Here is a 71,929-nt window from a genome sequence, read left to right on the forward strand (position 1 = left end):
ACACCTTCGTCATCGTACCCAAGATGCTGGTTGACCTCCTGGCCCAGAAGAAGACTATCTCCTTCCTGGGCTGTGCCATCCAGATGTTCACCTTCCTCTTCCTCGGCTGCTCTCACTCCTTCCTGCTGGCGGCCATGGGGTATGACCGCTACGTGGCCATCTGTAACCCTCTGCGCTACACGGAGCTCATGGGACGCGGGGTGTGTGTGGGACTCGTGGCTGCTGCCTGTGCCTGTGGCTTTACTATTGCACAGATTATCACGTCCATGGTATTCCATCTGCCCTTCCGCGCCTCCAACCAGCTCCATCACTACTTTTGTGACATCGCCCCTGTCCTCGCGGTGGCATCGCACCACTCACGCCTCAGCCAGTTGGTCATATTCATGATTGGTGTGTTTGTCTTGGTCGTTCCCCTGCTACTTATCCTGATCTCCTACATTCGTATCATTTCCGCCATTCTGAAGATCCCATCCTCCACCGGCAGGTACAAGGCTTTCTCCACCTGTGCCTCTCATCTCATCGTGGTAACTGTTCATTATGGTTGTGCCTCTTTCATCTACTTAAGGCCCAAGTCCAGCTACTCCTCAAGTCAAGACACCCTCATATCTGTGTCCTACACCATCCTGACTCCACTGTTCAATCCAATGATTTACAGTCTGAGAAATCAGGAGTTCAAGTTAGCCCTTCGAAGGGTAATGGGCCATACTTCATATCCTATTAACTAAACGATTTCATTAAAATTAAATTTTAACTGTTCAGTGAATTGTATGCCTTTTGTGCAACTTTTATTTTATAAATGGGATGCCTAGAATCATTTCATACTTTACAGTTCTAGTCATTTTATCCATCAGCTTGTAATAAGTTTGTATTCACATTTTAATTATTTTTGAGGAATTTTTCATTTGTTGGTTCTCTAATATTTTCCATCGTGCTTTTGTTTCAAGGAAATTTTTCAATTTACAGTCAAAGTTTTGGTTACTTGTTACTCTGAGAATCTTTCATTATCTCTAAGCTTAGTTTCCAGTTTTTTCATTCAGTGATATATATTGTTTCTAAGCACTTAGTTTTTTGCATTTTACTGACATATCCACAAGATTTTTTTAGCATTACGTAAGTTGAAGGTTAAAACGGGATTTTCCCTGTTTCTTAAAGAAGTATTTATTGAATTGCTATTGTATGTTAGGTGAGATCACCTCATGTTTGAAAGTTTGTTGAAATTCTGTGAAAGATACAGGTAGAGTGTCTTTTCTGAGGGAAAGTGCCATAGTAATATTCCTTGTAAGAAAATTGACCTCTAAGACCATTTTTATTTTGAGCGGATCACATCCGGAATTCAGTTTTTTACAAAATTATTCATCTCAGCTAGGATTTGAAAATTATAAAGTTTGTGCACAAATGTTCTGACTTTTGAAAATATCTTAGAAATGGTTATTTTCTGTGTCATTTTATACTATGTATATTTGGGTTAATTTTTTTTTTCCTGGTTCATATAGTAGTTTGTAAGTTTTGTCTATTGTAAATAAATGGATGAATTCTAGGGTTGTTTCTCTCCCCCCCCCATATCGTTATTTGAAATTTTATTTGTATTATTATTCCTTTGAATTTTCCTGTAAATTGTTGTTTTATTTCTAACTTTCTGATCCTTTCTATGCACTTTTATTTTTTGATTTATTTTTTATATATAATTAGGCTGTGAAATTTCCTCTTATCACTGCTTTAAACTTAACCCATGTAGGGACGCCTGGGTGGCTTAGTCGGTTAAATATCTGACTTCAGCTCAGGTCATGATCTTGTGGTCTGTGAGTTCAAGTCCCACATTGGGCTCTGTGCTGACAGCTCAGAGCCCGAAGTCTGCTTTGGATTCTGTGTCCCCTGACCCCCACCCCCGCCCCTCCCTTGCTTGTGCTCTGTCTCTCTCACTCTCTCTCAAAAATAAGTAAGTAAAATGTTAAAAAAACATTTAAAGTTAACCCATGTATTCTAGTAAACAGTATGTAGTTGGTATTATTTATGGGACCTTATTTCCTTTTGCTTTGTATTTCCCTTTTGACCAATAATTATTTAATAGATTTTTAAATTCTCAGATGGAAGAGTCTTTTAACTTTGTTTTTCATTAACAGTGTATTATGCTGGGATTAAGGAATATTGTTTGTATTCTTACCACTTTATGACCTTCGTTCAAGGTGTTTTTTTTTTTTTTCGTTCAAGGTTTTATTGTGGCTTAATACACAGCCAATATACCTACTCACTTCATGTGCCTTGAAATGAACATGTGTACTTTTTCATTAGAACATAAAGTACAATAAATGCTCTTCAGATGTACTTCACTAATTTGCTGGTTAGGCCTTCTAAATTCTTAGCTATATTTTTCTTCCTGACCTGTTTGAATAGAGTGGTATATGAAAGTTACCCATTATTAGTGTGTGTCCTTGTAAATATTGTATAGTTTCTTATGAAGTTTGCATCAGTGTTTTTTGGAGAGGACATAAATTCACATGTATTACAATTTCACTGTGAATTGTACTTGCTGGCATTAAAAGTATTTTTGTTTTGTTTTATTACTCTCTTTCGTTGTTAATTTAATACTCCCAGCCTGAATCTTAAATTGTCAAACGTGGAGATACCTCTCTTGCTTGTTTGGTTTGTGAGTGCTGTACATAATTTCCCAACTCTGTATTTTTAGTCTTTCTGAATCACTTTCATCAGTCTCTAGCATGGGCCCTATTTCCAGCCCAAGTGTTTGGACTCACTGGCAGAGGGAATAAATATGCAATCTGAAATTAGGAGGAAGTTCTACCAAAGGAGATGTCTTAACAAAAACCTACCTACACCAGGGCCCTACCACATTCTTCTCCGTAATCCAAATTTTATTTATTTATTTATTGAACAAATACTGATCATGTTCACATTGTATTCTAGGAACACGTATGTTTAACAGGTGTCTGAAACACTTATGTTACCTCTTCCATTCCAATATTGTCCTTAATTTGTATCTCTCTTCAACTCTTACAGATGTCAGAAATGAAAATGTAAAATTTACATTTTTATTCCACCTAAGAATGAAAATTTAGAGTCATTATAGAAGGAACCTCCATGGAGGCCATTCCATTGATGTTTGTTTTAACAAATGGATCCCGGAAAACTTCCAGCTTTCAATAAGTCCCCCGAGAATTTCTAAGAGGAAACTGACTAATCCCTATGGGGTATTAGAAAAGACCTTCTCTTTGGCCAACAAACTCTCATAGTGTATTACTATAGTTGCTAATGGGGGAAATTATGGACAAGCATCGGGCACAACGTGGTAATTAGCTCCCCGTGGAGGAGAGGATCTTAATTACCACCAAGGCACTGAGGCCAATGTAGAAAGAAAAGACCATCGGTGATACTCATTGAGGCATTAGCTAAACTACCCACAGAGAAGAGGTAAAGGTTATATTTTTCTGTGGAGTCAGGTAGAGAGTCTTCTCATGTTGGTCCAGAGAGTTTATGGAAAATGGAAGAAGACCTCTGGCACACTATGACAGAGAAGATAGTTTTGGCAAATTTCACCTAGAAACCTTTATAGACATTTCAAGAAGTGTCTGAGAATGAAGACACCAGGATGTCACTGGGAAAGAGCCCTCTGACTTGAGGGATTGTAAAATTTTTATCTTTATTTAGAGACCTTGACTTCCTTATTGAAAAGAGCAGTGACACGCCAGTCATTTCTTGTATGTAAATATTTAAATCGTGGCATTGTCCCATGAATCTTTGACCGAGTTTCCCCCATCATCAGTAGTAGGAAATGTGATCAAATGACAGAAAGGATAAGTGGATAGTGGAAACTGGGGATAAAGGTGGAGGTCAACAGGGAAACAATTCATTAATGGACTATTCAATTTATTTATTCATCAGGCACTTATGTCTCATTTAAATATTGGGTTAAGTTTCAAGGATACAGAAGGAATAAGGCATGGTCCTTATCCCTGAGGGTTTCAAATCTACTGGAGACAAAATCAAGATGAAATAGTTTGGATATAACAGGCTGAGTATTTTGATAAAGACACAGGAAACAAGCTTGAAATATACTAAATGTTAAATATAGTAGAAACAGCAAACTCTCCCTATACATATTAGAGGAAGTTCAGTGACTTTAAAAAATACGAATGATGGGAGGGCCACAGATGAAAGTGAGAGAATATTAGAGGCTGAGATTTCCTTCTCTCTCTCTCTCTTTCTCTCTCTCTCTCTCTCTCTCTCTCTCCTTCCCTCCCTCTTTGTTTCTATGTCTTGCACACCCACTTTCTCAGCATAAAGTCTTGAAATGCCAAAGTGTATATAGAAAACTGTAAGCATGTCAGTTAATTCCTGTGTGATGGAGATTTAGAAAAGGAGGCTGTAAATGGAATTAAGAGTGGAGAATTAGCTGTTTTTTTAACCCGTTCAAGGAACTGGCTTCACCCACACTGATGAAGTCCTTGAACAAAGTAATGAAAAATCAATTCACCTTTTCCACTTGTTAAGAATACAATTGAATTACCCACTTTTTCCTTGTATTTATTCCCACCCCCCACACTCCTTATCTTCCCAATGCTCTTCTCTGAATTCATAGCATCCTTCTTTCCAAGCTCAGGGCTCTGTCTTTTATTTATCAAATATTGTATGCTGCAGCATCAACCAGGATAAAGAGAAATCAAGTTTTTTATAGTGAATTTATTTTCAAATTTCAGTTCAGGCATAGGTTCCAAGGATGACTCTGAAAAAGCAGATGATGTCTTGTGAGTGCTACGGGGGAGGGTCTTGGCATGGTCACCCAGTAATGTGGCCTTTCGTTCCTTTCAGAACCCCAACCGTCTTCGGCTAACTAGTCACTGATCTTCCTGGGGATGGTCCCATAAAAGAGAAAGCACTAAAGAATGGAGCCAGGACATTGGAAAAGTGGAGATGACATTTCACTTTTGACTGGACTTTGTTCCAGTGAAAGCTCCTGATTTTAGTCCCGTTTGAAATTTTTGCTACTGTGTCTAAGCAAAAGAGCAAACCATGATAGAAATTTTAGTATTTGAAAAGATCTTCAAGACTAAGTGTTATTTAAATGAAAATCAAAACGTTTAGCTAATTGAGATAATGGGAAAAATCACTTGATAAACCAAAAAGCAACAATTTTTAATGGCTTTTTTGTCTCTGCATTTAGAGAATGGCTTCAGAGACATTTTTCATCCCAAAATGTTGAAACCGGAGGTTAATAATATATGTTAAATTAATATTAAGGGAACAAGTTTGGAAGACGCCTGAAATCAAACCTCCTGGGCATTCTGAAATAATTCAGAAGAAAACCTGGGATCACGACTATTTATTTTTTCAGTAAGCTCTCAAGCCCCTGCTGTAAACTAAACATTGCTGTATGCATAGAGAGGCAAGTTCTGGTCTCTGGTAAGTTGCAGTTTGTGAAATCAAAGATGACCTCATAACGGTGGTGACAATCAGGTTCTAGGGATAGCTGAAGAGACAAAGACAAAGTGATAATAAAGCATGACTAGGAAGTTGTAGGGAGAAGTCAATGTGTGCATGTTACTTTAACTGAGAATTTCATACAATTAAAAGAAGAAGAAAACAATCCCCACAAACAGAAAGCATGGACGATTTCCAGATTTAGAAGGTAGATTGAAAAATGATCTGATTGTTCAAAGTTCCTCAATGTTGAAGTGCATGTGGGGGAATACGGTGGCAGTTACGAGTGGAAAGTTACATTTGGGAAAAGTATGAGAGACAGAACATGATTGTCTTAACTTCATAGATAATTGGGGGTCATCTAATTTTGGTAAGAGGTTAGGATTTGTCCTGTATGAAGACAACTCTGGGGCCATAGTGGAGGATGGCTTAGAGCGGAACAAGATAAAATCCAGAGGGTCGGTTTATCATGTTCTTGGAGCAGTCCAGACAGGTGGTAAGTTCCTAAAGAAAGGAAGAAATGGATCCTAGAAGTATTGCAGAACAAAAATAGATTGGATGTGGCCGAGGAGAAAAGTTACGTGTTTCAACATGTCTCACAAATCCACAGCGGATGTGATTAGCAGGATTTTGAAACTCATTATTGAGATACAGGATCCAGGTGAAGGACCAGATCTGGGAGAGAGAGGGGAAAGGGCAAGAATATTTTAATGAAAATGTATGTAATCTAGCATCAGTGACAATAAGTTATCAGAAGCATCAGGGGAAGTATCTAAGCCTCCCTACTAGGAATTCAGGGACATCCGGGGAACGTTGGTCTGTTGAGTCTCCAAGTTAGGTGTAGCAGGGTAAGATGTGCAACCAAATGTGCCGCCAGTGAATGTTGAAGCAAAACTAAATTCTTCCAGCTGCATATTTTCTGCTAGGGAAATCAGCCCCTGCTGTCCTACAAGAGTGTGTGGAAGAATCATAAAGCTATTTCTGAGACGGCAACAGTGGTTCTACACCAAATTAACAATTTTTTTTAATGTTTATTTTTGAAGGAGAGAGAGACAGAGTCACAGAATCAGAATCAGGCTCCAGACTCCAAGCCGTCCGCATAGAGCCTGACGCGGGGCTCGAACCCGCGAACTGTGAGACCACGACCTGAGACAAAGTAGGCTGCTTAACCAACTGAGCCACCTAGGTGTCCCCCAATCAAATTAACTTTTAATGAATAACTGCATGGAAAGGGAGTAAGAGGCTACTCATGAAAAGGAACTGTATTCTTCAGAGGCCAACCACACAAAGACAGGCAAGAGTGCTTCCTCAGCTGAGGAATGTGTTAGAGGCAGGTGAGAGGTGGACCCTCAGACATTGGTACCACTGCTGGTGGAATCCATGGATTAGTAATATGGATGAAATGACGACCACTTGAAATCATAACTAGCAGAAAGTTTCTTTGGAATATTAGATTACCAAAAAATCAAGTGGAAACTACATAAGTCTGCAAGAGCAGAGTCGGGGGGCGGGGGGCTGTAGGATAGGCTTTATTGGAGCAAATATCTGTGTCTTCATGTGGACACTTGTCCCCAGATTCACTGCCAAAATCACTGGCAGAAAAACAGCACTGTGGGTGCAAATCTATTTAGGACAACTTTTGGTTGACTTATAATCCTTTTTTGCTCTTTCTTGCCAGTTGTTTCCCATTCGCCCCAGACTGGTGCTGGCTACAGTATGAAGGGTAAGTCTCCCTGGTTCCTCCGTCCCAAGGGTCTCTGGACCTGATTACACTGGCTGTGGCGTCTGCTCTCCATGGCCAATTCCTCCCGGGTCACTGAATTCCTGCTGCTGGGTTTCTCCAGCCTCGGCGAATTTCAGCCTGTCCTGTTTGTCCTCTTTCTCGGCCTCTAATTTGATCATCCCGAGTGGGAACCGCACCCTCTTGTCCGTCATCCGGCTGGACCGCAGCCTCCACACCCCCATGTCCTTTTTTCCTCTGTGTCCTTTCAACCTCGGAGGTCTTCTACACCATTGTTACCCTGCCCAGGATGCTTATCAACCTGGTCTCTGTCCTCAGGACACTCTCCTTCGTGGGCTGTGCCACCCAGATGTTCTTCTTCCTTGGCTTTGCCGTCACCAACTGCCTGCTTCTGGGAGTTACGGGTTATGACCGCTATGCCGCCATCTGCCAGCCTTTGCGCTACCTGGTTCTCGTGAACTGGAGGGTATGTGCCCAGCGGGCAGGAATCTGTATTGTTAGTGGCTTCCTAGTATCTCTGGTGGGAACAACTTTGGTCTTCAGCCTCCCTCTCTGTGGCTCCAACAAGGTCAACTACTACTTTTGCGACATCTCACCAGTCATCCGACTTGCCTGTGCTGAAACGTACATCAATGAGCTGGTCTTCTTCATCTGTGGTGCCTTGGTGCTAGTTGTACCCTTGCTCTTCTTCCGCACCTCTTATGGCTTCGTTGTCCACACAATCCTGAAGATCCCGTCGGCTGACGGCAAGGGGAAAGCCCTCCCCACCTGTGCCTCCCACCTCACTGTGGTCATCGTCCACCATGGCTGTGCCTCCTCTGTCTACCTGCGGCCCTCAGCCAAATACTCATCAGGCAAAGACAGACTAGTGACAGCGACCTACACCATCGTCACCCCACTGTTGAACCCTACGGTGTACAGCCTTAGGAACAGAGGTGTGCAGCTGGCCATTCGGGAAATGATCGCAAAGACGGGGTTTTCTCTTAAGAATTTATAATTGGAATGTTTTATACGGTATGCCCACATTTGGGCCAAATGTGCCACTGAGTCATAAAGTTTCTAGTAATATTCGCCTATATAAGTGTGTGGTTTTGGTCGAGTTGTTTGACATTGCAGGGCCTATCTGTTCTCTTATGTAAAGCAGGCATGGTAATCTATGCCTCTCAAGGTGGTTGGAAAGATTACTGGAGACAGCACAGTGTGTGTCGCTAGAGGTTAAGTCTCCTCCTCCTGTTCTTTCTTCCAATTTACAGTTCTCAAAGACTCCTGGAAACTTTTACTTCTTCTCTCTTTGGCTTGTTTGCCCCAAAGCTCTGATTATACTCCTTGTTTAAGGTTATGTCTAGCTTAAAACAAGGTGCTTGGGTTTGAAGGTGGCTTAGATGTGGGGGTGTGACATGATGGGGAAATCATTTACTGTACTAGGAATTATAAGGTTTCAGCCTGACACTGGTTAAGTCGCGACTCTAAGAAGGTTGTGATTATTGGGGCACCCGGGCGGCTCAGTCGGTTGAGCTTCCAACTCTGGCTCAGGTCATGATCTCACACTCTGTGAGTTCGAGCCCCATGTCGGGCTCTGTGCTGACAGCTCAGAGCCTGGAGCCCACTTCCAATTCTGTGTCTCCCCCTCTCTCTGCCCCTCCCCTGCTCATGCTCTCTGTCTCAAAAATAAATAAAAACATTTTAAAAAACTTTAAAAAAAGAAAGTTATGATTGTTTTCTGAATCTAAATTTTAAAATATGGAAAATAAAGATAATTTTCCTCTTCTACTTCACAGGTTTTTTGACCACCCCTTTGAACCATTTCGTATTTAGCATAGAAGTGCTATGTAAATGCGTGGAAAAAACATTCAACCATCCAGTTCCATGAAGAAGTTGGAGGAGAGGGGTCTACGTGGCCTTGCACGCTGAATCCATTAAGGAGAGGAAGCTACCCAGTGTCAAAGTTGTCATCAGACTATGTACTTCAAGAGAATGACTTGGGTAGCCATCGTGTCCTACGTCTCACCTGTTCAGAGGTCCTTCCTCAGTACCTCCTGGAGAACCAAGCCTGCACTGACTGGGTACCTGTTGTTTCCCCATCGTTGTAGTGGATACTCACCTTTCTATGATTTTCACGTTCTCTGTCTCGTGTCATACCCTGAGTCCAATCTTGGCTCCCAGATGTTGGAGATAGTTACAATCGGGACATTTCCCACTGCCCACCTGAATTTCAGACACCGTGCCTCCTTGGGTGCAGGTTTCTGGACACACAGCAGCTTATCAGTATTCTCTTTAAAGCATACCGAATGAAAGTGACGTTCATAGTTCACGTGTGACTGCATTTTCAGGTGGAACGTAACTGTGTTCTCTCTTGTTAAGTTTACTTAGACTTTCGAATTAGAGTGTATAATCAATAATTCTATTTCAAAATTACTCTCTCTCTCCCTGGTTTTGTTTCCCATTTTTCAGGTTTGGATTAAGTCTTGTATTATTTTCTTTCTTACTAGTTAAATAACCAAGGCCTTTAAAGCACAACATATCCCTAAGTATGGGATGGTCCATCTCTGTTATTTCATTCCATTCTTTTTTCTTTTCTTCCTAACACATTTGCAACTGTCATTGATTGACCAAATATTATTTACAAGTGGAATATTTGCTAATTTATTATAGATATGTCCTGGCTAATATTCAAATAACTTCTGTTATTTATTTTTAGCTTTTGTGTGTGTTATGTGAGACCATGTGACTGGTGTTAAGTTCTATGTTTACAATTCATTGTGTTTTATTATTATTTTTTTCTGAATTATTCCCTATGAAGTATTTTTATTTAGGTTGAAATAAGACGCATAGTATGGGTGTTATCTTAATTTTGTAATTAAACCCTTTTAGTATGCAAAATCATTATTTGCTGTGTGTGTATATGATTTGTCATGGTTTCATTGGGCTGATTTCAAATACTTCCCTATTCTATTTCTAGCGATACTGACTTGGGGATTTTGTTACAGAATCTGTTTTTTATTTTCATTTTAAATTCACAAAACTTTTGTGAGAGACAGAGTACAAGCAGGGGACAGGGAGGGAGAATCTTAAGTGGGCTTCACACCCAACACAGAGCCTGACATGGGGCTTGATCTCACGACCCTGGGATCACGACCTCAACTGAAATCAAGAGTCAGATGCTCCACCTACCGAGCCACCCAGACACCCCTGGAATCTGTGTGTTTCGAATGCTAAGTAAACCTTTTGGAATCCAACGTATATATTCTATTCCAGAACCCACTAAAATGGTAAACACGAAAGCACTCGTCAAGAAGCAAACAGGAGAGAATAATATACACGAGGGGTAAAAAAGTGATAGAGGCCAAAGAAAAAGCGGTTCTAAGCAGAAAGGTGGTGGGAAACCTGCAGAAGGTGGGAAACCGTCGGAGAGCAACCAGTGACAGCACAGACCTGTGTGCAGACTCTCTCCTCGCAATCAGGCCTCCCTGCTGCTGCGGGAAAGAGCAAGATTGGCTCATGTCCCAGGAAGGAGAGCGGCTTCTCAGCCGATGCGGCTCAGAGGATCTGCAGGAAGGACCAGTTTCTTTCCTTGGTCCATATCATTACCAGCTGATACTTCAGTGAACACAATGAAAACAAAGTACTTGAAAAATGAAAGGGAAAACATCTGAGTGTCCCGTTCTGTCTCCCAAAAGGTGTGTCCACTGATGGGATGTCTCAGTGATATCACACTCTGGAACGGTTGCCCAACCTGTCGCATTTCATACCAGTCTCACCACGAGTTGGTAACAAAGAGCTCAGGGACTAGACTGCAGACGCTTCACCTGAGAGTGTTGGCCTCTAGTCCTTTCTGTTCCCTGCCAGGGTCAGACGGGAAGGTTTCCCTTCCGGAGCAGAGACACCAGGCTTCACTCGAGGAGCTCCACTTGAAGCCGCGGTGAGCATGAGCCTGAGTGTGATCACAGCACAGGGTGTCGCCGGCCTCTCCCCCCTCAACTCCCAGAAGGTGACAGCTATCCTAAACAAGTCCTTTAAGAAATGGGACGATTTCTTTCCGCCCAAGGTGACTGGATGTTATCACTTAGCTCAAAATAAATGAGTGACTCTGCTTTGCCTGGCTCTCCTGCTGGGCACCCCCCCAGTCTTAGTTTCGCCCACGCACGGAGAGCTTCTAGAAGCTTTTTGGTGCCACAGCCCAGAGTAGATTTCAACATCCAAGGCTTGCCAGACATTTGAAGAAGGCTTGAACGTGAAACACAGAGGTCAAAACAGAAGAGCAAAACATTTTCAGAGGAAATCTAAAAGTGCACAGGACCAAAAAATATTAACACTGACACCTCTATATAAAACATATTGCATTCATGAAAGGACGGTGTATCATGTTCACTTTTTACAGAAACAAAACTCACAGAAAAAAACGTACAAATCGCGATTGGCATATCAACGCATTTTCAGAGTGAACCTACACAGGTCAAAAATAGACCATCGCAAACATCTGGTTGCTCTGCCTTCTCCGTGAGAAACACCTCCTGTGGCTTCTCCTCCCAGCCTCAGGGTTTGCCTGGCTTCACACTTTATAAGGATAGAATTTAGAGGATGCGGTCTCTACACTTCTTTTCATCCTTTCTCTAGTTTTCCCTCTTTCACATCTGCTTTTCCGGTTATGGCCCCATCCGTCACGTTCGTTCACGCGTATGCCCTTTCAAGGTTAGACCTCATTTATGAAGTGGTTTTTCATTCATTTCTAGCTGCTTCTTAATCTGTCCTTTCGCTTTCCGAGACTTCTCTTCCTCCAGTCACCCGTAATAGAATTCTTTTAAATGCCGATCTTGACTATTATTTTGCACATTCTATTACTTCTTTAATTCTTTCCAGCGTATTCTGAAATATTGGGTGTAAGTCTCCATCTGTTCTGTGGACGTCCAGGCTCTTGCAAGGCGAGTTCCCCAGGAAGCACGCTGGGAAAGGGTGCGGCCATGTACGATGCTTATTAGTAAACGCATGGAATTAACACCTGTGGGATGGGACTCTTGGGCTGAGGAAGAGGTCAGGCTGGAGGGACTCCCAGTGACAGCGTCAGCCATCCCTGGGAGTGTGTGTGTGTGTGTGTGTGTGTGAACTCTGTGGTACAATGGCCATGCAAGGGGTGGGGGGCCCTGCGTTGGGCCAAGATGGCCAGGACTTTATGAACCCACATCAGTCAGGGTTTGGCTGTGCGTTGCTGCAGGAGACGTTGTTACTTAGGGTGAGGTGTCTAAGCTGCTGATGAAATGCCCGGAGAGGCACACAGCTGAAGTTCGCCCACCCACAGCACGGCCCTCACCCGGAGTACAAAGCCTTTGTGGAGGAGAATCTGCATCCGGGTCATCCCTACAAGCCTTTCTGTGGAGGAGAATCTGCATCCGGGTTGTCACTACACAGGCACTCCGCTAATTCCTCCAGGGATGTTGTTCTGCTGGGTTTTTCCGTGTGATCTTTGTCTGAGTTCATTGGTGTGAGACTGGTTTACCTGCCCTCCCAAAGGGGAGACTGGGCCGCCATTATCCTCCTAGTTTTGTAACAAGAGCTCCTTCTGTGCTGCCATCGCAAAGGATCCAACTGTTAACACAGCAATAAGCTTTCCTTGTTTGGTATCATGTTTTCACGTTGGCCAGTTGGTTTTTAGGTTCTTACCATTGGTGGCTGTTTTTTGTTCTTGTTCTCACGATACTAGGACTACCAGAAACAAACAAAAAACAACAACAAAAAAACCCCACAATCATTCTTTTCCTCTGCTGTTTCAAAAATTTTGATGCTGTATTTTGAGTTTCTTGAGTATATTTTGTGGGTTGAGTTTTTTAAAATGCGGTCATGGGAGTTTTAACGTCCTTTTGCATTCACTTTTCCCTTAACTTACTTTTAAATTGAGGAATAATTTACATAAATAAAATGCAAATATTTTAAGTGTAAGTTATTTATGAATTTTTGCAAATACATCCACCCACTTAACCACCAGAGCAACCAAGAAATAGGACAGATCTGTCACCCTCAACGTTATTCCATACCATTTTCCAGCTTGCTTCCTGCCCTGAGACCGCAGAGTAGTGATTTTGTTTTTTCCAGCTTTACTGAGCTGTGTTGACATGCAGCATTGTGTAAGGTAAAGGTATATAATGCAACGATATATACGTGTATATTGAGAAATGCTTACCACCGTCAGATTAGCTAACACCTCCATCACCTCACAAATTACTTTTATTTTTGTGGTGAAAACATTTAAGATCAACTCTCTCAGTGACTTTCAAGTATATAATACAGCGGTGTTAATTAAGGTCATCAAGCTGTACCTTGGACCCTGGAACTTACCCATAACTGCAGGGGTGCGTCCTTTGACCAACAACTCCCTCCTCCCCACCCTCCTGCCCCTGGCTCCCACCCTCCTACTCTCTGACTCTGTTACCTCAGCTTTTTGGGATTCCACATACAAGTGAGGCCATATGGTACTTATCTTTGTCTGACTTTATTTAGTGTAATGTCCTCAAGGTCCATCCACATTGTTGTAAATGGCAGGATCTCCTTTTTCATTGCTGAAAAAAAATCTCATGGCATTCATTGCTGTTTAGAATTCTCTGGTAAGAATATGCCAAAATAGGCTTATCCATTTATCTGTTGGTAGACATTTAGGTTGTTGCCTCTTCTTGCTATTATGAATAAACCTGCCATGAACATATTTTGTAAAAGTCTTTGGTGGATATTTGCTTTTGTTCCTCTCTCTTATGTCTGGGTAGATACATATTTAATTTTATAAGATGTTGCCCAGTGTTTTTCAAAGTGGGTGTGGCACGTGATACTCCTACCAGTTGCTTCACATTCTTTCCAGCTTTTGGTATTGACAGGGGTTTTGTTTTGCTCTTGTTTTGTTTTTTTAAACATAGGTAGTTTTAGTGGGGCAAGTACCATCTCATTTAGTTTTATTTTGTATCACCTTGATATCTAATTATGCTGAATGCTTTTTTTTTTTCATTTCCTGATTGGCTATTTATATATCTTTTTAGTACATTTTTCTAGTCTTCTATGTTGATAAGACTGGCTTTTTAATTATTGAGTTCCAGGAGTTATTGACAGACACTGGGTTAAAGTTTTTTTTTTTGTAAGATACGTGTATTGTGAATATTCTAAACAAGTCTGTAGCCAGCATTTCTATTTTCTCAGTAATGTTTTGAATGCAAGTGAGCTTTTTCATTTTGCTTAAATTTACTCATAAACTTATTCTTTCATTTTTAGTGCTTCTTGGGTCTTGTCTAAAAAACATTTTCCTAAACCAAGGTTGGGGAAAACTCCTCTTGCATTTGCTGGTAGCAAGTTTCTACCATGAGCTTTTATACATGGTGTTGGGTTCATTTATGTTCCATCTCTTAACCAAAGATATTGAGACATAATTTATGTATAATAAAAGACACCCACTTTAAGTGTATGGTTTTAGGTGTTTTGACAAATATATATACCGTGTAACCACCGCCATGATCCGTAGGAAGCATTCCGTCACCCCAACATTGTCCCTCGTGCCCCCTCCTGATCAGTCTCCTAGACACCACCGCATTCGCTGATACTAGAATTTCATATGAATGGAATCACATAGTGCGTACTTTTTTGCTTTTTTGGTCTCTTCCATGAAGCACATTTTTTGAAATGTAGCCACACTGTGTGTGACCTAGGAGTTCATTGTTTCTGTTCCTTTGTGTAAATACACTGCAGAGTGTCTGTGCAGGCACCCGATCATGGTGCCCTTCTCAATTTTCACACATTTCCGTAACATATGGGACGTTTTTATTCTGTGGAACAAATATCTAGGCGTGGAATTGCCGAGTCATGTAGCACATATAAGTTAGCTTTCTAAAAGATTGCCCAACAAGTAGGCAAAGAAGTTTGCCGTCCGACTTTCTCCACAGCAATGGGTGAGAGGTACCAGCTGCCTGTCCCACTCAACACAATGGATCGGTCTTAATTTCATCCATCGGGTAGATCCGTAATGGAACTGGCTGTGGCTGAATTTGAATTTCCTTCACGACTAAAGATGCCGAATATCTTTTTGTGTGTCCATCGGCTATTTCTGTGTTTTCTTTAGTTGAGCCTTTTTCTAACATCTTGTACTCATTTCCGAACTGGAATGCGTCTGCCTTTCCAATTTTTGGATTGGATTCCTTGTCTCCTAATTGAATTGTGTGAGTTCTTTCTATTTTCCACGTTTTTTGTTTGGTCACATATGTATTGTCAAAATATTTCAGTCATGTTGTGGTTTACTTTTCATTTTTTCTAATTAAAAAATTTTTTTAGTGTTTATTTATTTCTGAGACAGAGAGAGACAGAGCATGAGTGGGGGAGGGGCAGAGAGAGAGGGAGACACAGAATCTGAAACGGGCTCCAGGCTCCGAGCTGTCGGCACAGAGCCCGACGTGGGGCTTGAACTCACCAACCCTGAGATCATGACCTGAGCTGAAGTCGGTCACTCAACCTACTGAGCCACCCAGGCACCCCTACTTTTCATTTTTTTTTACCAGGGTCTTTTGAAGAACAGAGTTTTGTTTTGGTAAAGTCTAATTTATTGATTTTGAATTTTATAGCTCATATGTTTTGAGTCTTATTTAAGAAATGTTTGCAAAACCCAATTTCACTAAGATTTTTTCCCATGCGATTTTTTGGTAAGTTTTATAAGATCAGCTCTTCCAGGCAGGGTATGATTCATTTCCAGCTAAATGTTTATATGGTAAGAGAAGACGGCAAGATTCTTTCTCTACCCAAATGCATCATTTGGAAAGATTATTGAACTGAATTCCTGGCAGTCTTGCAGAATATTAATTGCCTACACAAATGTGGATCCATTTCTGGACACTCTGTTTGGATCTGTTGGCCTAGATTTGTTAATACCAAACTGTCTTTTTAGAGGTAGCTTTGGAATCATTGCAATTCCCTCTGGATCCTGCCCACCAGGTTTCTCAGGGAAGCCATCCATGGGAAGGGCTACACCTCTGAACCTGCTGGGGAGCCACTGTTGGCGGCACTGCAGAAGCCACTCATGTGAAGTGCCTCGCTATGGAAATTTCTCAGAGAATTGCCAGTGGGGACAGTGCAGCTGAAATGGTGGGAGGGAATACCACTGGGTGTCCCTTGCACTGTAGGCCTCCAAGCTAAAGAGAGCACAGCAGAACCAGGGACAGGGTCCCCATCTAGTGCTGCTGTCCCCTCAGCGTCTTCTACTGACAAAACTTAGTGTCATGTTGGCTGACAAGGGAGAAGTGTTCCAGTATCACAATGAGAGCAATTAGAGGAAGTTTTAGAGCTGAAACACAATTCCATGTGTAATTTTCACAGCCCACTGGAGTTAGTGGTGTGGCTACATTTGAAATGGAGAAGCTTTGGAATTACTTGGATCCATTTATCCCCATCCCATCCCTTATGCTAGTCTATTACTTCTGTGTGCATTAAAAACTCATAGGAAAATGTGGTAATTTTTGCTTTATTCATAAGTATTCTAAAGACATTAAGAAGAAAAAAATCATCTTTTGTGTTTACTCAAATATTTATAATTGTAATATTGATTTCTTTTTGATGATAGATCTTTAATATCTATATTTGTTCATATTATCCTTTAGGAAGTTTTGGAGGATGAATAGATGATTACTTACAGCGCTAACTGGCGAGTTTCCTATTGACCTAATCCTTCTGGGTTGTGTGATGAGAGCCAGATGTTGATGAACACACATTAAGGTCTGTACTGCATAGGAATAACCCTGAAGTTAGGAATCTGGGAGCTTTTTTGGAGTGGAACAGTTCTTACCCTCCCAACCTAACAGAGGGAGAAGAACATTTGTTCCCTTGTTATTTGCAGTCCTTTGGAAGATGAACACCCAGTTCCAAGGTCGGGAAACACATACTTCCAAGAAGGCCAATCTGTCACTAATTATTTAGCATATTCTAGATTTCAAGCCTTGTCCCTCAAGCTAGGTGCCAGGTTTATTTACTGAGGGAAAATTCACATATGTACTTTCTAACACCCCGCTACTCGAGTTTCTGTCTTGTACAATTTCCCTTTAGCTTGAAAACCTTCCTTCTGTATTTAAGCTAGCCCAATCCAAGCTTATTGGGACAAATTCTCTTAGTTTCCCATTATGTAAACATGTCTTTATTTTACCTTCAGTCCTAAAGAGTATTTTCAATGGAAATGTAATTCCAAACTAGTAGTTTTATTAATTTTTTTTCTCTTACCATTTTTACATTTCTGTTCCACTGTTTTCTGGCCCTAATTTTTTTTGGGTGGGAGGAAGGATCGACTTTCAAGATATGCTTCCCCCTCTCTGCTGCCACAGTTTGGCTCTGATGCACGAAGGTATGGATTTCTTCATATTTATCCTGCTTGAGATTTGTTGGGATTCTTGAATCTGTAAATTCGTGTCTTGAAAAATATTTGTGGAATTTCTGGCCTTTATTTTTTTCAAATAGTTTTTCTGCCTTATTCTCTAGCTCATTCTTTTCTAGAGTGCCAATTACACATGAGTCAGAGTGATCTGTGTGGTTCCCCATATGCTTGGGGTTCTGTGTGGCTGTTTTCATTGTTTTCTTGTCTTGTTCACACTGAGTCATTTTTTTTTTTCATTTATTTTGAGAGAGAGTATGAGCAGAGGAGCAGAGAGAGAGAAGGAGACAGAGAATGCCAAGCAGGTTCTGTGATGTCAGTGAGGAGCCTAACCTGGGGCTTGAACTTAAGAACTGTGAGATCATGACCTGAGCCAAAGTTGGACGCTTAACCAACTGAGCCACCCAGGCGCCCCCATCAAGTCACACTTTAAATCCAAAATTACTTTCCATATAGAAGACCAGAAAAATATGGCCATTCTTGAGAAAGAAGACAATCAGTATAGACCTACTGAGATGTAACTCAATGTTGAAATTAGTAGGCCAGGATTTTAAATCAGCTATGATAACTATGTCCAGTAACGTACATAAAATGTTCTTGTGATGTTGAGCATCCAACGAGTCTCAGAGGAGAAACAGAAACTACAAAAAAAAGACCCCCCCCCCAAAAAAAAGGTAGAACTGAAAATACATTATCTGAAAAAAAGAAAAAAAAAACTTCAAAGGATGAAATTAACATCAGAATGGAGGTAACAGAGGAAGGAAGCAGTGAACATTACTACTGAGTGATAGAAATAACTCTGTGATTGGATGCTTGCATGGTTCAGTCGGTTAAGTGTCTGACTCTTGATTTCAGCTCAGGTCATGATCTCACCGTTCTTGCGTTCAAGCCCCGCATCAGGTTCTGTGCTGACAGCTCAGAGCCTGGAGCCTGCTTCAGTTTCTGTGTCTCTCTTTCTGCCTCTTCCCCACTCATGCTCTGTCTCTCTCCCTTTCAAAAACAAATAAATATTAAATTTTTTATGAAGTGTGACCTGATGAATATTATGTTGTAGAGACTCGGCTAAAATAGCTTGACAATTGCTGATGTTTTTAGTTTTAGGAGGCAAGTAACTTGGTTGGACTAAAACTCAACACTTGTTCTCTGGGGTGGTGGTTCAAATCTCTGTTCAAATCTTTCAGACTCTGGGCTGCTTTGAGTCTTTCCCACACATTTGGACTTCAGGGATCAGCTAGACATTTGGGCAGAACATATATGTGGAAGGAAGCTCTCTCTCTGGTTCTCCCATTTCCAGGATTTTATCTTCACCTCCCAGCATTCTGGTTACCCCAAATGCTATCCCCTGGTTCTTTATGCTGGGAAACCTGTTGGTTTCTTTTTTGAATCTTAATCTTTTCACAAACAGTGCTGACTGTGGCCTTCATTAAAACTGAAAACTTACGCTGTGTACTTACCTACTTCCAAGTGTTGACTACACTCTGGATCTGCCTGCTGTTATCATATATTTAGTGCCTTCAGCTAGTTGCCCTTTGTGTTTTTTCCCAATTTTGTAGTAATTGTCTTCAGGAGGGTTGGTCTTGTAGGGACTTAGTGAGACCAGAAGCAGAATTGCTGCTTGCCTTTACTTTTAAGAAAGTTTTAACCTCATAATAGAAATGAAATGTTTTTATGTAATAAACTTATTCCCTAATTACTACTTAATCAGTGATTCAGTTGGAAAGTAACGCAGGAAATAGGAAATTATGTGAGTATTGTTAGAAGAAAATTTAATTAAAAAACTATAAATGATCGGAATGTTTGAAAAGGTCAGGAGTCTGTCACTGGCATCATTGATTCAAGGACACAGGACAATAGCTGAAATCTGTAGCCAAGGAAATGTTGCTGCTGTCACTATTTAACTGCTTTCTCTGAGTACAACACTTGGGAGCAGAAACTGAATCTAATTCCTACAATATACTCAGATTCTTACTATTTTGCTTCTCTGTACAAGCAATATAAAAGAAAGATGGCCTCAGTTTTGCCTCCCGTTTTCAGTATAATGAGGAAAACCCCAGGGAGGGTGAAGTTGAAATAGAGAAAAAAGGAGAGCTGGGAAAACAGACTGAGTTCTGATGACTTCACGGTCTGATGACATCATGGTCTGTGACTCACAGTTTGCTTGAGCTAATCTCCTGATGTGCTGATGTATGTTCAGATATGGGTCTGATGGATGGTTCTTCGTTTTTATGTAGTGAATCCAATTTAAATTGGATTTTATTTTTCACTTTTTTCAGTACAACAAAACAATTTATCTAGGAACCATTTCAAGAGTTCCTGTTGAGACAAACCCTACCCCCTCCATTCCTCAGCATAGGGCTGGTTAAAAAGGTCCATGAAATCTATCACACAGTGTCCCACCTTCTCTTCTATAGAGGAAGAACATTGATTAAATTCCATATATAGCTGTGTAGACTGAATTTCTCAGTCTTTTGAATTACATCACTAAAAATGGAGGTTCAAGACTTTTATCTCCATTTTTATCCTGTTATTTGGATAAAGCCAGCTCATGGAGTAAGAAATCTAGCACAAAGGGGCACCTGTGTGGCTCAGTCAGTTAAGCATCTGACTCTTGATTTGACTTGGGTCAAGATCTCACGGTTCGTGAGTTTGAGCCCAATATCAGGCTCTGTGGTGCTTGGGATTCTTTATCTCCCTCTCTCTATGCCCTTCCCCAGCTCTCTCTGCCCCTCCCTAGCTCTCTCTCTCTCTCTCTCAAAATAAGTAAACATTAAATTTTTTTAAAGAAATCTAGCACAAGGAGTAAAGCTAGGTCAAGTGAAAGAGAATGGGAAAAAGATTTTTTCAATCAAAATGCATTCACTCAACAAATATTTATTGAATGTCTATTGTGTATCAGGCAATATCTTAGATATGGAGTCTAAACATTTAGTAGAACAGAGGGAAAGATCCCCACAGGGTTGGAAAAGAGAGATATAATCACAGACATTATATTGTCTATTTAATAGACAATAATCATAAATTGTGGGATGCGCTAAAGAGAAGTAAATTATGTATAAAGATATTTCTCTGAGGTTGGCCTCTGAGTCAAGACTCAGAATAACCCATAATGCAAGTTCCCGAATTGAGCCATATCTGATCAGGTTTGTCATGAACTTCCCCATTGTTTAAGCTAACAGATTCCCTTTCCTTATGCTAAATCATGTTCTACTTCTTTCTCTTGAAAGCCAAAGGTACTAACATAACACAGTCTTCTTTTTATAGTGTAATTTGAAAGATTTTTTTTCTTTTTTCTTTCTATTTTTATTTCTATGATTTATGTGCATAGCCTGTTTTGTGTATTGGTCTGGATTCTCCAGAGGAACAGAATCAGTAGAATATCCATATATCTTATATAGATGGATCATCTAGATGCATCAAATAGATGAATACGTAGGTATTTATTATAAGGATTTGGCTGAAGCAATTATGGAGGCTGAGAATTCCCAAGATCTTCAGTCAGCAGATTGGAAAACCAAGAGAACCAATGGTATCATTCCAGTACAAGTCTGAACATCTGAGAACCAGGAAAGCCAGTGGTGTAAATTCCAGTCCATGTGCAGATGCTAAGGCTGGAGACTAACGTCCTAGCTCTATGGTAGCCAGGCTCAGAGAAAGAAACCTCTTCTACTCAGCCTTTTTGTTCAATTCAGACGTTCACCTGACTAGACGAGGCCCACCCACGTAGGGGAGTGCAATCTGTTTTTCTCAGTCTACTGATTCAAATGTTATTCTCATCCAGAAAAAACTCACAGACCCACCCAGAATAATATACAACTAAATATCTGGGTACCACGTGGCCCAGTCAAATTTACGTAGAAAAAAGTAACCATCATATCTTGTTAGTTTTTATATTACATAGTAATTTTAAAGTTTAACAGCTTTGGGGAACCTGAATGGCTCAGCCAGTTAGGCGTCCCACTTCAGCTCAGGTCATGCTCTCATTATTCATGAGTTCAAGCCCTGCATCAACATCAGGCTCTGTGCTAATGGCTCAGAGCCTGGAGCCTGCTTTGTATTCTGTGTCTCTTCTCTCTCTGCCCTTCCCCCGCTCATGCGTGTTCACGTGCTCTCTCTCTCTCTCAAATAAATAAACATTAAAAAAGTAAAAATTAAAAAAAAGTTTAACAGCTTCTTCTAACAGCTGCTTTTATTATATAAAACACAGATGTCTTTCTTAGTTCAAAACTGTTTACAAATTTATGTATTAGAAATTCTCATTTTACTTTTTCTTCTTTGAGATCCCATATTTTGAAAAGATTTTAAATTGTACCTTTGTTATATACTATCCTCTTTTTCTTCACTTAGTATCTTTTCCCTTTACTTTAATACAAGGCAAGGTGCAGAGAGAGAAGCAACAGAAATGCAGATTCTTGAGAGCTTTCGTCTCACTGAATCCTAAAGAATGTAAATATAAAAATTAGAAGTAATTTCCTACAGCAGTTGCTGGAAAATATAACTGAAACCTATGCTTCCTATGTTCACATTGTTCAAACTTGGGATTGGTGCCTGATAACAGTGTCTCCATGGCCACAAAAGCCACCATTGTAGTCGCGAGGATCTAGAGCCTTGGGGATGAAGTCAGTGGGGGTGATACACAGCATTTGTCAACAAAACTTTCCTCAAGACGAAGTGTCTCCATTTGAATTTAGTTTATAATCTTTTCTGTGAATGTGCGATTAGCCTGTCCAGGGCTATTGCTTTGATTGCATGCATGGACCACACTGAAATATTTGAGATGGAGTATGTTTTCTCTACGTTTGCTGGAAACCTGAGTTTAAGCTCTAATAAAAAATAACGGCTAATTTTAACTTCCTGAAAAAGTATCTTCCAGTGCCTGAGGGAGGGACTAAATCCATAACTGTGTCCAAAACTGACCCCAGAAATGTGACTAACTGCGGTGTTTTTCAGATTTCTTCCTGCTTGGAAACCTTGGAGGTCTTTGAACAGGTGTTGTGCCGCAGCGAGGCCCGCGTCCCTGTGCAGAAACGTTTATTCAGGAAGATGCACTGAGCGGACCAGATGTCCCAGGAACCCCGGGGTTCAGCAGCTCTTGCCAGGGGCTCATGTGCACATTTGACAACTACCGGAAGCAGCAGTAGCTGTTGTCAGATCTCAGCTGGTGGCCTCTGAAAATGATCTAACTGGAAAGACGAGGAGTCTGAGTCAGGAATGAGCTCACTTAGGAATTTCTGCTGCTCTGCAGGCTGGGACCTGCCAATAGGAACATCTCTGCCCAGGGCCACTCCCGAACCTGCAGCAACACTCCCTGTCAAGTGCACTCAGTGCTCTCACACATCCCTGTGTGACTCAGTCATGATTCATGAGGGAAGGTACAGACGGTGGAATTCTTATATTATGTCACTGAAGAGGAAGAATAATGATTCCCAAGGAACTTGTCTGTCTTGGGTCAGGCTATCAGAGAATCGCAGGGAAGATGGGGTGCCTGGGTGGGCTTAGTCCGTTAAGCGTTGACTCTTGATTTCTGGTCATTCGGCTCAGGTCGCGATCTCACCGTTGGTGAGTTCAAGCCCCACGTTGGGCTCTGTGCTGACGGTGTGGACCCTGCTTGGATTCTCTGTCTCCCTTTCTCTCTGCCTCTCTCTCTCTCTCTCTCTCAAAATAAATAAATACATGTTTTTAAAAAGAGAGAATTACAGGGAAGAATGAAGACCATTGGGCTCACCAAGCCCTGGAAGGTATTACCCACAGGTTTTGGTCCTATTCCCTACCCTTGAGGCTGACATTGATTGGAGACCTTGTCATCTCCAGGAAGCTAGGAAAAGTGTTGTGTCACATATGTGACCTGCGTGTAAACACCCCACCCCTTCCCTCGGTCCTCAAATCTACTCCTCACTGCTGCTCGTGGAGGTCTCAATTCTGCCAGCTAAGACACCACGCCGTGCTCCCACACCCTCTCCTTGGTGCAGAAACGTAATTTGAGAGGTTCAGAGGAACCTTGACTGACAGAGGGAGCTTTGTTTCTTCTTTTGCAATGCCAGAACAAGACTTGATTTGTCCTGGGGATGTCCAAGGAAGGGGCTTCTCCCTCACGTGAAAGACCCCGGAAGAGACAGCCCTGCGTCGCCTCCTACCATATGGGTTTTCACATGCACGTCTCTGTCCTTCACCTGCCACGGTTTTCAGCTCCTAATGAGCTACGAGGCAACCTGGGACTGATTGCCAACTAATTGCCAACGTCAGGGTTTGTTTCATGTTCTCTTTTTATCCAACTGGCCCTGTGAGATTTGAGTCCACGGGGTTGCCTGCATCCTCTTTCCTCATTATAAGGATTGGGACCGTGCCAAAAATAAAATTGTAATAATGGCTCCCAGGAGCTTGGGAAAGTATAAATATAAACCAGCATGTCGGAACCACAGCTAATGAGAGACAAAAGAAAAGTTCTTCTATGATGCTTCAGGGGATACTTCCCAGAATTCTCAGCAGAGGAAGTAGGAGTACACAGTTTGGCTCATGGAGATGTCTGTAGTAGAAAGGAAGAGAATAAAGCCATTTCGGGATAGAAACGATTATAGCAACATTAATTTTTTTAGTCTCCTTTGATGAGATTTCTGGGTGTCACTGGATTCTACTTGCTGTGTGCTAAGGGAGCAAAGGGAAATAACCCCCGTTGGGTTACTTTACGTGGGGAATCAAGTGAAGATAGTGTTTGGGTCCAGTAATAGACAAGTGCCAGGCACCAGCGATAATTTTAGAAAAGTCCTAATGATCCCATGAGCTTCAGTCTGTCTGTCTCGTTAGTGAGGGTTACAAAGAGCATGTGAGGAGAGTAAGGGATGCACATGTGTGGTAGCTTGGAAAAATGGAGGACAGTATAGGGCTTTGGGGAGAGAAAATAAAATAGGGCATCACTCAACATTTAGTTCATTCAGCTTCCATTCTCAAATGTCTCATGAAACTATTCTCTAGCGACAGTGGTATACCAGAAAAGTCTAATGGGTGACCAAAGAGTGAAAGAAGCAAGTGTCTGAGATGTCTTTCCTTACAGACCTTCTGCTGTCTTTAGACCTCACCACCCAAACGTTGTGTGGACAAAGCATCTAAGCCTCAGAGATGGGAACTGAGGAGGTAAATGAGTTACGTTCCTCAGGGAAGACCCTGGTGGTGATCTTTTGTTAGCCATCAAGTGATGCATAAAGGGTTTTGAGGATCCAGAATCATAGATGGAAAAATAAAGCAGACACTCGCACTTCCAGTGCTCTCGTGAAAGCAAGGGAACCCAACACGAATGCACTCAGAGCTGACGTGGGTGAAGGCACGATCCCCCAGAGGTGTGGGATCAGCAGTCAGCCGGGCTCTGGAATTGAGCTACATTAGCTAAAGAATGTCGTTTTGCAATCTATTCTGTGCTTTTATTGTTTTCAATTATTTGGTTGGTCTGGATGTTTCTTTATTACTTTATTAAATTCATACTTGCTTTCAGTTGAATGGAGGGGAAAGGATCTGTCCATCCTTTAGCAAGGAGAAATTACAGGGAGCTGAACCCCTCGAGGACAGGTGTGCCCAACGCAGAGGTGAGCTCTGTTGGAAATCCAAGGAAAACGTGCAGAAATATAATGGTTCAGATCGAGGAGAGGTCTGATGGGTTGGATGGATTTCTGTTTGAAGCTTAAAATTGCTTATAGGAGAACTCTAAATCAGTTTGCTCTTCCTGGCAAAGTGGTAAGCAGGGGGTAAGACCAATGCCCTGCGTGACCGTAAGAACCTGAAATGGTCTTAGAGCTATTTCGGTGCACGAAGCCTCCTTCCGACACCCCTCTCTCCAGTGGGTCGAACAGGTTGCGGGATTCGGTCCAAAGATAAACTAATGTCCACGCATTATTATCATCACTAAAAATATGCACAAAAAGGAGTTGGGTTTGAATGTTGGCTCAATAGTTTTTTTAAAAATAAAACAGGGTAAAAAAACACACAAAACAGGTGGAGATACACTGAAAGCACATCCCAAAGGGAACTTAAGAAGAACTAGCAACCATTTCCTGAAGATTAAACAACATATGTAGCAGAGGCTGACATTTACTAACAGTTTACAATGTGCGTGTGCTGCGCAAAGTGCTTTCACTTCCATAAGAGCCCTGGGAGATCCCATTAACATCTTTACGTTACAGATGGGAAGACAGGCACAGACGAAAAATGACAGAGTTGGGATTGTCACACAGGAACTCTTCAGACGCCTCCGTTTGAACTAGGCAGTGTGAAAACATTACCTAGACTTAAGCACTGTAAGAGATGCCAAAATGTCCCTGGAAACAGGTGTAATTCTACATTTTTTGAAACAGTTCTATAAACTGACATGATCGTTTGGGCATTTCCTGCCTGCCTTCGCCTTCCTCCTTCTATTTGTTGTTACTCTATCATAGTGGGACAAGCCGCCCGCCTCTTTCAGAATAAACAATCTGCTTCTTCATTCCTGTTCTCTGTAGGTCAATCTTGGGGACCAAGTCAACCAAGCTAATTTCTCCTCTGTCACAGAGGTTGCTGCTGGGCTTCTCCAACCTCGGAGAAATCCAAAGCTCATCCTCTTTGCTGTATTTCTGTGCCTGTATCTGATCGTTCTCAGTGGGAACATCACCATTGTCACTGTCATATGCCTGGCTCGCGGCCTCCACGTACCTATGTGCTTCTTCCTGAGGATACTTCCCATCTCTGAGACATGCTACACTCTGGTCATCCTGCCCAAGATGCTCATAAATCTGTTGTCCCCGCTCAGAACAACCTCATTTGTCGACTGTGCCACTCGGATGCTTTCCTTCTTTGGTTTTGCTGTCACTAATTGCATGCAGCTGGGGGTCATGGGTTATGACCACTATGCTGCCATCTGTCATCCACTTCGGTACGCTATCCTCATGAGCTGGCAGATATGGGGACAGCTGGAAGCCACTTGTGCTGTGATTGGCTTTTGTTCTCACTGATAGGCTCCCTCTTAGTCTTTGAACTCCCTTTCTGTGGCCCCAGTAAGATCAACCACTGCTTCTGCGACATCTTGTCAGTTATCCAACTTGCATGTACTGAAACCTACATCCATGAGCTGATCATCTTCATTGGTGGGGTTCCAACACTCATGATCTCCCTGACTTTTTTCTGCATCTCGTATGGCTTCATTGTCCACACCATCTTGAAGATCCCATCCACTGATGGCAAGCGGAAAGCCTTCCCCACCTGTGCCTCCCACCTCACTGTGGTCATTGTCCACCATGGCCGTGCCTCCTCTGTCTACCTGCGGCCCTCAGCCAAGTTCTCATCCAGCAAAGACAGGCTTGTGACAGTGGCCTACACAGTTGTGACTCCGCTGTTGAACCCCGTGGTGTATAGCCTCAGAAACAAGGCTGTCGAGATAGCCATTTGGAAAGTGATTGGCCGAAGAGAATTTTATCCTAAAGCTTTGTTTTTTTTAAAACAAAGTTTTTTACATTTATTTATTTTTGAGACACAGAGAGAGACGGAGCACAAGTCAGGGAGGAGCAGAGAGACAGGGAGACACAGAATCAGAAGCAGTCCCCAGGCCCTGAGCCATCAGCAAAGAGCCCAACGTGGGGCTCGAACTCACAAACTGTGAGATCATGACGTGAGCCGAAGTCAGACACTTAACCGACTGAGCCCCCCAGGCGCCCTGATCCTAAAGCATTGTGATGACAACACTTCATGTCTGTGCAACCACCGTTTCTGAGGACACGGCTATAATTATGAAGCTGATGGCACTGTCATCTTCCATTTACACAGCACGGTGTAACCTCACAGTACAAGCTTCCCTGGGGTATTATTTTGGTAGGCATTGTGGAGAGCAGCCGTAAACCTGGGCTGATTGTTAGTCAGATACAAGCCTCAAATACTTTTTTTTAAGTCTTATTTATTTATTTTGAGGGAGACAGAGTGCAAGTGGGGGAGAGGCCAAAAGAGAGGGAGAGAGAGAACCCCAAGCAGGCCCCGTGCCCAGCATGGAACCTGCTTGGAGTTGCATCCCACAAACTATGCAATCGTGCATGAACCTGAGCCAGAATCAAGAGTTGGACACTCAACCGGCTGAGCCACCCAAGCACCCCTCAAACACTCTTACACTTGTACACGTAAGTATTTTGCTTTTTCAGAATATTTAATTGGGACTGATTTTATTCCATTCCAGGAAAGATAGGTAACTTGGGTTAGGAGGTTCGACCATCAGAGCTTCTCAGTGATTTAAGAAAATCTCAGTAGGACCCTTCACAAAAATTGTGGGTAAATAGGATACATGTAACGGAGAAGCATTACTACAGCCATGAGCCACCAGTGTTGGAAAGGATCCAAGGCTGTCGCTTCCACTGCCCTGTCATTCCCGAGTCCCACCTGCAGTATCCTGGCTCTGCCTGACTGCTAAACAGGGGCCAGACACTGTCCAACATCCCTAAGTGTTATCAAGTCCCACCTTTGTGTATCTTCCTCCTTCCGGTCCTAGTTATGACCTCTGGAGATGCGTATCTTGTACCTAATATCTCACGTACACAGCAGCAACTCAGATATTTGAAGACGATAGCACGTGTTTCCTTTGCAGCACCTTTAACTCAGCGGGTGACTCTTTTGACCTTCATGGCAAATCACAGGTTACAGACCCCTCAAAATCCTGGTCATCATTCTCTGGGTTATTCTCAAGGTATTCCCCATTTTGTCAACAGTATTCTTCAAATGGGTCACCAGGAAATGGGTGTACCATTCCAGGTGGGAGTATAGTCATCTGCCTTGTTCTGGAAGTCAATTTTATATTAATACAGTGTAGATTTTTTTCCCCTCTCACTTCCTGGTAATTTCTGTCACATATGTGCTCTTCCTGGACTCATATGTCCTTTAGGTTAAGGGGTTTTATGTTGTATTATCCCCAGTCCTATCCTTGCGAAGACTATTTTGGTTAGTTTGGTTTAGTTGTATTATTCATTAAGGCAAGCTCGTATTTCATATTTTCCCCCTTAAATCTCTGCCTTTGACTTTAGGCCAGAATATCCAGTTCTTTTCATCCTTTATAACATCAAGCCTACTGGTTATCTCTCTTATAACTCCGTTCTGTTCCTTCTTCTGCATTTGAAGGCTAAAGAGTATATGTATTGTGTAGAAACACAATTAACAGTGGCTGCATGGATTCCAGTACTGATTTATGCCCAATGTATCTGTGATTAGATACAAATGGCGGCCAAGTGCCCGCCGTGATGGTTCACATGCTCAGATATTTCCCATCTTCGTCCTGGGTGCTCCACAGAACAGAATCATTTGCTTGATCTCCAGAAGTCCCATGTAGGAGCCCTCACACTTGACTTCTGCTCCACGGGGATCTCCTCCAACATCTGTGAGTCCTAAAGAGGAATAGTTCTTCCCTTTCTCAAAGTACACTCTGGGAAAGAATGCCAGATTGGTGGGCAGGCAGGCGAGATGATTTGGGACGCGGTACAAGTTTCCTCTGTTGCAACAGGGCTTGGGCAATCTTATAAAGTCAGCTGGTAGAAGCAGAAGCCTGAGGGAAATTGGACATGACTTTCTGAAGTGAGATCAGGAAGTCTTTTAAGGTTCTTGAAAAGTCCCCTCTATGGTCACAGAGACAGGTGGTCACAGTTTTGTTCCCTGTCCGGTCTCTCATATCCCCACCACATCCCTCTTACAAGTCACTGTCATGGCAACGATGCCCCAATAATATTGATGCTATTTATAACTGCCCTTAAGCTTGTGGTGTTTGCTTTATCGTCAGGACTTCCCTTTCTTATCCATTTTAACAAAACCCCACTAGGATTTATATTAATTCAGCATAGATTTTTTTTTTTTAGATTAAGAGGGCATAAAAGGTGCAGAGGGTAGAGTTTCTAGATCCAGAGATGATGTGGAAGACCGGCTCTTCCCTACAAGATTCTCTATGCTCATCAGACTTTTTTTCCTAATTCTACAGTCAGAACTTCAAGCGATCTCACCTGATTATTCTCCTCAGAGTTTCACTAGAGACACTTGTCGTTTTTAAATGTTAGTTTATATAATAAAAAAGGAGAGGAATATCTTAAAAATCTAGCTATTTAACTGACTTCATCATCATTACCTTTGCAGTTAAATGTTGCTGGAGAAAATTATGTAATAAATCAGATTATTACAATAAAGTGATAATCGACATCTTCAAATGAATGCCCAAAACTACTTGGTAAAATTTTTACATTTTTTAATGAAAAAAAAAGTCAACCTAGTCTCCGCAGAAGCTGTTGTACATATGCTCACTTCTAATTAAAACATCCATTAACTGCTCTCCTCCTCAGCCCTCTCTCTCAGTCCTGCCAAACATCTTGCTGCCCCAGGACATTGCATCATACTTTGGGAAAAACACCAGGTAGCAGATTGAATCTCCCTGTTCCTCTTGTCACCGGCTTTACACATGTCCTCACCCCACAATTATTCCAATACCTTTTTTCATTCCTGTTACAGCACAAGGCACCCCCTTCAGTGTTCTCAAACATACTTCCTTTTCATATTCCCTGTGTTCTCTTTGTTCCCTATTTGGTGCTCCAGTATCCCTCTCTATGTAATCAGGGCTTCCCCCCACCCATGTTGGACAACAGGGATCGAGGAACTGACATTATGTGAATAGACACAAAATAAGACTGTGTTGAAGGTTTTGCAGATTGGATGCTTTCAGCGTAGTTATGCCAAAGCACACACGCCCTTCAAAACGTGGAGAGCACTGGAGCAGTTTGGAAGGAACTCAGACAGCTGATCCCAGAAAAGACCTGTTCCCTTCCCCTCGATTTGTGAAGTTTTAGGCAGGAAAAGTGGCCTTAGGAAAGATCTTGGAAAAGGAGGGAAGGAGTCAATTGAGTGATATCAATGCAGTAAATTAACACACCAGCTTTCAGACTCCATCCATGATTTACTCTTTTTTTTTTTTTAAGTCTATTTATTTATTTTGAGAGAGACAGAGAGAGCAGGGGAGGGGCAGAGAGAGAGAGACAATCCGAAGCAGGCTCCACACTGTCGCACAGAGCCTGATCCGGGACTGGATCCCATGAACTGCGAGATCACCACCTGAGCCGAAATCAAGAGTCAGATGCTTAACCCCCTGAACCACCCAGGCGCCCCGGTGACGTACTCTTTCCTCACCTACTTACTAAGCACCTGCTATGTGGGGAAAGATACAGAGGTGAAAGGAACATCATTCCTGCTTTCCAAATGTTAAATCTGCACTTAGTGCCCCAAACTCCTCACGTAGAGAAGGGGTGATTCCCTTCCTACACATTTGTAAATGAAAATATCATGTGTATGTATACCTACACACACACACACACACACACACACACACACATATATTCATATGAATATATATATTCATTAAGTTACTCAACATCATATCTATCTATATGTACATATATATCTACATATATGTGTACACATATATCTACATATATGTGTACACATATATCTACATATATGTGTACACATATATCTACATATATGTGTGCATATATATCTACATATATGTGTACACATATATCTACATATATGTGTACATATATATCTACATATATATACATGTAGATATAGATAGATACATATGATGTTGAGTAACTTAATGAATATCAATGAGGGAAATAAGTCTTGCTCCTACCAAGAGGGGTTAACATAAAGTGGCTTGGACCCCACCGTAACAAACTAAATACTGGAAAAAACACGTTGAACTGCAGTTTTCAGACATCGGGCCACAGGCAGTGTAACGTCCCCCGAGAGTGGAGGAGTGAACGATTTCGCCTCCGTGTGACCGGACACAGTGTCCAGAGTGTGAAACGCAGAACCCGGACCCCAATCACAGGCCCCCAAGGGAAAGCCTAATTTGGTTTTTAAAAATGCTGCACGTGGGGAGCAAAGCAGGATCTCTGACCCACCTGCCCTGGGCGCCGTGTTATTCTCACATCTGGGTTTGGGGGTTAAGCAGTTGAAGTTAAATAATTTTACAGAACGCTCACGGTGGACGTTACTCTGCGATCATGATGAAAGTGAGACAAAAATATGCTTTGAAATCTTAAGTACTAGAAGTGAGAGGTTCTGTTACTAAACCTTTCAAACGAGAGAAACCGCAGAGGGCCCTCCGGTGCCTTGGGGTTCAGGAGGCACGACCGGGGCCCCAGGACCGTGAGGCCGTTTGCCAGACACCGAGGACAGGGTTGGGCACAGAGGGCTCTGCCGTGCACGAAGGGATCCCAGCAAGCCTGTGGCACAGAGCTGACTTGTGCACCTAAGAGAGAAAATTCGGGAAAGATGCCGGGCGCCCCCTCGGGGCGCAGGTCCCCGGGCGCCCCCTCGGGGCGCGCGTCCCGCGGCAGGTGCAGGCACCTGGCGCACTTGCGCTCAGGACGATGCGGTCACCCAGCGGGGGGATGACAGCTCCTTTCCGCACCCTAAGACCCTTGAAACCCAGCGTGAGGACATCGAACTGATTTGAAAAGCGAGTGCAGTAAGCGACCGCAAATACCACGTGGCGAGGTGGCCGTCACTAGACTAAAACTGGACAAAAACGGAGAAGGATCCTTGAATGGGAAGCCCAGTCTCACCAAGTAGGAATGGAAAAGGGAAAAGACAAGGAAGAAACCATTGAGAAGATGCAGGAATGAAGTGATCTTATACACGACTTCAAATCAAAACTGTGAAGATGAGAAAAATAAATAAAGGAACCACCATCCCAGCAAAAAGGGATACAGTCACACTTCATGCAACAAAATCTAGCAGCAGAAATCATAAAATCTAGAGTTTCTGACATCCGGTTCAAAGGTACTGGGCATTCAGAGACGCAGGAGAAAAACTGTCCAGTAGACACAGATCCAGAAATGTCAGAGATGAGAGGATTTGCAGGAAAGGACATTGAAATGGTCATTATAAATGTATTCTATATGATCGAGAAGGTAGAGGAAAATAATGAGCATCATGAGGACCTGCATGGAACACGTAAAACAGACAAATTATAAATTACAATGATGAAAATACATACCGTCTAGAGTGAAAAAAATACAGTGCGTAGCATGAACTGCAGACCGTTTGGAAGAAAATTCAGTCACCTTGACCACAAAGCAATAGGAGCTGTCCCTCCCACAGCACACGCAGAAGTAAAACTGAAGACAAGAACCCAGGGACTCGGTGATGATGTGTGGGAAACTCTCAGGCTGTCAAACACCCATGCAGCTGAGGTCCCAGGAGGAGGAGAGAGAAGGGCGTCAGAATAATATTTGATGAAGTAAAGGCTGGGACTTTTCTAAATCGGTAACACTATAAACTCATAGACCCAAGCTCAACACCTCTCGAGCAGAATGAAAAAGAAAATCACACCAAAAAGTATATAGGAATCCAGTTGTTGCAAATCAACGATAAAACCCGTAAAAATAGTGAGGAAAGAAAGGAACATTACCTACAGAGCAACCCAGTTAAGAACAGATGACTTACTGGAAATTCTGGAAATTAGACCATAATGGAACACGTGGAAAATCTGTCAGCTCAGGCTCTTCACCCAGGGGAACGATCTTCAGAAACGAAGGTGAAGAAAGCCTCGTCCAGACTGTCAAAGCTGTGAAAATGTATCATTAGCATACCTGCACCATAAATAAATATTAAAGATACAGCTTCAGGCATAAAAAAAAAAAAAAGGTTACCAGATAAAAATTTGGATCCTCACAAAGTTTAGATAGGAAAATAAAATGCTAAGTATATGGGTAAAGTTTATTTTCCTTTACTTTTTAGTCTCCCTGAAATATAGTTGCTTAAAGCAAAAAAGTAATATCAGTGAATTGTAGATTTTAGAATAAGAGAGGTAAGATATATGGTAATGTAGTACAAAGAATGGATTAAGGAGCTTTTCAGTATACATGTCATCACATAATATTATTAGAATAATGACACTGATAAGTTAGAGATGTATATTATGTGCCTAGAGCTGTGCTATCAATAAGACAGCTTTTAGGGGCGCCTGGGTGGTTCAGTCGGTTAAGCGTCTGACTTCAGCTCAGGTCATGATCTCATACTCTGTGAGTTCGAGCCGGGGGTCGGGCTCTGTGCGGACAGCTCAGAGCCTGGAGCCTGCTTTGGATTCTGTGTCTCCCTCTCTCTCTCTGCCCCTCCCCTACTCAGGCTCTGTCTCTCTCTGTCTCTCAAAAATAAATAAAAAACATTAAAATACATGGAGCTCTTAGCTCCATGTGGATATTGAATTTTTAATTCAATTAAGATTCAATACAATTAAAAGTTCTATTTTCCTGCCCCAGTGATCACATCGTAATGTTTGATAACCTCATGTTCTTGTGTCCCCTGTCTTGGGCAGCACAGATATAACGTTTCCATTATCACAGAAACTTGCCCCGAAACAAACACTTGTAAGCCAAAGTGAGACAAAACGGAACTGTTAGAATGTACTCAATTAATTTAAAAAGGCAGTAAAAATGGGATAAGAATTTAAGACCAGGGATTATCCAACTGGATAAAATATATCTACTTATACACAGTCTGTAAAGTACTTACTTTAGTTATGAGCCACAGGTAGGTTGAAGGTAAAAAGACAGGAAAAATATATACCAGGACACCCAAATGAAATAAAAGCTATAGTGACCCTATTAATATCAGCTGCAGTTAGTGTTAGAACAAGGAACATTCCTTGAGATAAAGGGTGACATTTCAGAATAGTTAAGTGTTCAATTCAGAAAAAAAACCCATAAAAATCCCAAATGTATATGCATATAATTACAAAATTGGAAATTTATTAAGTAAAACACTGATGAAAATTAACAAGAAATAGATGAATCCATTGTGATAGTTGAGGTGTTCAATACTTTAGTCTTGGTAACTGGAAGAACAAGAGGACCTAAAATAAAGATATAGAAGGATAGGGATGTGCCATATCTATATCTACAAAATGTACAGTATAAGGACAAAATTAAAACGTGGAAGATTTTAAAGATACTGTTAACCAATATGATCTAACTGATATGTGTTGGAAATCGTACGCCTGAACAGACGACATATTCTTTTCAAGTGTGCAAGATAGATCACGTGCATGACCATAAACAAGTCTCAGAATATTTTGTAAGATTTAATTAATATGTAAGGATGTTCATTGATTAAAATTAAGTTAAACAAGAAAACAAGGATGAAGAGATATCTAGAACAGACCAGATGATTAACACTTAAAATTACACACTTCTAAATAGCTGGTAGGCCAAAGGTGGGGCGGGGAATCAAAAAGGAAATTAGAGTTAGTTTAAACTGAATAAAGTGAGGGGCGCCTGGGTGGCTCAGTCGGTTGAGCGTCTGACTTCAGCTCAGGTCACGATCTCGTGGTCTGTGAGTTCGAGCCCTGCGTCGGGCTCTGGGCTGATGGCTCAGAGCCTGGAGCCTGTTTCAGATTCTGTGTCTCCCTCTCTCTGCCCCTCCCCCGTTCATGCTCTGTCTCAAAAATAAATAAACGTTAAAAAAAAATTAAAAAAAAATAAAATAAACTGAATAAAGTGAAAACATGATGTATCAAAATTATTTGGGGGATACAGCTAGATCAGTATTCAAGGGAACATTTATAGCATTAAATGCTTACAGTACAAGAGAGACTCAAGTCTGTAGGCTCAACTTTTGTCTTAAGAAACAAGAGAAAGAACAGATTATAATAAATCAAATGTAAGCAGAAGAAAGGATATTATATATTTTCCTCACACAATAAAATAGTAAAGAGAAAAAGAACCCAAGACCAACAGACTCCAGCAATTTTATTGATTTTTAAAAAATGAAATTGGTAAATCTCTAGGGAGATGGAACAGGTTAAAAGAAAGAAGACACAAGTTACCCAAATATTAAACAATAAATAAGTACCTCCTTACATATACTGTGGACATTTCAGGGAATACCATGAACAACGTTATGCTAACAAATTTGACAAATCAAAGGGCATGTTACTTGAAAGACATCCTTTCAAAGCTCACTCGAGAATAAGCCAATAAAAAAAGAGAATAAACCAATAACCTGATTGTTCCTATATCTATTAAAAAACATAGGTTGTATAGTTAATAACTTCTCACAAATAAACTTCCCTAGTCCCGATTAGTTCATTGGTGGATTTTATCAAATGTTTAAGGGGAAAGTGATGTCAATTCTACATACTCTTTCTTATGGACTCAATGTTTCTGGTCCCTCAAACTCACATTGGAGTCTCACCCCCTGAGGTGGCTGTATCTGGAGACCGGACCTTTATGTAGGTCATTAAGGCTGAAGGTGGTTGTGTGCTCTCTCTCTCTCTCTCTCTCTCTCTCTCCCTCTCTCCTCACATGGTGAGTAGGTGCTCATCTGCAAGCCAAGAGTCCTCACCAGGACCTGAACTGGCTGGGATGTTGATCTGGGATTTCTAGCCTCCAAAACTATGAAAAATTAAATGGCTTTTCAAAAGACCCTCCTCCAAGTGGGAGAACATATTAGCAAATTGTATAACTGACAAATAATTGCATCTGAGTATACGAAACATTCTTAAAAGTTGATAATGACAAGAGAAAAAACTTAGTTTAAAAATGGGGGGAAATGCGTGATTAGACACTTGCACAAAGAAGTTTAAAAATTATTTTTAATGTTTATTTATTTTTGAGAGAGAGAGAGACAGAAAGCAAGCAGGGGAAGGGGCAGAGAGAGAGAGGGAGACACAGAATCCAAAGCAGGATCCGGGCTCTGAGCTCTCAGCGTACAGCCCGACATGGGGCTCGAACCCACAAATCATGGGATCATGACCTGAGCTGAAGTTGGAGGCTTAACTGACTGAGCCACCCAGGCACTCCAGCATGAAGTTTTCAAAATTGCAACTAAGTAAATGAAAAGGTGCTCAACGTTAAGACAATGCAAGTTAAAGCATTGGGAATGACCAATGGGAATGACCATTGGTGGAATGAATGACCACGTGGGAACTTTGACATTACCAACCACTGATGATGTTGTAAACGACTGGAATTCTCATACATTGCTTGCAGAATGTAGAATAGTTGGGCCACTTTGGGAAATTGGATCATCTTTGCATAAACTTAAGCAGAAACATGTCATATTACCCGGTAACGATACCGTAACAACCCTCATCTCCTGAAGAGAAATTATAAAGTCTACCATCACAACAAAACTTATGTTAAATATTCACAGTAGTTTTATTGATAACAGTAGCGTTCCAAACTAGAAAGGGCCTAAATGTCTGTCGACCGGTGCCTAGAAAAACAAACTGTGCTCTGTCTGGACAGCACTCAGTCGTTCCATGTAACCCATACGTGTGACAATATGCAAGGATCTTCAGGGCATCTGTGGGCTTGTAGCTGGGTGGGGTCAGCAGTCAGATGGGTGACTGTCCTCATTGCCCCTGTGGGAATACCGCGCTGAGAGGCTGTCGTTGGTGGGTGGGACTGGTAACAGCCTGGTTGGCCCTGGAGGCAATACCTCGAAATGAACTAAGTCCGACAGAGAGAGAGACAAATACCATATGATTTCACTTGTACGTGGAACTTAAGAGACGAAACAAGTGAACAAACAAACAGAGACAAACAAGCAAAAATGCTCTTAAATCTAGAGAGCATACTGGTGTGTGTGTGCCAGAGAGGAGATGGGTGGGAGTTTGGGGGACACAGATATAGGGGATTAAGAGTCCACCTATCAGGGGGGCCTGAGTGGCTCGGTTGGTTACCCATCCAACTCATGATTTCATCTCAGGTCATGGTCACGACCCATGGCCCCACGTTGAGCTCTGTGCCGAGCCTGGAACCTGCTTGGGATTCTCTGTCTCCCTCTCTCTCTGCTCCTCCTCTTCTCTCTCTCTCTCTCTCAAAATAAATAGATAAAACTTAAAAAAAAAGGCTTAAAACAAAGAGTCCGCTTATCATGATGAGCACTGAGTAATGCATAGAATTGTTGAGTCTATTGTACACTTGAAACGGATTTAAAAGCCTAAGAGACTCTTAAAAACTGAGAACAAACTGAGGGTTGATGGGGGGTGGGAGGGAGGGGAGGGTGGGTGATGGGTATTGAGGAGGGCACCTTTTGGGATGAGCACTGGGTGTTGTATGGAGATCAATTTGACAATAATTTTCATATTAAAAAAAATAAATGCAATATAATGGAAAAAAAACTGATCTAAAACTGTATGTTAATTATACTTCAATGAAAAAAATTTTTTGAGAAACTTAAAGGCATTATGATAAGTGAGCCTGACATAAAAGACCACAGATTGTATGATTCTATTTATGTGAATTTCTAGAAAAGGCAAAGCGAAAGTGACAAAAAGCATACCACTCCCCAGTAGCTAGGTCTGGGGGTATGAGCAGGAGATTTAATGAAAAAAGGTGCAAGAAAACTTTGGGGGATGACGGAAATGTTCTATCTAGTGATTGTTGTTGTTTGACAACTTGCCCATTTTTCCAAAATTCAGTACCATTTAAAAAGGTGACATTTAGGGGTGCCTAATTTAGGAGTGACTCAGTCAGTTAAGTGTCTGACACTTGGTTTTGGCTCAGGTCATGATCTCAGGTCATAAGATCTCATGATCTCATACATGATCTCAGGTTCGAGGGTTCAAGCCCTGCATCAGGCTCTGTGCTGATGGTGTGGAGCCTGCTTGGGATTTTCTCTCTCTCCCTCTCTCTGTATCCCTCCTGCATTCTCTCTCTCTCTCTCTCTCTCTCTGTCTCCCTCCCTCTCTCTATTGGGTAAATAAACTTTAAGAAAAAATAAAAAATAAAAATAAAAAGGTGAAATTTATTGAATGAAATTATGCTTTACAAAACTGATTTTATTTTATTTTTAATTTTTTTAATGTTTATTTATTTCTGAGGCAGAGAGAGACAGAGCATGAGTGGGGGAAGGGGAGAGAGACAGGGAGACACAGAATCCGAAGCAGGCTCCAGGCTCTGAGCTGTCAGCACAGAGCCCGATGCGGGGCTTGAGCTCACCAACCCTGAGATCATGACCTGAGCCGAAGCCGGTCGCTCAACCGACTGAGCCACCCAGGTGCCCCACAAAGCTGATTTTAAAAAAGCTAACCGTAAAATAAGAAGTGAAAAGTAATTGCTACTAAAATCTGTGCTCCGGAAATACAGAAAAGCTTTTGGTTTTTAATGCTCAACATCTTGAAAACACAAGGTATGCCTCCTAAAGTTTTGCTGAGGTTTTCACAAAGCTTGGGCCGCTCATTGGCTTTGTGCTCTTGAATCAGCAAACGAGTCAGGTAAGATGAGGTGGTGACTTTATTTGGGTGAACGCATGCCAGCGTCTCTGTGGAAAAATAGGGGGTGGGGAGAGGAAGTGAGGAGGGAAGGAGGACGGGAAGGAGGAGGGCAGAGAGCGAGCACATCTATGAGTCTGTAAGAGGAAAGAACAGAGAAAAGTGAGGAAGAAAAAGAAATGACAATGAGCAGGTGGAACAGAGGCCATCAACACGTATTCACAATTCCCCTCTTCATCTTCAGTGTTTTCACTCAATGTATTTATTCAGCGATCCTTTCAACAGTATGTAGTAAGCACCTACTGTGTGACAGACGCATCTGTCCTCTCGTGGGGTTTGTATCTTAGTGGGAGAGAAAAATCTGCCCTCGTTTCAAGGAAGTTTGGGGAAATGTCTAAAACTGGTCTGCTGAGCTAGAGGTAGAGGCTGCCGCTTGCGAATATGGTTCTTTAGCCACGTTTGCGTCTACACACGCACACACGCACACACAGGGGAACAGGGTTAAAGTACTGGATGTGGATAGATAAGCAAAGGCCAGAGTGTGGGGTGTGGATGTGGAACCATCACTTCCTGACTCAGGCCTGAAGGGAGTCTATAAGTGTTTAATTGCTCAAAGCCACATCCCCTCTGGAACGACTTCCTTTGCACAGTATGGTCTTCTTGAGGGCTGCCTTTACTTCCTGGTTCCTCAGACAGTAGATGATGGGGTTGAGGAGGGGGATGATGACCGTGTAGAGCACAGATACCACTTTGTTGGAACTGTAGGTGTACATGAGCTTGGGGCGGGCATAGGTGAAAAGGGTTGTGGAATAGAAGAGAATTACAACAGTCAGGTGAGAGGCACAGGTGGAAAACGCCTTTTGGCGGCCTTGTGAAGAAGGGATCCTAAGGATGGCACTGACAATGGTGGCATAAGACACCACCACCGCACAAAGGGGGACGGCAATAACCACGAGGGCCAGAAAGAAGTCTACTCGCTCCGCCTGCGAGGAGTCTTCGCAGGGGATGCTGAGGAGCGGAGAAATATCGCAGAAATAATGGTTGATGTGAGGTTTGCCACAGTAGTGGAGTTGGGCTATGAAAACCATCTTAATCGTGGCAGTTGTGAGTCCACAGAGCCAGCATCCCCCCGCCAGGGTACTACAGAGCTGGTTGGTCACGATAACTGGGTAGCGTAGTGGATTACAAATGGCTACGTGGCGGTCAAAGGCCATAACAGCGAGGAGGAGGTACTCTGCGCAGACAAAAGTCACAAAGAAGTAAAGTTGAGTCATGCAGCCATTGAAGGAAATGGTCTTGTCATGGCTGAGGAAGTCCACCAGCATCTTGGGGCTGATGACAGTGACATACCACATCTCCAGGAAGGAGAGGTGGCTCAGAAAGAAGTACATGGGCTTGTGCAGTTGTCTGTCACCGCGAATGGCCAGGATGATGAGAGCGTTCTCCAGCAGAGTCAGTAGGTAGGTTGCCAGGAACACGAAGAAGAGGAAAAGCTGGAAGGCTGGCCGTGTTGGAAATCCCAGAAGAATGAAATGTATGGTTGCTGTGTGGTTACCTGCTTCCAGAACTTTGGTGATCATAACTGGCTGTGGGCACAGACAGAATCAGATTTTTCCACTTCCTGAGCACGAGCCAACCACCAGTGATAGAACCCCCCAGCAGCAAAGTCATCACAAGAGAAGTTCTCCTGCCTTTATACCTTACTTCGTCCTAAATTATGATCAGAACCAGAGCTTTTGGGCCATCATGTATTTTGGGGAGCTTATATTTTAATTTTTGTCAACTTAAGCCAAGAGAGAGAACTCATCCAAGGTACACACAAGTGAAATTGGAAACTTCTGACTCCAAATTAACTCTGTGCCTTTCCAGTATATCCCTGTTGGTCATAGGAGGATGGCCTTCCTATCACCCCTTCACCATAAGCAAGAAATCCCATCTGCTATGTATGTAAAGACGCTGGAAAAGCAGGTATTCACCGCGGGGTCCCCGCCCCAGGCATAATTGGCATAACTTCCAGGGAAGTCTTCTGACTCCACTTATCTCTATGGAAAGAATTCTTCTGTTTGTGTGTTTGTTTCCTATTTAACAAGGTTGTAAATCTTGAATGAAGCAATATTTGAGCAAACACACAGGGTTAATAGCAAACATGATATGAATGTTTGCCAGCTTCTTGGAGAACAAAATCAAATGGGTAATCTAAAAGATAATGTTTTCTTTGATCCGATCCATTGTATGGAGTGCTGGATTAGGAGTTTAGGAAAAGTACATCAAATCCCACTTTTGTCTAACTCCACCTAAGTGAGCTTACTACTTAATGTTCAGAATGTCAGTTCTTTTATTTCTAAGGTGGATATAATATAATTTCACCACATCTGTAAACATCTAATGAACTTTAGATTTTAAATTAAATTCCTATGGACATTTGCTGTGACCTTTCGAGGATACACTGCTAAATTCTCCCAAAACCCTGCCAACAAAGTCAACACAGATCTACATGGTGGAAACAACAGCCATTGTGTATTATTATTATTATTATTATTAAATATTATTATTATTATTATTTTAGAGAGAAAGAGAGAGAACAAGCATGAGCAGGGAGAGGGGAAGAGGGACAGAGAATCTCAAGCAGACTCCACACCCAGTAAAGAGCTCAATGTGAGACTCGATTCCATGACCCTGGGACCATGACCTAAGCTGAAATCTAGAGTCAGACACTCAGCCAACCGAGCCACCCAGGCACCATTAAACAACAGCCATTGTTAATCAGAAAAGAGGGGACTGTAGGACCTTTCCAGGGGTATTAGAGTAAAGGAGGCACAAGTTGCTTGAAAATAATACCAGAGAAAATGGAGGACCCAGATGCCTTCTGCCATCACTGAGCCTTCTGCATTCCCACGCAGGGTACAGTCTCCAACCAGCCGTCTGAGAATCACTCTGAACCTCCCATGCTGAGTACCTTACCCTTCCCAGACTTTCTTTGTGACCTACGGCTTGATTCCTCCCTTTTGCATTTCTCCAGAGCCTGTCCCCCTTACTCTCCTTTTCCCAACAGCCTTGCCCATGCATAGGACATAGGGGTGCAGCCGGGGGAGGCTCTCTGCTTTTCCTGAGGAAATGGTCCTAGGGTGACAGCTTGAAAATGGCCGCCCACCCCATCCACTTCCCTCTTGCTGCTCGGACCTCAGTCTAGGACCCTAAAGGAAGGCAGAACAGCCACCTCTTAGATATCCATGTTAGAGAAGAACACAGACGCAGATAAACAAAAAAGCAAATAAGGTCTAATAATGCCAATTCGACAAACAATTTTGTTTGTTTTTTGGAACTCAGCCTTTAAGCTACACACACACACACACACACACACACACACACCCAATGCAAGGTCCCTGTGTGCCGTGGCCTAAGATTCAGGAGGCAGTGGGGGGTTGGTGGAACGTGAAAAAAAGGCAAGGTCTGTGAGCCCCAAGCTCCCTCAGCAGCTTTCCTCTCTTCTCTGAGTCTGAAAGTCCAACCAACCTGAAACCCATTCATGAACAGCTTAGATACCCCCTCCAGCCGGGCTTTTCCTCAGCACCTCTGCCCCTGCCAATGGACACATGAAATCGACATGTCTTCAGCTACTGGAGGAGGGGGGGTAGCATTTCCATTTGGGAGGCACTTCCTTCACAGTAACAGGACACCAGTCTCCACAGCTGTGTCCTTGGGTTCATTCCCTCGTGCGTTTTTATATTCCAGAAATATGTAAGGAGGGAATCACACCCAGAAGTCCTTTCTTCCTGGAATATGTCCCCCTCCTCCTCAGTGCCCCCCAGCACTGCGACAATGCAATATATTTTCAGGATTTCAGCAACAGACACTGTCCTTCTCAGAAGGCATGCTTCAGACCTGAAGCTGGAAATCAATGTGGCCCATGGAATTTAAGACTAAGAATTAGGAGGGCGCCTGGGTGGCTCAGTAAGTTAAGTGTTTGACTTCAGCTCAGGTCACCATCTCACGGTTTGTGGGTCCCAGCGTCACATCAGGCTCTGCACTGACAGCATGGAGCCTGCTTGGGGTTCTTCCTCTCCCTCTTTCTCTTCCCCTCCTCTGCTTCTCTCTCTCTCTCTCTCTCTCTCTCAAAATGAAATATTTTGGAGTGAAATTAATCTATATATGTCCTAAGTTCACTCCTCAACTGTGCCCTGTAGCTACACTTCCCATAGTAAGCTCAAAGAAGACAAACTATTTTAAAATATCAATAAAATGAAAGCTCCCAAGAATCAGTGATTTAAATGAAAACGATGTTCAACCATCCCCTGGAAATACCTGAGAGTCTTTTCAACCCACCGTCGTCTCAGTGACGTAACTTATGGCTCTTCTCCCAGCCTTGTCAGGCATGGCCACCTTGAACCGAGGAAAGAGGAGAGGTCATGTAGACCAAGAGGAGGAAGGCGGTGTCCTTAAGCTCGAAGAGGTGTTGGGCCAGACTGGTTGTGTCTCTGCTCAGCTTGAAGACGGGCACAGAATGAGCTATTTGTTCTCTGCCTGTCTCCAAGCTACTGGAGGGGCAGGTACCAACTCCCACCTACAGGGTACCTCCCCACAGATACTGCCCTCAGGAATGTATTTGGCCTTTCCAGGGCCCAAGGGGACCCCAGGGGAATACTAAGGGAAGAGCTGGCAAGGTAAATGACACAAGAGGGACCTTAGGCTTGGAGCACACTGCTTTCCTCCCTGCCAGACTCTGGGGCAGAGGAAGGTGAGGGAAAAGTGTGTGTGTGCGGGCTCTTCTCTTTCTGAGGAATGGTCTCACAAATAATAAGATCCTCTGGGGGAAGAGAGCGCTATAACCAAAGTCATTCAGCAGAAAATCAGAATGGCATTTACCCACTCTTATTCGGGGACCTAAGCATGTGCACACACCCATATACAAACCCCAAACACCCTTAGATGTTGTGCACACAAGTATCAGCTGTATACATCTACACGACTCTCATGTGTCAGTAACTCAGTAGATACAAAAGATACATGTATTTCAAAGAGATATATACCCTCGTGTTCATGACAGCATTATTCACAGGAGTCAAGACACAAAAACAGCCCGAATGCCCATCAATGGATGAGCAGGTAAGAAAGAGGAGGTGGGTATACACAGCGGGACTCAGCTATGAGAAAGGAGGGAATCCTGCCATTTGAGAAAACATGGATGGACCTTGAGTACCTTATGCTAAGTGAGAGGAGGCAGAGAAAGACAAGCACTTATATGTGGAATCTTAAAAAAAAGTCCAAGTCATAAAAGGCAGATTACAAAATGGTTGTTACCAAGGAGTGGAGAATCAAGAAATAGAACTGAGGGTGTTTAAGGATATACACTTGGAACGGAAAACAAAAAAGCCATAGTTTTCAATGCACTGTATGATGAATATAGACAGCAATATGGCTCTGTAGGTATGTAATGTGATCAACACAGCTACAAAGACAATTATATTACCATGCATAAACGTGTCAAAGTAACACATTGTACACCTTAAATCTGATAAATAAATTGCTATCAATTTGACAATGTTATATGTCAAATATATTCAAGAAAAAAAAAAAAAAGAAAAACATGAGTTTTTATTGTTCCTGGGTAGCTCTGTGAGGCAAATAAATTCCCAAGTCTCTCTAAGTACCGCACTCCTCATCTTTAAAAGGCGATGGTAACATTACCTTTGGTATGATGGTAACCCAGAAGTTAGTAAAACAAAATACCATCTTTTTTTGGTGATAACTGTTTGCAATCATTCCTTGGTACAAAGGAAAAAAGCAGTAGTTAAAACGCTGAGCGCTTAAAGCAAAAATGGAATTCTAAGTTCACCCTTGACTATTTCTTGTCACGGAAGAAAAGAACACAGTAAATTTAAGGATCTTATTGAACAAACGGGCAGAGACTACAGCTCTGAGCTGAGTGAGAAAAAGGGCAGAGCTTACAAATTGTGATATGTCTGAGTCTGGAAAAATATTCCGGATCAATACACACTTAGCTTGGGTAAGGAGAAATAGAGGAATTTTTAAATGTAGAAGTTAAAGTTACCGGGGAAACTCACATTTTTCTTTGTATTTTATAATTATTTCTGAAAATTGTGTGTTTCCCATTTCCTCTCAAGTTATTTAAAAATTTGAGGCAGATAATCACATTTTGTGCTTTCCATGTGGCGTTTTATGAATAAAAAAATCACATAATTTATGTTTCCTTTTTAAATGCAAGGACCTTCTTAGTTAATTGTGACGAATGGCACCCCTGTTTTAAAACGAATTAATTGTATTTAAAGAATCGTAATTGACTTGAACACATGCTCCTTCCTTACTTCCCTTCTGTTATGCCTCTCTGGTGAAAAGTTGGCTCCACTGAGTACATGTTCATAACCTAAAAAAAATAAATAAATGAAACAAAATAAAGTATGACAAAATACGAGAATACAAGACTGACTTGCAGGAGCTATTTGAATTGCAGGTGTAGCGTCTGAGAAATAACCAGCCTCTCTCTGGCTAACCTGTGAATTACAGCTTTAAAGGCATAGTGACTCTTTCGTTTCCCAGAATGGCAAAATAGGAGCTTTGGCAGGAGGGGGTAGGTGGCTCCTGATCTTTCTCTGGCAACGTACAAAAATAGATTTCATTTGACAAACTTAAGAGACCCTAAAACTAAAATCCGTTCAAAAATTCTAAAACGATGCAAGGCAAAAGTTAGGTAAATGTATTACATCAGGCATATTAGGTTGAAAATAAGAAGGAAGCACAAATTACAGGGCCTCCAACAAATGGGAATTAATTTTTATCATTTGATAAAAAATAAACATGGATGTAGGTATTTGCTCGTGTTGGTTCAACTTCTCAAGCATGCTATCGAAGACCCACGATTTTTATGCATTTCTGTGCCTCCGGCCTCAGTGCTGAACTTCCTTCCTCATGTCTGTTACCTCATGGACGGCTGCTGGAGCTCCAGGCATCAAAGCCAAGTTCAACAGAAGGAAAGCGGAAGCACCAGTGCCAGCTACATCTTTCTCTGAAAAGGAGATCCTCTCCAGCAGACTTCTACTTACGTTTATTGGACAAAAACGAGATATACGACCACTCCCAGCCAGATACAAGAAAAGCTGACGAATCAAACATGTGACACAGAGATGTGGATTTACTGCCGGGGCTGGGCATATTTTCAGCTTGAAAAAGATGGGCTGTCACAGCAAAGAAAGTGAGCTATCTACGCCAATGAACACACTGTGGGAACCTCTCACACGAGGGGAAAAACAAATTAGGAGGGCTACTGCCCCCACTGGGAAAGAGTGTGATATGACAAGGGCCCTAATGGTGGCATTTGTACCAGCTGACATTCTCTAGCTCCTCCCTCGGTAGTATGTAGATACCCAGAGGGTCAGTATCAAGCCCAAAATCCAAGACTAAAATCCCAGGAGGACATTTATGTTCTATGTTAACATCCAAAAAAAGAGTTAAGATACATTCTGATCATTTAAAAATTTTTTAATGTTTATTTTTTATTTATTTTGAGAGAGAGAAAGAGGAGAGAGAGAGAGACAGAGAGAGAGAGAGAGACAGAGAGAGAGACAGAGAGAGAATGAATTCCAAGCAGGCTCTGTGCTGTCAGCCCAGAGCCCGACATGGGGCTTGAACTCACAATGAGATCATGATCTGACCCCAAATCAAGAGTCAGTCGGTCAACTGACTAAGCCACCCAGATGCCCCCATCCTGATCATTTTTAAAAGGAGCGTGAACCTCACTGAGTCTACCCAATGGCATGCTGGCGTGCTGTAATAGTTTTAGGTCGGATCAGTGGAAACGCTAAACTTTCTGGTTAACATAGCACCTTCTCCACATGATTACGAAGGGTGATCAGAGCCCAGCTTTCCACGTACATTCTAGGGAACCCGGTCAGTCCTCCAATCTCAGTTTGCATAAGCGTGAGTTTGAGGCGTGGTTAGTAGAACAGGCACATTGGTTAGAAGCCCATAGTCATATTATTTTTGACAAAATGATAATACAGACGGGGCTTCGCATTTATTGACTATTTATGTGATTAGCTATTATATGCCCAAAGATCTTAGGAATCACCAAATAATCCAACCCACACCCCCCCAAAGGACACACTTGGCATCAGTTTCCCCTGGAGAAATATAGGACAGAGCCACAACATCCCAGCACGGCAGCATCGGGAATTTCTTGTCTGTGGAAGGGGTGCTGAAAACAGACAAGGAGCTGGTCTCTGGGATTCAAAGTCACAGGGCAGGAGTGAGGACATGAGATTCACACACAAGGGCACAGGGTCCCCCTCGACTTGGACCCCTGAAGTCCCAAAGAGCCATCATCTCTTCTAACAGGTCCCTGGCATCCTTGGCTTCCAGGGCTCCCAGCAAAAGGCGTGCCAAGTCACAAAAGTAGCCTGAAGCTGTGACTTCTCCCCAGATACTTAGAATACTTGCATTATTCTCCGGTCCAGAGGACTTTTACTCATCAGGGGCCGTTTGTACCCCAAGCAGTGTTGCCTAATAACATTTATCAGGCTTCCAAGAGTCCGGAGCTGGAGAGTTAACCAAAGGTGAACGCTTTCACGGTGTATGTTCATACGCGTCTCAGATCGCCGCGTGGTACACTTTATGTACCTTAGAGTTTTATCCATCTGCTATACTTCGATAAAGCTGGGGAGGAAAAGGAAGTGCATCCACAGCAAAATTGACCTTTCAAGAGAAAAGATTTTAACACTTTACTCACACAGACATCGTTTATGTAATGTTCACAGCAAGCACATGAGGTAGGTGAAAATGTTTTCATTACAACAGGGACTCACTAGAGTGAAACTAGTGAAATTTCTTGGCTCGGGGAGCAGAATTCTTACAGTAAAAGGCCATGCCTTCCATAACTCCAGGAAAGGAAAAGAGAATACACTGAGGGGAGGGTAAACAGAGACAGTCTCAGAGACGGTTCTTTAAAAGACTATTTAGACATTTTATAAACATCAAGCAACTTATACTTTTAAAAGTGTCAAATGCCTTGGCTCTTTTTGTTGTTGCTGTTGTTTCCTTTTACTCCCTGGAAACCCTAAAATGATTATTGACCCAGTAGTTTTCTTTAATACAAAATCATTTTTGTTTCTTCCCCAAAGCCTAGTTCAGAATAAGCTAATGCACCGGTCGTGACAGTTTGTTTCTGAGTATTTGTTCAACAGCACTTTCTTTATTATGTTTCTACAAAATCCTACAACTAAAGAAACACAGAACACGGTTCAAATGTGCAGAAAGTAACCTTAATTCGGGCTGTGAAAATCTCCCTAAGCAATTCAAGCAAGTTCCCAGAACTCAGAGGAACTTGGAAGAATGTCTATAATTCAGCCTTTGAATCTGAGACATCTCACTCATTCTAGAGATACCTGCATCCCACCTCTCATTCTTTTATTTTGTCTCCAAAAACAGAGAGGGAGGCAAACCATAAGAGACTCTTAAATACAGAGAACAAACTGAGGGTTGCCGGAGGGGAGGTGGGTGGGAGGCATGGGCTAAATGGGTGATGGGCATTAAGGAGGGCACTTGTTGGGATGAGCACGGGGTGTTGTATGTACATGATGAGTCATTAAATTCTACTCCTGAAACCAATACTACAGTGTATGTTAACTAACGTGGGTTTAAGGAAAAAAAGGCATTTTCTGTTCTTGCATCATTTGCCCCAGAAACAAAACTTAAAATATTTCACAACTGGTATAACCCAGGCACCAACTAATTAAAATAGAAGCTGCCCATAGTGCTGGCGAAGATTCTGGGACCAATCGATAGAAATGCTTTCTAAGGCATTTCACTTACTACTGAATCAACCCTCATTAGGTCAACCAGCTTGGTAACCCACTGGAGTCAAAGAAGGGAGATTCAGATGAATATTTAGCCATGTTCTTTGGTGCACACATAGGTGAATACCAGCACTACGTTTTCCTCTTCCTTGACTTGCAGTGGGTGGAAGACTGGGAGAGGCACAGAATATTGTTTAGGTAGGTGACATGACTTTCAGTTCTTGGGATATCATGGTACTTTGGTGATTTCTTATTGGGAGCAGGGTTGGAGAATTTTGATCTCTGACATTGCTGCAATACAGCCCACATCACTTTGACATATCCACCAGTAAATCCCCTTTCTTCTACTTTGATCAAGAGTTGGGAACTTCAAACTGGCTATGAAACAAGAGTTCCTAGGAAGTTGAAAGTGATGCATGGCCGAGTTGCAACCTAGACATGCCCTATCGGACCCTCTACAGATTTTCTTTTCAGGGAATTTGCATTTTAACAGCCCCCAGGAGACTCTTCTGCAGCCAGTTCAAACTTAGTATGGAAACCCTATACAAGATCAATGGTTCACAAATTTTTGTTTGTATCGGGAGATTCCCAGACACTATTCAGCCAAACTGTGTACTAACTGATATGTATGTTCCCTTTGAGCCTATTTCTATGATTCTTTCAGGTGGTATTATTGCCACCTTGTTTCTTCCTGCCTCCTAGGTTCTGCTGCACATCAATCTGGGACGTCCCTCGGATAGTGGCATCTGCCCAGGACTGACTTCCTGAGAGCATCCTTCACCTCCTTGTTCCTCAGGCAGTAGATGGCTGGATTGAGGAACGGTACAATGACTGTATAGAGCACAGAGATGACCTTGTTATGGTCGAAGGTGTACATGGCCTGGGGCCGTGCATAGGTGAAGAGGGTGGAGGAGTAGTAGATAACAACCACTGCCAGGTGAGAGGCACAGGTGGAGAAGGCTTTGCGACGTCCCTGGGCAGTCGGAATCCTGAGGATGGCAGCCATTATGGCAGCATATGATGAAACCACGGCCAAGAGAGGGAGCAGAATCATCACCAGGGCCAAGAGGAAGTCTACTAGTTCTGCTTGCTCTTTGTCAGAGCAGGTGAGGTTGAGCAGTGGGGAGATATCGCAGAAAAAGTGGTTGATGACGTTGGGTCCACAGTAGGACAGCCGGGAAATGAAAAGAAGCTTCATCATGGAGCTCAAGAAGCCGCTACCCCAAGAGGAAACAGCAAGGCGAATGGCCAGGCTGGATGGCATGAGACTAGGGTAACGGAGGGGCTCACAGATGGCCAGGTAGCGGTCATAGGCCATGACTGCCAGCAGGACACATTCGGTGCAGGCTAGGGCAACAAAGAAGTAGAGCTGAGTCATGCAGCCTACGTAGGAGACTCTACGCTCCTGGGTAAGAAATGCTCCCAAAAGCCGGGGAACTGTGACATTGATGTACCACAGCTCCAGGAAGGAGAGATGGCCAAGGAAAAAGTACATCGGGCGGTGAAGGCTTGGCGTGAGCCAGACTGTGGAAACGATGAGTGCGTTCTCCAACAAGGTCAACAGGTAAATTGCCAGGAAGAGGACAAAGAGGAGGCACTGGAGGGGCGGAGAGGTAGGGAAGCCCACCAACACAAACTCTGCTATGTGGCCTCTGCTCCAATTTCCCATCGTCTCTGTCCACACGACCACCTGAAAAACGAACAGGAAGAACGAGAAAGCCATTCCCAACCACACACACAAAAAACCCAAAATGAAATAAAATGAAATAAATAAAATAAAATAATAAAATAAAATAAAATAAATAAAATGAAATAAATAAAATAATAAAATAAATTAAATTAAAAAATAAAATAAAATAAAATGAAATAAATAAAATAATAACATAAAATAAATAAAATAAAATAAAATGAAATACAATGGAATAAATAAAATAATAAAATTAATAAAATAAAATTAATAAAATAAAATTAATAAAACAATAAAATAAAATAAACAAAATAATAAAAGGAATAAAATAAAAGAAATAAAATTAAAATTAAATAAATAAAATAAAATGAAATAAATAAAATAATAACATAAAATAAATAAAACAAAATAAAATGAAGTACAATGGAATAAAATAATAACATAAATAAAATAAAATTAATAAAATAAAATCGATAAAATAAAATTAATAAAACAATAAAATAAAATAAACAAAATAATAAAATAAATAAAATAAAATAATAAAATAAATAAAATAAAAATAAAATAAAATAAAATAAAATGAAATAAATAAAATAAATAAAATAAAATAAAATAATAAAATAAATAAAATAAAACGAAATAAATAAAATAAAATAACAATACATTAGCTTGCATAGTGTAAACTTGACATGTACTTTTGGTCATGCATTTAAATAGTTGCCTGGAATCTAATTTTCACTGCGTGTGAGTACTGACGTTTTAAATGAAATTCCTATGTCACTCTTTTATATGTTCAGTGAAATCTAAATATTGGTGCTATGATACCCACCAATACCTGTTTCAAAAATTATATAAGCACATGTGTCTTTAAACTATGGACATTTTACATTGTCTCACTGAACTCATAATTCAAAGTATTGTAATAATTTTTATAATTACAAGCCTTTTACTGACTTCTCTGTATCTATCTGCATGTTTTGGGGTTTCCTGTACTTTTGAGGCTGTGTTTTGAAAAGACTTTCTATTAGATTTTATTCGGTAATCAGCATACATTTCACCAAAGCAATAAAAATACGTGACAAATTTTACAATGTTGGTTTTTTTTTGCGGATGGTTTAATAACATGTACTGCCCTTGTTCTCAATTCTTGTGTGCATCCGTGAAGACTACTTATCATCAGAATGAGAGTGGTTTCAGCATCCACTGTTTCCTATTTTTATTTGGGAGAGATAAACACTGAGGAAGCTAGTTCCCAGAAATAAATGGCACTGACACACCGCAGCTCGGGGAATGGAAGCTGCTTTGTTGTAGCAATAACGCTAAATTATGTGCACTTTCTACTAGTTATGTGCCAGAAATTGCACAGTCATCTCTCATTGAGATGATTTTTATTGATCTATTAGCTGACAACTCAGTCAGTGTGCATTCAGTTGTGCTGAAAGGAACAGGCTGGAAATGGCAGACTTTGAAAAGGCCGTGTGGCCCAGGACCGGTCGCTCCGTCTCCCCGCGGGGACACTGGCACCTGCACTAACTTCCCTGTGCGGCACTTTGGCACAGTGAGTGGGCCATGCCTCACCTTGCACAGAGGGTTTGAAAAGGAGAGTGGGAAAGGGAGAGTCCACTTTGACTAGTGGACTAATTCTAAAAAGATCTGATAAGACAGTGGAGGACCAGGGACTGATCCCTTTAGAACGAACGATTCCAACTTGGATCTTGGAAAGCCTTTTTGTACCCTCCCGGACATAAACCTGGGTTTGGGAAGTGGACTTCATGCGTCAGAGACTTTTCTGAGAGCAAGTTTGCAGAGGACTAGGCAGCAAGTAGGGGGGAGAGGAGGGGAGGGGAGCAGGACAGGAAGGAAGGGCAGCAGCCCCGGGGCTAAATGTAATAGAGGACGGGGAAAACTCAAAGGGGGTGGCTGGAAATGCCCGAGAGCCAAGTCAAGGGCATTAGATGCTGCCCTATACTGAGCAATGACAGAGAGTCTGAAAAGGAAACTGTCCTCACCCTCTCTTCTCAGTAGACAGGGCGGTGCCTAGAGCCCTAAAATATCAGTGGACTGAGTTCCAGCCTTGGTCTGTATGATCTTGAATCACCTACTCCGTTTGGATACGTATTTTGTAACGTACACATACTGAATACAAACTAGAGTTCTTTCTAGCTGCAGCACCTGAGGGTCCTGGGAAAGAAGCGGTTAGAAACGGGGTGCAGAGCGGGGGGCAGGCTGAAAAATACACTGGTTTTAAGTATGTTTGAGGCCAGACTTGCTCTGCAGCCCTAAGCTGTCTGCTGGTTCCAACGCAAGCCCGCAAGTTGTGCCTCTTGCCCCCAGAGGTGCCCAGACCCTAGCTCCTGCCCACTCCTCAATATCCCTTCCATCATCCTGGTTTCCAGGATGGAAACAAAATGCTCTTTGCTCCATAGACCGGCCTGCTGTTGCCAAGGACTTTCTCCTGCAGCCAGAGCAACTCTGGCCCCTCATCCCTGCAGGACCCCACCTTTCTGTTCCCTGCTCCAAACCTGCCTTTCCATTCCAAGGAGGCTGTTCTACATTGACGGCTTCTGACTCTGGACACTCAGCTTTCTCAGGTAGCTCTGAGTTACCCGTGTGCTGTGTGCACTGATCTCCTGCGTCGTTTGTTCCCTGACCTCCCCACCCCTTTTCCTCTGACTTCTGGGCTATGTCTTGTCCCCGTGGTGAGTCTTGGAACAACTGTCCTCCTCTGCTGCTATCTCCATGTTTTCATGAGGTCAGGGCAGCATTCTACCATGAAGACAGAATGGGACAGATGAGCCCGAAATGTCAGCGTTCACAGCGATAAGTTCTTTAAACACGCCCTTCTCACTTGAGAGCAGAGCTTCCAGAAAATAACTAATGAGGAAGATCTCTAGGAGGATTCCATTGCATTTCCCCTTAGAACCAAGATTAGCTCGTTACCCATCGATCTCCTCAGAACTGGGTGATGTTGTACATTCATCTTCCCTTTGCTCCTCTGATCCCTTCTATGTCCCCTCCCTCATCCAGCACCTGTCACCCCCTCCAGGTAAGCCAGAGCCCTTTAAGACACCTGTGTGTTCTACCTCTGGTCTTTTGCACATGAGTAGACACCATTCACATCAGTTATTCTGTGAAGACTTTGTCCAGAAGTCCCTCACTTCTCCTATTGAGACTACAAATCTATGACCAGACCTACTAACAGATTGGGCTCGTTTTGCATTTACCTGGATTCTCCTTCCTCAAGAGCAGAAACTCTCACTGGTTTCTCTACCCTCATTAAGTTCAGTACTTGGCACATAAAAGATACAACTAAATCTCTATTGAACGAGTTAGTAGATAAATAAAGTAATAGTTTAGGAGCTTGGGAAATTGATGCTTCTCTGTTTCGGAGGTAGAAGGCTCAACCTGTTTTCTGGTCTATCCAACAGGGATGCTGGTATCTCCTGCTGGTGACATCTGCCATCCTGACTTTGCTAGACCGTGTGACAATCAAAGACATGATCTGTGTGAGAAGGATCTGCCCACAGTGTGAAACATACTTATTATTTTAAAACACATTGGTGATCCCAGAGGTCTGTGGGCTTAAAACCATGCAGACATCACTGGGACAACCCCACTGGCTCTTCATAGCAGCATCACTGTCTGGACTCCTGGCTACCCCCGCCCCCCCACCACCACCCCCCACCACCTCCTCGGTGCTATATACGTGGAGCCAGACTGGCACCTGCCTGGTCCCCAGTGGCCCCCCTAGGGAGTCACACAAACCATCGGCCAGGGCCCTGCACACAGCCATCTCCCGTTTTTAGAGAAAATTCTTTCTTCTGTTTTCCTTGAAATTCACTGGATTATCACAGATTGAATAACCATAACTCACTTAGTAAAGAATTTGGTGAATCAAAAGCTGAGTTCCGTCTGGAATCGTAATTCCTGTCTCAGTCTGTGTCCACATGACTCGTAGACAAGATATAACAAAACTGATAGGATGTGCAAGGCATTGAGAACCTTCCGTGTGCTGGCTTAGTCCCCCCAACAGTCCCAGTGAGTGCAAGCATCTTTGTCCCCATTGATAGATGGCACAGAGAGATGAGAGATTTTTTTTTTCCTTCAAGATCACAGATCTAGGAAATTGTGGAGCAGGGATAGGATATACCCAGAAAATCTGGCCACGGAGATACGGCAGCAGACTGAGTCACCGTCCCGCACACGCCCCCTGGGTCTAAGTGACTGTCCACTGGTACGGCCGGAGGGACTCGATTGGGCAAACACAGAGGTTTGTATTGGCTCATCTGTGCTCGAGCAGTCAAATTCAAACAATAGTTTCTAAGCATCATTTGAACTTGGGCTGGGAAGCTCTGGACGGAATATGGTAGCTACAGCTTTGGTCCTGCTGTAGGGTAAGGAGAGGACTACTCTCCAAACATACGAGACAGGTCCCCACCTGTCCTCCCGTCAGCCTCTGCTCTCAGGATTCCCCGTTTCCAGACACAGTTTCCTGTCCTTTCCAACACATCCACAGAGCCCTAGCATGTCACTTTAATGGAACTGAGTAACATTCCTTATACTCGTGAACATTTTAAATGGCCTTCTCGGGCATCAACTCCATAACCATAAACATTTGGGTATGATTCAAACAGCAGTGGACTCAATATGAGATGTTTGCGTGGCTACACTTCTTTTTTCAGATGGTAAGCCAATGGAACAACTGGAGAAAATGCAGAGATTTTCAGGAGTGTGAGGGATCTGGAAGCCATAGGAAATGAATGGAGGATCCCGCACCTCTAACCTGGATGAGGCAAAACTTTCTCATGGAGGTTTGCCTAGCTCCTTGCTTGCCTGACCTCTGCATCCATTCATCTGCTCTTTCTTTGGATGTTTGTGGGGCTGGTTACCTGTTGCTTCTGGACAGGTGCAGTCAGCCCCAGAGTCAGTAAAGCTGGTCCCTGCATCTTCTGTGGTGTGACAGGACAGAGGCTTGGCAGATGAGCCCTGAAGCAGATGGGGGCAGCCGTAACCAGCCCTTATCCACCTCATCATTGGAGACATAGCCCCTTAGGACACATTGTCATGGCGACCTGAGTCTCCCTAACAAGACTGGGTCCAAGTCAGTCAGAGGCCATACATGATACAATGAAAGAGGGACGTCTGGAGGGCAGAGCCCTGGAGGCAAGCAGAATAAAGTTCTTGAGTTCACCCAGGTACTGCCCCTATTCTCAGGGGAGCTAAGGAGGCTGTCTGTCTAAACAGTGGATACAATGATAATTCAAGTTTAAAATTCCGTGGAGGAAATAGAACAATAAAGTAAGAAAGCTACAGACAAATGAATTGACTCTTTTTTATAGGCTTTTTTTTTTTTTTTTTTTTTTTGGAGAATTTGTCAAACTCTGACAACCTCTACCTCAGTATTACTTGTCTGTTAATGTGCGAGGAAGAGACGCTTCGTCTCTGGTCCATAAATCCGCAGGCTCCAATGGGGGAAGCAACTTTCCCCGCTCATCCCTTTTTATGCCCCTTTGTGAATAGCACTGGGCTAGAAGAGGGCACAGGGGAGACCGCCTGATGGTGGGACTAAGGCCATCCAGGGGAGTCATCTCAGATGCTGGATTCCTGGCTCAAATCCGTATCTGCTTCTGAAAATGAGGGGTTTTCCTTGTCCCACAACTCTGGGTTCCAGCCTGCCTTTCATGCCCAGGCAGCTCCTGAGCCTCTCTGCCTACTGGAGCTGTCACAAAGGGACAGGTTACCTCACTGGAAATGTTCCAGCAGAGGTCAAGGGGCCTTCTGTTCAGGATGCGATATTGGGAAGGGAGCACACTGCAATATTTCCCACTTTTCCCTGCAAATCAATAGGGTTACAAACAACAGTACCTTGCAAAAGAGTAGATGATGCTGGGGGCGCCTGGGGGGCTCAGTCGGTTGGGCATCCCACTTCGGCTCAGAGCATAATCTCGCGGTCTGTGGGTTCTAGCCCCACGTGGGGCTCTGTGCTGACAGCTCAGAGCCTGGAGCCTGCTTCAGATTCTGTGTCTCCCTCTCTCTCTGCCCCTCCCCTGCTCACACTGTCTCTGTCTCTCAAAAATGAATGAATGTTAAAAAAAAAATAAAGAAAGAGCAGATAATGCTGTAAGTAACAAGGGAGCAGAAGGTGAGCTGACATCTGCAAACACCAGCACTCCAGGTGGGATATACGTGACATTTCTCAGACACTCCCAGTGTCCAAGAACAAAGGAAAGGAAAGAAAACAAGTGGCTAACTGATAGAGATCACAGTCATAAGGGCTAGGAGTCTCCATCAGCTTGCAAATGTCTTTGTAATTTACAAAGAAAAGGCAATCTTATCAACAGCGGAATCTCCAGAAACCTACAGACTCAGTTTCCTGGAGCCCCAGCATCACCCTCCCTTCCATAGTGTTGTGGGGAACAAAGGCAAGAAGGAAATGGCAGGCAAAATTAAATTTCTTTAGGACCTGCATGCAGCCCATTGACAAATACTTGAGGCAAATGCAGAGTATAACATTTCTCCAGGAACCTCCTCTGGTCTTAATGTTAATGCCTCACTAGAGGGAAAACAACCTTAGCTTGACAATAGCAAGGCCCCTGGCATCTTACGAGTCCTCTTTAGCATATGAAAGGAGGTCTCTCTTTCTAAAAGGCAGGTACATGCTGCAATATTAGAAATAGTGTCTTTAGACAGAAACGCTGTCTTTACGTCTGTCTTTAGAGTATAAACCTGGAAGTAATAAAAGGCAGTCATAAATATGATAGAAATACATTTGATAGATTTAACCAGAGGAGCAGAATCTAGAGAAAGAAAGGAAGATGAACAGAAATGCTTGAGGAATGGCCACTGGCAGACCAAAGAAGGAAAGAGGCCAAAAACCGGGCCAAGAAAGGAATCACAGGCAGACAGTTCTGGAGGGTAAGAGGCCAGACAGTTTCAGAAAGGGGAGGGGTAAGGAAAAACCAGAGAAAGTACTTTTTGTAGTGAAAAGAAGCAGAATGAGGTGCTCTTACACTTTTTCCTATGGATCAGGGAAAAAATACCCAGTTGCCATGTAGAGAGCACTTACTATATAGTGGGCACTTCGTTAGGCATTTTGTCAAAGCTCAATTATATTAACGATGCCATGTGGCTACAGTTTCGACTACCGAAACCCCCAAATTAAAATGGCTTAAATAAGATAGAATTTTACTACTCTCTCATATAACAGCACGGACCGGCAGCTGTGATCGGCAGGGTTGGCTGGGCAGTTCAGCTTCACAAGGTTGTACAAGCCGTGGGGGGGGGATTGGCTCCGCCATCCTCAAAATAAGGCTTCTGTTGCGGGGTCCAAGACACCCCGTTTTCTTACTTTGTCCTTTTCCTGACCTCGCCCAGCTTTCAGGCTCCCGACTGCTCTACTGTTTTCAACCTGCCTGGAAACAAACAAGGCTCCACAGAATTGTAACAAATACGGGCTCCTTTGAAGGGACAGCTCCGGAGGCCAGTGTTGGAGATTTGTTCTGACCCCCAGGACTCCTCCTGCCTGGCTCTTTCCCATGTTTCTCAGGGGCTTCTTCCATGATGCGGGGACATTGAGGCAGAGAGGTCTTGTCTGGGAACAATGGCCCACAATATGGCTGACACCATCTAGTTAGTCATCTTTTTTTTTTTTCAATATATGAAATTTATTGTCAAATTGGTTTCCATACAACACCCAGTGCTCATCCCAAAAGGTGCCTTCCTCAATACCCATCACCCACCCTTCCCTCCCTCCCAACCCCCATCAACCCTCAGTTTGTTCTTAGTTTTTAAGAGTCTCTTATGCTTTGGCTCTCTTCCACTCTAACCTCTTTTTTTTTTTCCCTTCCCCTCCCCCATGGGTTTCTGTTAAGTTTCTCAGGATCCACATAAGAGTGAAAACGTATGGTATCTGTCTTTCTCTGTATGGCTTATTTCACTTAGCCTCACACTCTCCAGTTCCAACCACGTTGCTACAAAAGGCCATATTTCATTCTTTCTCATTGCCGCGTAGTATTCCATTGTGTATATAAACCACAATTTCTTTATCCATTCATCAGTTGATGGACATTTAGGCTCTTTCCACAATTTGGCTATTGTTGAGAGTGCTGCTATAAACATTGGGATACAAGTGCCCCTGTGCATCAGTACTCCTGTATCCCTTGGGTAAATTCCTAGCAGTGCTACTGCTGGGTCATAGGGTAGGTCTATTTTTAATTTTCTGAGGAACCTCCACACTGTTTTCCAGAACGGCTGCACCAATTTGCATTCCCACCAACAGTGCAAGAGGGTTCCCGTTTCTCCACATCCTCTCCAGCATCTATAGTCTCCTGATTTGTTCATTTTGGCCACTCTGACTGGCGTGAGGTGATATCTGAGTGTGGTTTTGATTTGTATTTCCCTGATAAGGAGCGACGTTGAACATCTTTTCATGTGCCTGTTGGCCATCTGGATGTCTTCTTTAGAGAAGTGTCTATTCTTGTTTTCTGCCCATTTCTTCACTGGGTTATTTGTTTTTCGGGTGTGGAGTTTGGTGAGCTCTTTATAGATTTGGGATACTAGCCCTTTGTCCGATATGTCATTTGCAAATATCTTTTCCCATTCTGTTGGTTGCCTTTTAGTTTTGTTGGTTGTTTCCTTTGCTGTGCAGAAGCTTTTTATCTTCATAAGGTCCCAGTAATTCATTTTTGCTTTTAATTCCCTTGCCTTTGAGGATGTGTCAAGTAAGAGATTGCTACGGCTGAGGTCAGAGAGGTCTTTTCCTGCTTTCTCCTCTAGGGTTTTGATGGTTTCCTGTCTCACATTTAGGTCCTTTATCCATTTTGAGTTTATTTTTGTGAATGGTGTGAGAAAGTGGTCTAGTTTCAACCTTCTGCATGTTGCTGTCCAGTTCTCCCAGCACCATTTGTTAAAGAGACTGTCTTTTTTCCATTGGATGTTCTTTCCTGCTTTGTCAAAGATGAGTTGGCTATACGTTTGTGGGTCTAGTTCTGGGGTTTCTATTCCATTCCATTGGTCTATGTGTCTGTTTTTGTGCCAATACCATGCTGTCTTGATGATTACAGCTTTATAGTAGAGGCTAAAGTCTGGGATTGTGATGCCTCCTGCTTTGGTCTTCTTCTTCAAAATTCCTTTGGCTATTCGGGGCCTTTTGTGGTTCCATATGAATTTTAGGATTGCTTGTTCTAGTTTCGAGAAGAATGCTGGTGCAATTTTGATTGGGATTGCATTGAATGTGTAGATAGCTTTGGGTAGTATTGACATTTTGACAATATTTATTCTTCCAATCCATGAGCAGGGAATGTCTTTCCATTTCTTTATATCTTCTTCAACTACCTTCATAAGCTTTCTATAGTTTTCAGCATACAGATCTTTTACATCTTTGGTTAGATTTATTCCTAGGTATTTTATGCTTCTTGGTGCAATTGTGAATGGGATCAGTTTCTTTATTTGTCTTTCTGTTGCTTCATTGTTAGTGTATAAGAATGCAACTGATTTCTGTACATTGATTTTGTATCCTGCAACTTTGCTGAATTCATGTATCAGTACTAGCAGACTTTTGGTGGAGTCTATCGGATTTTCCATGTATAATATCATGTCATCTGCAAAAAGTGAAAGCTTGACTTCATCTAGTTAGTCATCTTGTGTGATCTGTGTACTTGGTGCTCCCACAGATCTCTGTGAAAACTCAAATCCACATCATATCATAACTGCCTGGCCTTTTCACAAGAAGAATGTGAATTTTGCGCGGGGAGAAAAAAAAAAGCACATTTCCTTTGTGTTTTTGTTTTCTGCATAGCCAAGTGCAGTGCCTTGAACACAGGAAATTTGTAAAATGTATAGAAGGAACAAATGGACACTTTTCATGCTCAGGTTGAGAACGGAAGCCACCAATCTCTTATTTTAGTTCTTCATTGATTGATTATATTATCATATTGTTCTATTTCTTATTGACAAGAGAGAACATCTTAATGCTTTCTATCAAGGGACTTCCGTAGTACAAAAATTTCACAAAAGCTAATGAGAAATTAGGCCAGAGACAAAAGCCTTGGGTGGTGACCTGTTTTAGATCGTCAAAGAAAGATACAGTCTCAAGGAAAAGGAGTATGCATATTTCATGTACACGGAACCATGTGGCTATAGTTATTTGCTTTAATGCAATTTATCACTGCAGGCTAATACTTTGTATGGATATACATACTACAATTTGTCTATACTGGTGAATATTTGAATAATTCCCACCTTTAGTCTATTGTTTTCTTTGCTACCTAAGACTAGAACAGTAGATGGATTTCTCCAAAGTACATGGATTTCTCCAAAGTAAGTCTGTAATACCAAACTGTTCTCTGAAGTGACTGAGCCCATGGATACCCTTACCGGGAATGTATAAGAGTTCCTGTGGCTCCAATGACGTCATCAACACTTGTTACCCTGGCCTTCCAACGCTCAGTCACTCAAGTGGCTGTGTTGTGGCAGCTCACTGGGATTTTAATGTCCATAATCATGCTTACCAAGGAGAATAAACATCTTTCCACATATTTATTGGATATTTTGATATTTTCTTTTTTGAAGGATCCATTTAGTAGCTTTTGACCATTTTTGCTATTGATTGAATTGTTCTATTTTCTTCAGTTTTTGGTAGGGATTTTACATATACTGTGTAAGAGCCTTTTGCCAATTGTATGTGCTGTTTATATTTACTCTCATTCTATGGAATTCACTGTTTAGTGTTTATATTTTAAAATAAAACATAGATCCAGAAAGTCATCCAAACAAATAGAGAGCTTACTCAACTTTTTTTTAATCAGTTTTTTATTTTAACTTTTTTTGACCACATGAAGGAAGAGAACTTGGCCAGCAAAAGAGTCCCTCTGTGTGTCCCTCCTTATCCCAGCCTCCTGCCTCCAAAAGTAATCACTATCTTAAATTGTACATTAATCTTCTCCTTCAGTTTCTTTTCAGTTTTATGTGACTTGTCTGTCCATTTGCTGGCCAATTCTTCATTAACGAATTTCTGAATTCCAATTCAATTGATCATCTCATTTTTAGTTAAGATTTTAACGTCCAGTTTAAACAATCTCTCATGTCCCAAGGATGTTGTGAAGACAATTTTTTTCATATCAACATTTAGAAGGTTTATCGTTCTGCCTTTTACAGTCAGGTTTTGATACTCAGAAACTGATTTTGCCGCTGTTGTTGTTTCGGGAGACGGGTTTTCTTTTGCCTCTACGGATATGCAACTTTGCAAGCGTGAGTTTTTGAAAAGTCTTTTGTTTTCCAACTGCTCTGCAAAGCCATATTTATCATAAATATGCCCCAGTGCCCATGTGTGCGTGGGTCTTTGGGGCTCTCTTCTCCATGTTGGTCTCTCTGAAACGTGGACCACTTTCACACTGTGGCTGCATGATGAGACTTGATATTTGGTAAAACAAATCATGTTACGTATTCGTCAAGAGAGTCGTGGCTATTTGTAAATCCATATTAATTTTAAATCCCCTTAGAGTTTTCACACGCAAGAAAGGACACTGTTGGGATTGTCACTGGGATTTCTTTGAAACCTAAGGTAGCATGGGGAGAATGGACATCTGCACCGCACGGAGTCTTCTAATCCGTGACAAAGAGCACCTCATCATTTGCATACGTCTTTTAGGGTTATTTTAATAATGCTTGCAGTTTTCCATAGAGAGACCTTGCATGTGTTTTGTTATATTTATTCTTAGGCTTTGATATTTTTGAAGCTTCAAAATGTGATATGTTTTTTATTTTTAATTTTTTTTTGTTTTCAATGTTTATTTTTGAGAGAGAGAAAGGGTTAGAGAGAGAGAGACACACACAGAATGAAGCAGGCTCCAGGCTCTGAGCTGTCAGCACAGAGCTCCACATGGGGCTTGAACCCACAAACCTCAAGATCATGACCTGAGCCGAAGTCGGTTGCTTAACCAGCTGAGCCACCCAGGTGCCCCTGTGATATGTTTTTTTTAAAACCAGGTTCCCATTGTTGCTAATTTATGGGGATGCAGTTTATTTGCTTACGTACCAAGTCCTTAACCTTATATTGAAGGTTAATTGTAACGATTTATCTGCAGATTAGTTTTGGATTTTCTAACCTAGAAAACTTTATAATTCATGAGAAATGACTATTTTTCTTCTTGTGTAATCCTTCTGTCTTTTGCTTCTTTTTCATTGAACTGACTGGAATAAGATGGCAAAGACACAATGGGAGAAGCTGTTCTTGTTTGGTTGCTGAGTGAGCAGGGATGCATTTAAATGTTTCACAACTGAGAAGTTTGAAGTTTCACAATTAAGTGAGAAGTTTGATTGTTGAATCCCCTGTGCATCTGAAACCAATGTAACATTCTGTGTCAACTATACTCAGATACAAAAAGAAGTTTGATAGCCTCATTAGTTCAATGAAATTTCTTTTTTTATGTTTATTTATTTATTTTGGAAGAGAATGACAGTAAGTGGGGGAGGTACAGAGAGAGCATGTGAGAGAGAATCCCAACTCAGGTCTCAAACCCAGGAACCATGAGATCATGACCTGAGCTGAAATCAAGAGTCGGATGCTTAACTGACTGAGCCACCCAAGTGCGCTAGGAATTTTTTTTGATGCCTATTATGCTAAAAGCTTTTATTCATTCCCTGAATGAATAGTAAATTTTATCCAAAAATTTTTCTTCATCAATTAAAAAATTCCATGATTAATATCCTTTATTTTGATAACGTGATAAATTCTGTTGATAGATTTCACATGTGCCTACCTTGAATTTCTGACTAAATCCAACCTGAGTCTCACTTACAAGTTCTGCGTCTTTCAAGATCCAGTTTTTAGACCCCAATTTTCATTCCCATCATTGTTTACTTATATTTCCTGTCTTAATTTCTTCATCAGTCTCACCAGGGAACAACAATACAATTGATTGTTATTTTCAACAATCCACCTTTGACTTTTTTTTTTTTTCAACGTTTTTTATTTATTTTTGGGACAGAGAGAGACAGAGCATGAACGGGGGAGGGGCAGAAAGAGAGGGAGACGCAGAATCGGAAACAGGCTCCAGGCTCTGAGCCATCAGCCCAGAGCCTGATGCGGGGCTCGAACTCACGGACCGCAAGATCGTGACCTGGCTGAAGTCGGACGCTTAACCGACTGCGCCACCCAGGCGCCCCCACCTTTGACTTTTTTGAACCACTGTATTGTATACTATTATTTAATTAATCTCTGTTATTACCTATTCATTTTATTCTTTACAGTAGTGTGGTGTTCATTCTTTATTCCTTTCCCAGATTCTTGAGAGGAATGCTTAGGTTATTAATCTTCAGTCTGTAAACTTTCGTCATATGCATTTTGGAGGCTGTGTATTTCCGTGTAAACACTGAAAAGCTATATCCCACCAGCTTTGACATGTAGTGTTTTCATTTTCTCCAATTCAAAATATTTTTCTAGGATTTGCAAGAATTTTTATTTGATTCATGACTTACTTAGAAAGTATGTTTCTTGACTTTTACACATATAGGTATTTTCCAGCTCTCCTTCAGGTACTTATTCCTATCTCAACAGTGAATATTAATTAGGCAACTAGCAATGCCTCCACAATCACCATATCATGTAGATGCAAGTTAATTGGTCCAAATTCAAGTTCAGGAATGTTAGCCTATAACTCATCATATTCTCTATGACCACCACGAGTGGGTAAATTGTTGGCATCCATTTACAAGGCTTTATGGCTTCCCTAGATTGGGTAGTCACTTCTCAGGGGTGGAACCAATGTTCAAGAGACATTGTCATGGAGTCAGGGAGCACACACTGAAGAGGGGACATATTCTGCCTGTATGTGAGACACAAGATGGTCCCAGAGAGGAAAATAGAGCCATGGCAAGAGGTCACTGGAACCAGTGTGTGCATAATATTTTGCATCCATTGTCTCATTTAGCTTAATAACTTCCCTGTAAATGATGGAAAACAGACATTGTCCCCACACTTTTCATATACTTGATGTGCCCAACACCCGAATACAAATGTTGTGTCCAACCTGAGAGAGCACGAATTGGATTCACAACAGAACTGAGGAAAGAAGTCAGAAAATTCCCGAGATTTGATGCTGTGTTTATCTGCTTTCCTTCTTTGCAGATCATATCTCTGCCAAAATTGTTCCACAATACCTTTCATTGTCAAATCATTCAATATCATGATGCGTGATTTTTAAAAAATATTAGTTATTGCATAGCTTCCTTTTAAAAAAAGTGGGGATTATTTCCTGAGCTCATCCATGGACCCTACCCACAGATTGGTCACACAGGCTCTCCTGCCCTGTTTGCTCACTGGATCAATGTTCCAAGATATTCTGTACTCAGAGTGAGCCCCTGACAGTTACTTGAAGTACACAGTCATGAACCGTGTTCTTACAAACCTTCAGTAATCATTATGGCATAGGACTTATCAAATATACAAACCAATCCATGTATGCACAATAGGCTGTTGATGATTTCTACACAGGGTTCACCTATGAGAAATGGTCACTCTCCTGGGAGGCACAGCCCATCGTCTTGCAACACAGCCTAGAAAAACTCCTCAACCATTGTATCTTTAGATATTTTTTAAGCATCTCTTAGTGTTGTGGTCACAGGGGTAGTTTTTGCCTTCCACAATCTTGCTTTACCCATGCCTTCAGTAATACAGGATACCCAGAGCTGACTGGCAGAAATGTAGCATCTTCAGGAACAGCCAGTGCTAGCAGAAGTGGGGGCAGTTGAACAACGCTCTTAAATAACTAGGCAAATGTTTGTGACTGTTTACCCAGACTGTCCCTGGATTTCATAAATGACAACTACTGAAAAAGGGCAAACACCACAGACTTCTGATGTGACATGAAAAATGCCGACTGATAATGGGGGGAGAGACAGTCATGCAGCAATTATCCAGGATCACGTATTCCAGAAACTCCTCTTTGCCAGCAGCTTCCTGAACGCATTCTTCACGTCTCTATTCCTGAGGCTGAAAATGAGGGGGCTGAGGAAAGGGGTGATGACGGTGTAAGGGACAGCGATGAGTGTGTCATCCCCTCCCGAGCCTTCTGGCTTCAGATAGACAATAGCCGCGAAGCCAAAGTGGACGATGACCACAGTGAGATGAGAGGCGCAGGTAGAAAAGGCCTTCTGCTTGCCCTCGGCTGAAGGGATCCTGAAGACAGTGGACAGAATGAAAACGTAAGTGGTGACGATGAGCAGGAAGGTGCCCGTCAAGCCTGACACCGAGATCATTGTTACAACGAGTTCGGTGAGGTCGCTGTCTAGACAGGACAGCCTCACCACGGCCCGCATGTGGCAGAAGAAATGGTGGATGAGGTTGGGGGTGCAGAACGAGCCCCCGAATATCAGTGCAGTCTCTGTCACAGAGATAAGGAAGCCTCCGGCCCAAGCAGAGACCACCAGCTGCCCACACACCACATTGGTCATCAGCAGTGGGTATCGGAGAGGGTGGCAGATGGCCAGAAAGCGATCGTATCCCATCAGCGTGAGGATGATGCAGTTGGTGCCACCAAGTCCCAGGAAGAAACACATCTGCAAGCCACACCCCAGGACTGAAATGCTTCTCTTCTCAGTGAGCAGGTCTGCCAGCATCTTGGGGATGATGGTCAGCGTGTAGCAGGTCTCGGAGAAAGAGAGGGCACGGAGGAAGAGGTACATAGGGGTGTGGAGAGATCTGTCCGCCCAAGTTAGACCCAGGATGGCCAGGTTACCTGTGAGGGTGAGAAGGTAGAGGCCAAAAAAGAGCACAAAGAGGAATGTCCGCACGTGTGGGTACGAGGAGAAGCCCACAAGAATGAATTCTTTCAGGACTGTCTGGTTGGCCTTCATTGTGGCATGTCTGAAATGTGAAAGAAACAACAAGTAAATATTCAACTCTCCATTATTCTTGCAAGGTTGTGGTGTGAATAAGACAGATGATCAGGGAGTTACGATGACCAGTTGATTCTTCAATTTGTGTGGCAAAACACCATGTGTATGTAGGTCACGGGTTTTCCTGATTTTAGTTCATTTGTTATACCTTTATTAGGGGTCCAATTACTGATCGCTTGGTGGGTGACAGAAGACTCTTCGTGGCTTATTGTTTTAGCAGAGTTTATTGGCTGGTAATATGATATCATAAGAGGGAAAATACTGTAATTAATGTCTAGATAAAGGAAATTCAGGTGTTTGAGGTCGGCCAGATTTGGATCAGACTCTGAACATAAAACAATTACCAAGTAGCTAATAGACAGACAGAGTCAGGGTCTGACAAAGCAGCTTCCACACAAATATTGTCTGTAAATATCCAATGGGTGAAGATTCATAGTTGGTTTGTTAGTAATTGGGGATCAAATGTAGACAATGGCTTATAATCATAAGGAAGCCCAAAGTCATGAACTCTTCTTGGAGGAGACATTTAGGTCCCGTATACGAAAAGAAATAAAGAACATGCTCCCTTCCCTGTGCTCTGAGGAGAAGGAAGATCGGATACTCTAGGACCCTCTGGATTAATATTGATTCATTACAGTATGTGGATCGTACGGACAAACAGAGTCTTCATGCAGGCTCGGTGCGGGGGGAGGTGAGATTTTGCCCATTCCTTTGTGCCAAGACCAGTATCTCAACAACATAAATGCTAGAGATTCTACAACTTCTTTGATATTCTGCATTTGATGTAATCCCATACCCCTCTGACATATATAGGACACATTCCCTCAGCTTTGTATTATATTATGTTTCCTCACCCACATGTTAATATATTTAATAGCTAGCATTGATGGGCTCTACATTTTGCTAGTTTCCTTCTAATGTTGGTCGGCTTTATGCATGACCACGTAGATGAGAAGTGTGTAGGACAGCTGTGGAATGTGTATGGCAGCTGAGATTATTTCCCTCTTTTTAGCAAGAAGAGAGCTGTGTCTATGAAGGGGCATATTTGTAGCGAGAAGCCAATGTTTTGACTGAATTGTACATTTTTACAATTTATCTTTGTTTTCTCTTGCCGTAAAAAGGCTGAGTCATAGATCTCTGTATGTGTCCGTGTGCTAATATGGAGCATTTGAAGAAGGTAATGATTCCCAATACACGTGCACGGATAGGTTAGTGATGGCAAAGAGGCTGAATCTAAAACAGTTTCTGTTTTACCTTGTTATTCGGCATCCGGCAGAATGTTGAGCCTGGAGATAACAAGTCTTTCCAGTCTTAAGTAGATATGGTGGAGGCTAAGATTAAGCATTCCGTCAGCAGAGTCAAGCTGGTCACCAACAGAAGAAGCAGTGGGAAAATGGGCTGAATCTTTATTATTATTTTTGAAGAAGTTCTGAACTATAAGTCAATAGTTTTAACATATAAATCAATATGCATAAATATAAAAATAAACATAATGGTAAAATTATAACATTTCACAATGAAATATGCAGCCATGTGGCCTCTTGCTTTGGGATCTCTTGGATTCTTTAGTCCTCTTTGACCTGACATGACTTCCTTCTTCCTCAGGCTCCCCTGACATGTGACTCATCCTTCCCTCCATCCTTTCTCCTTTCCTGTTGCACACCCTTTCCAGAGTCGCAGAGAAATGGTACTTTGGAGAAAGTGCAGGGACAATTAATCATGAGGAAAACAGCCTCCAATCACTCCAAGGGTTTCCTACCTTTCGTCTGTTATCAGCGCCCCAAAGCCAATTCAGTGTTACGGTTCTATTCTTCCATGATGGTCTTCACACTGTGGGAAACCTGCTTTGTTCTTTGCTCAGAAGACACAGAGATCCACTTAGTATTAAAGCCATTGTCTAAGAGCCTGTGGTTTTAACTTTATCGCTGCTAGTTGAGTGACCTTAGCGAAGTCCTTGTGCCTTCTGGATCTAAGTTTCCCCAGCTGGGAAGTGATTTGGTGCCAGCCTTAGCTTTCTGTGGCCCTAGAGTTTTCCACACGTGCCATGATCTGATTCTACCATTCCCTGAATCACAGCGCTTAAGAACCTTTTCTTCCACCGGTTTGGAGATATTGTCTGATTATCACTAGCACTTGTGGGTCCTCAGCTCTAGAGGTTTGGCTCTGGTTAGGAGACCCTAAGGGATTCCTCTCTTCTTGCATCAGAGGGAGCAGGAGAACTTTCTGACTCAACTTTGTAATTTTCTCTCATTAGTTCCAGGGCTGTTTTGTAACATGTGACCAGGAAAACTCTGCCTGGAATCTCTGGGGATTTAAAGCTTGCAGAGTTCCTATCCAGTCCATGCTAATTCCTGAGTTTTGTTTGGCAGGGAGGGGAGTGAACTGCATCCCTAATGTTTTTCCTGTCCCTCACACTCTGGCCCTCTCATCACCAGCTCCACCCCTGGGTATTTAGGGCTTACAACGTTTGAAGACTGTACCTGAAGGATCTCAGAGAATTACAAGGAATGGTCTGTTCTTACCAACAATTTGTACCTTGGTGGGGGAAAGGTGATGGAGTCAATCTGTTTCCACTACTCCACTTTTAGAAAATGTAAAAAAAAAAATTGGCCATCCTAGTGTTGGTGAAGATGGGAAGTAGGGGAACTCATAGACCATTGTTGGGAATGTAAAAATTATATGATGTTTTAAAATTTAGCCAAGTATTTTGTGAATTTCATAGCATCTTCAATCCATTCGAATTCAGAGAAAGTGGCCTTTAATCACATTTCTCAGCACCTCCCTCTAAATACACCTAAAAAGTGTGGAAATATCCCAACAGTCCTAACGTGACTCTGGGGGCACTTGGGTGGCTCAGTCGGTTGAGCGTCCGACTTCGGCTCAGGTCATGATCTGGCAGTTTGTGAGTTTGAGCCCCACATCAGGCTCTGTGCTGGCAGCTCAGAGCCTGTAGCCTGCTTTCGATTCTGTGTCTCCCTCTCTCTCTGCCCCTCCCCTGCTTATGCTCTGTCTGTCTCTCTGTCAAAAATAAATAAAATTTTAAAAAAATTAAAAAAAAATGAAATAAAATAAAATGACTCTGGAGGAGGCATCATGGAAAATGGATTGGGCCAGGATCTCAGCGCTAGAAGAACACCACCTCAGAGGGTTTCCAAGGATTTCTTTTTATCCACCATGAAGTCCAGCTGGGGCGTGGAGAGGCCCTGCAACCTGCAATCAGCAAATGTCCATAGACAAACGTAAAAGGAAGGAAAATAAAAAAACAAATAACTAAAAGCACAGATGTTCTCTCTGGCAAGGGACCAAGAAAGGCAAATCTCAATAGGGACTTAGTAGGGAGACCCACAGCCGATGGCAGCGGGGACCCTATTGGCTGTACCTGCCGCATCAGCCCCCCTCACCCCAGGCAGCCAGGCCTCATCTGCCCACAGCAGCATCACCAGCTGGGCCTAGGGGCATAGGTAACCTCCCCGAAAACTCACTCTAAGAAAAATCATATTCGGTGCGTCGAGACAAACCACAAGAATTCTTGTTAAGATTTTATTTTAATTCTACTTCATTAACATACAGGGTTATCAAAAATATTCAATGAAATTTAGATGCAACACTGTTTTGCTCTCTTACATCTTCCTTTTTAAAATACACTCTTTGGTTTCTCTGTGACCTTCTCTGATATATGTGCACAAAAGCTATTTATTTATTTATTTATTTGCTTGTTTATTTATACGTCTTTGATCTCCTTAGCATACTTCTCTGCAACAAAAACGTTTATTCGTTGATTTTTAAAATGGTTTTAACATGTTTTTTGTCCAAGAGGAAATCTGATTCAATGTAGAATTATCCCTGAATGAAAGTGGTGCCGATTACCTTATATATCAGTGAATGACTTTTTTGGGGGGAGGGGAGCGGGAAATGAGACAGCTCAGGATCAATTTAGTCCAAAAAATTTTTTTAAGAAAATCAGAGCTGCTCACTTCTCTGAATTCCTTCTAAGTTATATTTCTTTAATAGACAAATTATCTATCATCAAAAGTTATTTTTAATAATTTATCAAAGTATGATTTTATCAGTTCCTTTTCTACTTCCTCCAAAACAATGATGTGCATTCTATGTGACTTGAATAAATATTCATCGTCGATCACGAACATTCGTTTTTTTCAGTTACTGAAAAGTTTAACATCATAGGGTTTTCTAGTTATTATACAATGATTATCAGGTTATGATTGTTTATCTATTAATTACAAACACGCTGCCTGACTTTATGTATTCAGAAGTCTGGGGAAATTAACAACACTGCTGATTTCTATTACTTTGGTCAGTAGATTTTTAACTGAAAGCCTGTGAGCCTGCAGCACGCTGTAGCCGTCTATCTGTTTATCCCTCTCTTTGCCTAGATGTGAAAAGGTCCGAGATACAGGTTTCACTCGGTAGATTTAGGAAACGTTGTGATAACACAGAGCTGACGGCAATAGTTGTCAGACCCCAGAGTACAAAGCCCTTCCCCATTCGTCCCACTTAGTGCCACCGAAAAGTCTGGGAATAACAGACAAGACATTCCAAAGGGTATGAGCAGCTGAACGCTGCTGAAGGGTAAGAGCAGTGAGGGGCTTTGTGACATGTTCTTTGCAAACCAGATTCCGACTGTTGCTAATTTATGGGGATGCAGTTTATTTGCTCATGTACCCAGTCCTTCGTCCCCTATTGAAGGCTCATTCTAATGATTGATCTGCAAATTAGTTATGGGTTTTCTAACGTAGAAAACTTGATAATTCGTGAGAAATGACTGTTGTTCTTCTTGTATAATCCTTCTGTCTTTTGCTTCTTTTTCACTGAACTGTCTAGAATAAGATGGCAAAGACACAATGGGAGAATCCTTCTTGTCTTATTCGTGAGTGAGCAGGGATGTGTTTAAATGTTTCACAACGAAGTGAGAAGTTTGGGTGTCGAATCCCAACGCTGTGCTCCCGAAACCAACATAACATAGTGGGTCAACTGCACTCAGATACAAAAAGAAGTTTGAGAGCCTGATTAGTGTAAGGACCTTTCCCTTTTTTTATGTGTAACTATTTATTTGAGAGAGAAACGTAGTGAGTGGGAAGCGGAGGGGCAGAGAGACAGGGAGAGAGAGACACCCGTGCAGGCTCTGCACGGTCAGCACGGAGCCTGACACAGGGCTGGAACCCTCGAACCTCGAGACCATGAGCCGAAATCAAGAGCTGGACACTGAAACGACTAAGCCACTTAGGCGCCGCAGGAAATTTCTTTTGATTCCTATTTTGCTAAAGTTTTTATTCATTCCCTGAACGGGTATTACATTTTATCCAATAATATTCTTCATCAATTAAAGTAATTACACGATTAATATCCTTTATTTGGGTAACATGATTAATTCTACAGCTCTATTTCAAATGTGCCAAACTTGCATTTCTAGACTGAATCCACCTTGAGTTTTACTTACGAGTTCTGCGTCTATGCTCCTGAGTGTGATTTCCAAATCCAGTTTCTAAATGGTATTGGCCCAAAACCTGAGTTGGGGGTGTTTACTCTTCTGTGCCAGGGAAGGTTTTGGGTACATTTGGAGTAACAACCACTTTAAAAGTTTGGCAGAATCTCCTGGTGAAGCTGAAAGTTTCTAGAGTTTCGTTTGTTTGTTTGTCTGTTGTTAATGTAGAATGTATTAATTAAAATTCTCTTTCTTGAGATTTAGACAGCTGGTTTCCCCAGGTCGGCTTTAATATGTGATCTCTAG

At 42.2% G+C, this 71,929-nt stretch overlaps 6 protein-coding genes across 6 annotated transcripts in view; 3 read left to right on the forward strand and 3 right to left on the reverse strand.

Annotated features, from left to right (window-relative positions):
• LOC106987137 (olfactory receptor 10K1) overlaps nt 1–796 on the forward strand; it is a 1,034-nt gene extending 238 nt beyond the window's left edge. Inside the window, exon 1 of the mRNA XM_027048656.2 lies at nt 1–796. This exon is cut by the window's left edge and continues 238 nt beyond it. Within this exon, the coding sequence (XP_026904457.1) occupies nt 1–725 (725 nt within the window). The 3' untranslated portion in view covers nt 726–796.
• A 6,428-nt stretch (nt 797–7,224) lies between these two features.
• LOC106987131 (olfactory receptor 10R2) lies at nt 7,225–8,168 on the forward strand. The gene is given in 3 exon segments (XM_015085373.3): nt 7,225–7,320; nt 7,322–7,399; nt 7,401–8,168. Coding segments are annotated over 3 exon segments (942 nt in total).
• Nucleotides 8,169–9,145: 977 nt separating this feature from the next.
• On the forward strand, nt 9,146–27,944 carry LOC106987129 (olfactory receptor 10R2-like). The gene is given in 7 exon segments (XM_027048525.2): nt 9,146–9,234; nt 11,018–11,216; nt 24,607–24,668; nt 26,024–26,111; nt 26,114–26,498; nt 26,501–26,984; nt 27,821–27,944. Coding segments are annotated over 7 exon segments (1,431 nt in total).
• An 11,451-nt stretch (nt 27,945–39,395) lies between these two features.
• On the reverse strand, nt 39,396–40,444 carry LOC106987144 (olfactory receptor 6Y1). The gene has a single exon (XM_015085386.3). The coding sequence runs from the start codon at nt 40,371–40,373 to the stop codon at nt 39,396–39,398; it is 978 nt and encodes a 325-aa protein (XP_014940872.2). The 5' UTR covers nt 40,374–40,444.
• An 8,870-nt stretch (nt 40,445–49,314) lies between these two features.
• Nucleotides 49,315–50,268, reverse strand: LOC106987140 (olfactory receptor 6P1). Its single transcript, XM_015085383.1, has one exon. The coding sequence runs from the start codon at nt 50,266–50,268 to the stop codon at nt 49,315–49,317; it is 954 nt and encodes a 317-aa protein (XP_014940869.1).
• A 14,937-nt stretch (nt 50,269–65,205) lies between these two features.
• Nucleotides 65,206–66,138, reverse strand: LOC106987126 (olfactory receptor 10X1-like). Its single transcript, XM_015085369.3, has one exon. The coding sequence runs from the start codon at nt 66,136–66,138 to the stop codon at nt 65,206–65,208; it is 933 nt and encodes a 310-aa protein (XP_014940855.3).
• Between the last annotated feature and the right edge of the window lie 5,791 nt (nt 66,139–71,929).

Source organism: Acinonyx jubatus, chromosome E4 (assembly GCF_027475565.1).
Source record: "Acinonyx jubatus isolate Ajub_Pintada_27869175 chromosome E4, VMU_Ajub_asm_v1.0, whole genome shotgun sequence".
In the NCBI taxonomy this organism is placed as follows: Eukaryota; Metazoa; Chordata; class Mammalia; order Carnivora; family Felidae; genus Acinonyx; species Acinonyx jubatus.

Coding starts and splice junctions, on each gene's coding strand:
- LOC106987140 (XM_015085383.1), bottom strand. CDS start 50,268: ATGGGAAATTGGAGCAGAGGCCACATAGCAGAGTTTGTGTTGGTGGGC.
- LOC106987144 (XM_015085386.3), bottom strand. CDS start 40,373: ATGATCACCAAAGTTCTGGAAGCAGGTAACCACACAGCAACCATACAT.
- LOC106987126 (XM_015085369.3), bottom strand. CDS start 66,138: ATGAAGGCCAACCAGACAGTCCTGAAAGAATTCATTCTTGTGGGCTTC.